Here is a 72,089-nt window from a genome sequence, read left to right as displayed (position 1 = left end):
CGACATAGCAATAAAATATGAAAATGATACTAAAAAAAATAAAAAAATAACATAATTTAAAATTTTAATTAATAAATATTATATATGTATTTAATAAAAACTAAAATATTTATTATATGTTTGACATGTCCACATACATTGTAACATAAAAACTTTTCAAATTTTATATGTATTAAATATGAAATAAATAAATACATATACATGAATTATTAAATCTAAATATTACGATGCATTCAAAATCTCTTTTCAAGATGCTAGATCCTTATAAAATTCGACTCTCATTCTCGTTGACAAAGAAAAAGTAATGCAACACGAGCATGCAGGGTTATGCTGAGATCCACGAAGCTGGCTACTTTGAAAGGATTGACTGGGGGGAAACTGCCAAAAGATTAGAAGCCTCTAATCGTCAGCATCATGCGGCATGGGAAGGATGCATCGCGGACGTAAAGATTGAAAGTGATACTTCTCCTATCTATGAGGCAGTGCTCTCGCTTGAATAAGCTGTTTTTTTTATATGTATATGATCTATAAGGGCGAGAAAATGCCACTAGCTAGGCAGTTAAAGATAATAAATAAATAATGCCCTTATCTTGTGATGTATTTATAATTGCAACGTACGTGTCTGAACCCTTATCTATCTGTTGTTGGTGATAATAACATCGTTCTCTTTTGTGTTTGTCTTTAAAAAATTTAAAGCATAATGTTTATGGTATTATATCACATTTTCTTAAATTTTGAGTCTTCCTTTTTTTTTTTTCTAATTGTTTTGCTCCATGGTGGGAGGGGGACTAACATATATAATTTCCCCTTTCAAGATCCTTTTACTTGCAGTGGCAAAACTTTTAAAGTTGTTCATAAGTATTAGTAAGTTTTTACAAGATTTCTCTTAAAATAATTATGGAATCAGTTATATAATTAATACCCTTTTAATTACCACTAGAAAATAAAGTATAGCTGCACGTGCATCTTTTGTAGATAACCTCGAGTTTATCTTCTATCAGTGTTCCCTTCCTCTCTTTTCCTTTTGATCATATTTATCCGAGGGGTGTTCAAATACATCACAAATTTTTTTTTATACACATTCTAAATTTTTTTCAAAAATATCTGTAACTATTTAATTTTATCCAAATAAATTTTCAATCATCTATGAAATACTTAAATTTTAATACAGTTCAAATCCAACATTTTTTTAAGTTTCCAAACTCAAAATTTGGACCAATTTGATCCAAATGCTCTAAAATTATCTTTGGTCAATTCTAATTAAAATTGGTCAAATAAAATCAAAATCAATCAAACTTGATCAAAATTGATCAAACTCCATAAAAATGGATATAACCCAGGCCAATCCTTAAAATTCACAGCCAATATAGAATTAATGTGGATTAAATTGAAATTTATGATTTTTTAAAGCACTAAAATCATAACAAAAATCTTTTTTTTTATATATTTATTATTAAAATAGTAATATAAATACCTTAATAAATAAAATATAAAATTATATATTTTTCACTAAAATTAATAAGAAATTCTTAAAAGTATTCATATTAAGAAATTAATATTATTATATTATTTAACATTAATTATTAAAATAATAAAATATTATTATATATGTTATTATTTATTATTAAAATAATAATATAATACTATTTATTATTGAAATATTAAAATATTTATTTTTGATAATATACAAAATAAAAATATTTAAAATTGAAATATTGAAATATTTTTAATGTTAATATTTTAATTTTTAATTAAAAGAAAATAAATTATTTTTATTAATATAATAATATTTCAAGTTGAATAAAATTAACTTCAAGCTTAAAATATTATATACAAAGTTTTACTTGAATAGAACTGTAAAAATATTTTAAATTAAAATATTTTGAAAAATTTTAATAATAATATTTTAATTTTTTAAGCAAAATTAAATAATATTATTATTTATTAATATAATAATATTTTGACTTGGGTTAAATTAAGTTTTTAGTTTTAAAAAATTATGTAAAAAGTTTGACTTAAGTAAAATTATGCTCAAATACATTAATAATTACTATTTATAGACAGTTTTTTTTTTTTAAAAATTGTCTTCCCCTTCAAAAGGTGAAGATAATTTCCAAAAAATTATTTCATTTTTATTAACCAATAAATAATTTTTCATTGATTAGTCAATTTTCTACAAAATAAATACCTAAAAATATAAAAATTATTTTTAGAAAATTATTTTCTACTAAACAATCAGAACCTTAATCAGGAGATGTTTTAGATGCATCCTCTGCTGTGATAACAGAAGTTTCCAGGTCTGCTTTTAAACTTACAAAGATGCTACAAGAATTTCTTCGTTGGCCAAGGTGGGTTGCAATTTACTGATCATCATTGCTTACCGATGAATCATTATTGTTATTTTCCAAATAGTATAAACTTTAAATAGTTTTTTGATTGTTCACCATTCTTTTGGGAAATGGTGAAAATATTTTGTTTATGATGTTGAAAACTCGAATTCATCGACGATTTATATACTCATTGAATAACTTGACGAGAAGAAAATATGCATTTCTCTATATTTTATTTCTAGATTCAGTTCAATCTAGAGTTCTGCGGGATGAAAATAGTTGCAGTGACTTGTGAGTTTGGATGCAAGAAACGGTGATATGAGATTATGCGATGAGCATTTAATCAGTTGTTGGTTATATGACCATTTAAGTATCAAATCATGATATGAAAAGTAAATTTATACAACTGGTATTCAACTTGGGTGCAAAATTCAACAACAGCAACAGCACTAGCAAAAGAAATATTCATTGTCTGTCAACAAAGAGTTTCTAGGAAAGTAACCTGTGATATACAGGGGTGTTTGGTCTGATGCCCTAACTGTTGATGCATGTTACGTTCAAGTATGTATGTAGATCTCCATCATGCTTGCATGTATCACTTTCAATTTTGAAACAAGGAATTTGTGGAGTGTCATGCATGCATCATACATGGGTTGAAGTAGATCTCCATCATGCTTGCATGCATCACTTTCAACTTTGAGACAAGGAATTTCTGCAGTGTCAAGTGCAATTAGCAAATTTTGAAATTTCCTCTCTTTCAACTTCAGAAATCTTTAAGTGTCAGCATGATATGAAAGCTTACCATTTCTTAAGATCTCCATCACTTTCATCATGACCTGGAGTGCCATTAACATGGGTTGAAGTAGAGACTGAAACACTTTCTTGAAGAAGATGAGAAAATCCCTGTCCCAGTGACTTCCCTAAGCGAGTAGGCAGCGAGGCCTGCAAATTCCCACTGCTGCCACCTGATGATGGTTCAATTAACCTAGCTGAATCAGTGTTCAGTTCAGAGAACCATGCAGATCCTAAGAGTCGTTCAGGAAGCTCTGATTCAGTTTGACTCTCAATAAGAAAAGCCAGGTCAACTGTCAGAGTTGTGATGTAACCAAATGCCAGATGAACAATTGCACTTGCAACCATGGAAGGTCCAATATCGATATCAACTTAAACAAAAAATCTCAGATATACAATATTTGCAAGACATGATTCATATTGCTTGCTCTGCAACTGCTTTTCTAACAGTCCATGGGCTTTCACAATGTTTGCAATCAATTTAAGCCTTGAATTTCTAAATGCATCATCACCTTTCAGGAACTGCTCAATCAAAGAACCCTCTTGAATAGGCTTTGTGGCAACAAAATAAGCTACAGCACTATAGTTATCCTTAGTTGGGAGCTGAAGATTGAATGCCCAAATGAAAGGCTTATCACCTGTTGGAAAGGCATCATCAACAACCTCCCTAACACGGCTATTATGATGGCTCAAGACCTCCCCTAGCTTTGTGGCAATTTTAATCTAATCGAAGCCACGAGATTTTAGTAAAAATATTCTATAGAAAATCTGATCAAGTAAAAATATAAATATGCATATCTTATAATTCAATAAAAAAAAAACCATTCTACAAACCTAAAAAATGAAAAAAAAAAATCAACTTATTACCGAAAAGGAAACATACCATTCATATTAATATATTTACAATTTTCTTTTAGTGTTAATTGGGCAAAAAAAATAAAAATAACTTAATTTCAAAAAAATAAAAGAAAAAACTAAATGCAAAAGAGAAAAGGAATCTTAATTTTAATAATAATTAAGCTGGTGAAGAAGAGGACCTCAAAAAAAAAAAACTCTAACCTTGAGTTGGAGGGAAGGAAATTAAAGCAATCGAAATGGGTTAGAAAACCCTAATTTCACAAAATTTGAGATAAGAGATAATAAATTAGGGTTTCATTTTGTGATTTACTGAGAGCGAGAAGGAAGGTCTATTTACATGCAACACAACTTTGAGCAATTTCATTTTCGTGGTGAGGAAACACAAGGTCCATCCCTCCACCATGTATATCAAAGGAGTGACCCAAATAAGCACCACTCACGGCACTGCACTCAATATGCCATCCAAGTCTTCCAGGCCCCCGTGGACTCTCCCAAAAAGGCTCTCCTTCTTTGGTGGACTGCAAAAAAGTTCAAAAGTATAACAAAGCCAACTTGGTTGCAAGCATGAGTAGAAAATATAGGCTAAATTGAATCAGAAGTTGATTATAATTCTCAAACATGTACTACCAAAAAAATTTTAATACTAAGCTTTAAGGATGTTTTGCAAAACTGAAACTTAAAAACAAAAAAAAAATTAAATATTTATGTAATATTTACTTATTTAGTATCTCAATGGCATGGAACTTTTTTTACACTACCATTTAGGAAAACACGAGCTGCATGATGCATCCCACTCTTCAACAACTGCAGCTGAGGCTCAATCGCCTAACGTTCACAGTTCATGCAGGCCTGGTTGCATGCAAATAATAAAGTGAAACTACAATCATAGTCTACTAAGAGTACTCAAGCACATTAGTGATACTCAACATATTTTCTACTTGTGATGATAGTATATTATGCATGCCTGAAACAGTTATGCCATATCTCATAAAGCTTGCCTTCCATAATGTAAAATTGGCTGGATTACTCTTCCATGAGTCCACAGGCTCCCGAGCTCGATTGTCTTCTAATTTCCGCCCAAATAATGGCCATAATCTAGTCCAGAAATCAGGCAGGCCTCGGACATTCCAGCCACCGCGAATGAGGAAGAAGTCTTGGCTGTCATAAGCCTAGGATATAATTTCTAAGATTAGTTATTCCTTTTTCCTATTTGTGTATAGGTGATGATGTTAGCACTTCTATTTGTGAAATAAACACTACAAACGTTCACCATATCCATATGCTTTTTATTTTTCAAAGTTATTTCAAAATTCAATTCTCCTAAGCTAATGTCAACATATAATGTATGATTTTCTTATTGATCAAGAAAAAAAAAATTTTTTGGTGTTCTGATAATTATATTTGAGGCAGTAAGTCTATTTTTATTACTCCAAGTATATATTCCTTGGCCATAAAAAAAAGTATATTATATTTTTTTTTATGGGCAAATTATCAGGCGGCAACAAAAAAAAGAAACCTAATACACTTGGGACTAAAACACTTGAGACTGACACATCTAAATCTAGATATATGGGTTTAGGAAACTAAATTAATACGTAAATTTATTCAACAGAAAGAAAGCATTCTATAGTAACCATGTTAATCGTTTCATCGGAGTTTTCAACACCTCGTGGCTTCAGATTTCTACCCACCAAAGAAGAGATTTTCGTCTACTACCTTAGACCAGCCATCAATGGAGAGCCATTATCTTGTAATATTTTGATTGAGGGTGAGATTTATGGAGAAAACAAAGAGCCTTGGAATCTTTTCAACAAAGATGAAAATAAATCTTTCTGGGTTTTCACCAAGTTGAAAAAAAAGAGCAAATCGAGGATTGATAGGACTGCCGGATGCGGATGTTGGCTTGGCCGAAACACCAAAGAAGTAAAGAATGCAAGTGGTCAGCTGTTAGGGTTGGACAAATACTTCACGTTTACATGCAAGAAAGATAAGTCAAACCAAGGCAACGGCAACTGGATTATGCATGAGTATTCGTTAATGGATGAAGGTTTCAGTGATTATGTCATTTGTGAGATTAAGAATAAAGATGTCGCTGATCGTAGAGAAGACGAAGCAGAACCCAAGAACAAGAAGCGTAAAACGCTTGAGGTTAACGATGAAGAGGCGCCAGCTCCAACTATGAAGAGAGTTTTTGTTGATCATCAAGGGAATCTAAACGAAGGACATCAAGAAACTTATGATCAGAGCAGAATGCAGACCATGACCAGTATCATCCCTCTCGATTTTGCTGCTACCTTTGGTCCTGACGAGCTTCCGGGTGAATATATTAATACTTGCCTAAATGTAGATGACTATATTATTGAAGAGATCAAAGATGAAGCGATTGCTGTTCCAAGTATGGAGGAGGGAAACGGGGTGCATACCATGACCAGTACCAGGTTTCCTGATTTTGCTGATCACATCGTTCCTGAAGATCTTACGGGTGAAAATACTGATGCATACCTGAACCTGGATGGATGGCCTGATCTTGATGAAATTCAGTCATTTAAGTAAAGCCAGAGTTGTATTCATTTTTTCTGGTGGTTTATTAGAAAACAGAGCTAGTGATCATCAGTAGTCTTTAAGTTTATACAAACAAAGACACAAAACTATGTACCCATTTATCTAATAGTGGATGGCCTTTGTTTTGCCCGTGGTTTTTTTCCCTTCCAACACTTGGAAGGGTTTTTCCACGTAAAAATCTGATGCCTCTCTCTGTTCTTTGCTTCTTTATTTTTGTGCATGGTTTATTTGATTTATTTCTTTATCTAATATTTCCCTGTTTATGTTCATTCATTGATGGCATATGCACCTACTTTTATTATATTCATATTTCATAATTAATTCAAGCATGTATATGCCAATGTTTGTTAGCCACTTTAATGTGACCAAGACCACCGAAATATAATAATCAATATCTCCATTGATAATAAAAGTCTTCAGTTTGTGCAAGCTACCTGATGAGAAGTACTCTGCAAATTGATCATTGGACAGTTTCCACCATCCATTGAGCAATTCTGAGTTCTTAAAGTCCACATTCCTTTCTTTACAGCCAATATTAATGCTTCCCCCAATATTTCTTATTCCCAAGCAATACTGAAAATAGCTTCATTTATTTTTTCCAATCCACAAATTTGTCTTCGAAGGAATGGTCTGCAGTCAAGCAAGTCAAAGCTCAAGTAAATGTCAAGTAAATGACATAGTATTCGGAAAACTATGTCAAACAGAAGAGTAAAACATAAAGAGAAAGATTTTTTGTATCCAAATAGTAGGAATCCACTGCCATGCAAGCAAGAAAATTGATTTCTATGTCAAGCATCCTTGTTGCTAAGGGTATGGCAAAATCCAGCATCATATTGTACTAGGACTAGCAATTTAGGAAGAAAATTAGAATTTTTTATGTTCAGATTGCAACGAGATTATGAATCTACAGTATATGTATCATTGTTGTAGATGATAGGAAACCAACAAAATCTACTGAGGCAATTATTGGGACCACACACATAACAAGGGTCATTTTGCAGTGCAAGACAGGAGTTCCCCATTGTAATGGATAAGGAAACCTAAACCGTGGGGGAAATTTCAATGCATGAGATGTATCAACTGGACAGAGCTTCATCCTGGAAACATGTTTTCTGCAGTGCTCATATATTATATTTGAGGTTGGTACATTGTTATCACAACTTGACAGTGCTTCAGTGAGAAGGAAAGCAGCTGCCTCTGTGACTCCAAGGCCCAAAGGAACCTGGTAGTTAGCAGATCATGGTCACAAACGATATGTGCAACAACACTATAAAATGTGCATCAAAAAGCTAAAAGCACATAGAATAATGATGCGACTACTCTGTAATGAAACTTACCTCATAGATTAGAAATATGAGATGGCCAAGACCAGATACCTTATGGAGATACTGCAAACATGGTAACATTTGCAGATTTTTTTTTTTTCCACAATCCAGTAACAAAGAAATATTCAGATTGTAATTTTTTAGGCATTCAGCCAGCAATAGAATGATCAACAATAATTAGGACCTAAAACTTGCAAACTGTAAAATGAGTTTCAAAAACTTACAAGAGAAAAAAATAATAATAACCAACAATATCTGCATAGCACCAATGTCAATACATGTCTCAACTAGTGGGAAACCATAACTGTAAAAAGGATATCCAACCTAGCAATGGTAAGTGCAATAACCACTGGATTGATTAACCTGAAAATAAACAAAAATGAACTCAGTATAAAACACACAACTCAATGGATATATGTTAGTGCAAGTAGTATTAGTATGTAATAATCAAACAGCTGTATTAAGTTGGAGAGGCATGGAGCTTATTTTGCATTTGACATGATGCTTAGAGATGGCTAATCCAATTTCTCGCTTAAAAGTTATAAGCAGCTTTGGAATCAGGTTTGCTTGATATTTTCTGTTGACATATCACTGTTTGTAGCCTTGATATAGTAGCTCTAAGGCCATTCGTAAGAGTCATAAGATGATGCCTGCACGTCATGGTTTTAATGGAGACTATGACTTTGAATAGAGGAAGAGGCTAGGAGTGTGAACCGTCTGCTTTGGTAAAGCCAACCTCCCAATTTCAGAATCAAAACCAATGCAACTCCATATCAAATCTAGTCCAAACCTTACTCAGTTAAATGAAGGTTGAATTCAAATAAAGTTAGGGTGGCAATTATTGACTAGACCTATCAACCAAATTGGATCTGCCCAATTAGTAATGCTGAATAGATGCCAAACCTATTTATTGGATTTGCACAGGCCTCTCCAATAATAACAGTCTCTTTATTGCCAATCAGGTTCTATCTAGGTAGCATGGGTTCGCAACTATCTTGTCAAGGATCGGAATTTTTGGACGCCCACCCAACCAAATTCTTCTAGCTGGACTTGGAAGAAAATTCTCAAGCTCAGAAAATTTGCCTTTCCTCTCTTCAAACATACCATTGGTAATGGTTGTAGAACCTATTATTGGATTGAAGACTGGCATCCTCAGGGCTCTCTCCTATCTATTTACTCCAACAGCATCAAGTTAGCTACTGGCTTATCCAAGGAGGCAAAAGTTGAGAGCATCATTAAAAGCAATTCCTGGCAATGGCCTCATACTCGCTTACTCATCTTTCCAGACGTACAAGCTGGTGTTGAAGTTACTCTTTTTCCTGATTCTTAGAAATCCGACTCTCTCATGTGATTAACTTCAAAATCAGGTAAATTTTCTATTTCTGAGACTTGGAACCACTTGAGGCATAAACGAAGTCAAGTTCCTTGGCACCAACTTATTTGGTCCTCATATCACATCCCCAAGCATGCTTTTTATTGCATGGCTTTGCATTCTTAACAGACTGCCTACTATCTCCAGACTCAAGAATTGGGGTATTTTCTTACAATCTACATCTTGTTATTTGTGTAACCAGTATGATGAGACCAGAAATCATATGTTTTTCTTTTGCCCTTACTCAAGTAAAATCTGGTCTGATGTTCTCCAAACAGCAAACCTCAGCAGATCCTCAGGTGATTGGGATTCTGAACTTCAATGGGCAATCAGCCACCTAAAGGACAAAACTTTAGATACTTTAGCCCTTAAGTTAGCATGGTCAGCTTTCATTTATTATATTTGGAGACAAAGAAACAAAAGAAAGCACGGATCCCCTGCCTCTCCTCCTGCTTCCTTGGTACATAAAATCATCAAGGTTGTCAAATTAAAATCAGCAATCATCGCAATATTGTGAAGACCACATCCACTTCACTCTTTTAGTTTCAATGATATATTTTTTGTTCACCTCTGTAATGGAAATTTTGTTGTACTTCGATTACTCAGATTTTATTCTTTGTGTAGACTTTTACTTACGGATTACTAACACAAATTAAAAAAATAACAGTCCCTTCCTTTCTTTGGCCCATTATGACCCCTTTTGATTTTGGAAATGCAGGGGATAGTATCAATAGGAAAGTCTAAGTGAGTCGTGTAAAGCTTATTACATGTCAACTAAAGCATACTTGAAGGAAGACTATATGAAAACAATTTTGCTTTGCTTTTACTTTTGATAATTTCACTTTGTTCAGTCCATGAATTAATCTTGATTCTGGACTATAATTTGAATGGTAAATGTCAAAGGAAGACAACTATCATCTAGCATGATTAATTGTGATTACCGTGATGTTAGATCTCATCCTATCCTATAAAGACAACTATCATCTTGCATCAAACAAACAATGACTTGTATGGAAGTGTATGAATATTTACAATGCAGGAAGGTGTGCTTTCTTTCAAAATAACTTCTTAACAAGCAAAAACCATGAAAGCAAACAAAAACCAGTCTCCTCTTTCACCAGTCAGCTATATCTTGTTTTCTGAATGGAAAAATTGATCTAATAATCCTTCCAAAAACCTTAATGAAACCCTAAATGAATGATTTTCAAACAATTAATGACTTGGAATAGAAAAGGATTTGACCATAAATTGATTTAGAAAACAGAAAAGTTACCTCTGAGATTTTGAGTTTTTGCATACGTTTTGGAGATGGAGATTCTGAAACCGTTTGGATTAGGGTAAAGATTTGGAAGAGACGATTGAAGAGCTCTTCCCGTTCTTGGCGCCATTAGTTTTTTTTTTTTTTTTCATGAATCTGAATTTCAACTGAAAATATGGAATCAGTAAGAAGGTTATTTCTGTAATTACGTTAAAACTGAAGCTGTTGTTTTGGCGCCAAAAGTTTGCGACGATTAACATAGGCAGCACGTGCGAGCCATGCAATTTGTTAATTTTTTTTTTATTTCCAAAAATCTTGCTAAAAAGGAAAGCAAAAACATGGAAAATTAAATCAAATTTTAATAAAAAAAAAACTAATAACTATTGAAAAATCTAACATATATATATATATATATATATATATATTCAAATGCAATTAGTAGTCTATATAAAAAAAAAGCATATATTTTGTTATTTACAAAAGTTGAACTTTTTACTTTTTTTTTTTTTTGGAAACATATTAGCATATGTTTTTGTAGGAAAATATATCTTCCATTTTTCACTTCTAAGATCAATTAGTAAATAACAAAATTAAAAACAAAATAAAATAAATTTTAAATAGTTCTTTTACTCACTTTCTTTTTTAAAATTTTTTTTATTTTTATTTTTACTTATTTTTTAAATGAAATTAAAAATTCCAAATAAATAAATTTTCAACACACTTCACCTCAAACATGTCAAGTGGTCCAATTAGTTTAATTCTAGACTTTGAGTTCATTTGATAGCATGGTGAAAAAATTTCTCACCATCCTGTTTATTTTATGAATAAAACTTTATAAATTCAATTATAAAACGTACTTATGGTGTCATGAGAATTCTTTTCACCACGTTGTCAAAATGAAACATTAACAAAAGAGTCCATTTGTTATTACGTTGAAAGTGTAAGGATCAATGAGTGACTTTTTGCATATAAGAATCAAAATAGTATCAAAGTGTAAACAAATGCATATTTAAGTAACAGTTACCAATTTAGGAAAACATTGGCAGCTTTATCCATCTCCCATTGTTTAAAGACTTCAGTCGAGGCTCAATCGCCTAAAGTTCACGATTCATGCAGGCCTGGTTGGATGCAAATAATAAACTGAAACTACAATCACAGTCTACTAAAAGTCAGGCGCATCAGTGATACTCAGAACATATAGTATATTATGCATGCCTGACACAGGTATATATGCCATATCTCATAAAGCTTGCACTCCATAATGCAAAATTGGCCAGACTTCTCATCCTTAAGTCCACAGGCTTTCCAGCTGGATTGTCTTCTAATTTCCGCCCAGATAATGGCCATAATCTAGTACAGAAATCAGGCAGGCATTAGACATTCCAGCCACAGGGAATGAGGAAGAGGTCTTGGGTGTCATCAGTCGAGCAAAGGATAATTTCTAGGATTAGTTATACTTGATTCATGTTTGTGTATAGCTGATGATGTTAGCACTTCCATTTGCGAAATAAACACTACAAAACGTTCACCATGTCCATATGCTTGTTTTATTTTTCAAAGTTATTTGGAAATTTAATTCTCCAAAGTTAATATGATCAACATATTATTGATCAAGAAAACTTTTATTTGTTTTTTGGTAAATATATTTGAGGCAGTAAGTCTAGTTTTATTATTCCAAGTATATATTCCTTGGGCATAGAAAAAAAATTAAATTATATTTTTTTATATGGGCAAAATTATCAGCGGCAACAAAAAGAGAAACCTAAAACACTTAGACTAAAACACTTGAGACCAACAAATCTAAATCTATATATATGGGTTTAGCCATTTAGGAAACTAAATTAGTACGTAAGTTTATTAAATACGGAGGGAACATTCTATTGTAACCATGTTAATCGTTTCATCAGAGTTTTCAACACCTCATGGTTTCAGATTTCTACCCACCAAAGAAGAAATTTTCGTCTATTACCTTCGACCAGCCATCAATGGAGAGCCATTATCTTGTAATATTTTGATTGAGGGTAAGATTTATGGAGAAAACAAAGAGCCTTGGAATTTTTTCAACAAAGATGAAAATAAATCTTTCTGGGTTTTCACCAAGTTGAAGAAGAAAGAGTAAATCGAGGATTGATAGGACCGCTGGATGAGGATGTTGGCTTGGCCGAAGCACCAAAGAAGTAAATAATGCAAGTGGTCAGCTGTTAGGTTTCGACAAATACTTCACGCTTACATGCAAGAAAGATAAGTCAAGCCAAAGCAATGGCAACTGGACTATGCATGAGTATTCTTTAATGGATGAGGGTTTCAGTGATTACGTCATTTGTGAGATTAAGAATGAAGATGTTGCTGATCGTGGAGAAGACGAAGAAGAACCCAAGAACAAGAAGCGTTAATCGCTTGAGGTTAACGATGAAGAGGCGTCAGCTCCAACTATGAAGAAAGGAAAAGGGATGCAGACCATGACTAGTACCAGCTTTCCTGATTTTGCTGGTCACTTCAGTCCTGAAGAGCTTACGGGTGAAGATGCCGACGCATTCCTGAACCTGGACGTGGAAGCCTTCATGAATGGGCTTAATCTTGATGAACTTCTATCATTAATTTAATTAAAGCCAGAGTTGCATTCAGATTTTCCGGTGATTTATTAGATAACAAAGCTAGTGATGACCAGTAGTCCTTAAGTTTATGTAAACAAACTTCAGACACAAAACTATGTACCCATTTATCTAATAGTGGATGGCCTTTTCTCTGCCCGTGGTTTTTTCCCTTCCAACACTCGGAAAGGTTTTTCCACGTAAAATCTGATGCCTCTCTGTTCTTTGCTTGCTTCTTTAATTTTTTGAATGGTTTGGTTGATTTGTTACTTTATCTAATGTTCCTCTGTTTTTGTTCATTCATTCATTGCATATGCACCAATTTTTACTATATTCATATATCATAATTGATTCAAGTATATATATGCCTATGTTTGTTAGCAATTTTGATGTGACCAAGACTACCGAAATAAAACAATCAATATCTCTTTTAGTGATAAATGTCTTCAGTTTGTGTAAGTTACCTGATAAGAAGGGCTCTGCAAATTGGGAGCCTCCAGGCTCCAAGTCTAAGTCATGTACAACATAGCACAGTTTTCATCATCCCGTGATCTCTTCTGAATGTCCATATTCCTCTCTTCACAGTCAATATTAATGCTTCCCCCAATACTGAAGATTGCTTTCAACGCCTCATTCACTTTGTCCAATCCACAAATAATTTAGACTACAATTGGATGAGCACAAGATCTAAATCAGTGTGTAATTAGTAGGAAAATAAACACAAATTTGAAACATTTTAGAAGGAATGGTCTGCAGTCAAGCAAGTGACAACTCAAGAAAATGTCAAGTAAATAACAGAGTATTCTGACAGAGATATCAAGCATCCTTGTTGATAAAGGTATGGCAAATCCGGCAGTGTATTGTACTGATAAATTGGTAATATGCAGCTAATTTCATGATTTAAGACCAAAATGAAAGGAATGCGGATGAAAGAGAAAGGTTTCTAACAAAGCAATTTGCATGATCTACAAGTATTTGCACAGGCCTCTCCAATAATAACCTTTTCTTTGTTCCCTTCTCTCTCCCCTTACTACCCCTTTTGATTTTGAAAATGCAGGAGATTTAGGAAGTTACAAAAATCACTAAGACAGTCTTAGCGAGTCATGTAGAGCTTATAACATGTCAACCAAAGCATACTTCAAGGAATGATCAGTATGATACAGTAGACTTTCTCGCATATGAAAATAATTTTGCTTTGCTTGTGACAATTTCACTGTGTTCAATCCATGAATTAATCGCTGGAGCCAACGACAAACACCCAATCACTAACACAAGCATAATAAACCATAAATACTGACCTTGAGAGTTGAAGGCCAAGGAATGGTGCCTGAAAACGGCACCATAGGTTGACAGAATAGGCTGAGCTACCAGGAGGTTGGGCCAGTGCTAGTTCGGGATCTGCCATGGCCTGATACAGAGGAGAAAAGAAGCTTAGTTTCTGTTTTGGTTTGAACAGCATGTAAGCCACAATTTAATGGGCCATACTACTTCCTTTTAGATGGAAAAAGAGCAAGGACCCTTCACCAATAGATTATAACCTATCCCATTACAGGTACCTCCAAAAATACTAGGTCACACTTTAAGCAAATATATATAATAAATGATATGTTAATTCAATTTACTATACAAACCTAACATTAACCTGGCTTGGTCCAAGTGTGACTTGCTAGTCCACAACAATGGAGATTAATACATGATATGTTAATTCAATTTTCTCCCATTTCTCCAATCAGCTAGATCTTGTCTTCTAAATCGAAAGATTGCTCTAATAATCCTTCCATAAAGCTAAATGAAATCCTAATTGCATGATTGTCAAACAAATAAGGCAAACTGGTTTCAGTTCTATTTGATCTTGCTTTTGAGAACAACAAATTAAACCCTAAGCATCCTACAGATTCGATTCAACAGACCCACAAATTTTCCTTCCCTAGAGCTTTCTTTCAACCAGATGAGTGAAACTATCATTGCCCTGCATCAAAGCAAAACCTTCTCGCTATAAATATATAGTACATAACAGATCATCAGGTTAAAGCTTTTAGGAGCTAAAGGCCATAAATGAATTTTAAAAAAAAATGGTTACCTCTAAGATTTTGAATTTTGTATACGTTTTCGAGATGGAGATTCTGAAACCGGTTGGATCAAAGTAAAGATTAGGAAGAGACAATTGAAGAGCTCGGTCTGTTCTTGGCGCCATTGTTTCAACTGAAAGTAACGAATCAATTTTTTACGTTGGTAGTTTGAATTTCAATCAGGAGGCTATCTCTGTAATTACAGTAAATTTTAAGTTGTTCTTTTGGCGCCAAAAATTTGCAACTATGAATACATGCAGCACGTGCGAGCCATGCAATTTTTTTTTTTCCGAAAAGTTGCTAAAAAGGAAGGGAAAAATAGAGAAAATTAAATCAAATTCAATTAAAATAAAAAATAATAAATATTGTAAAATTTTAATTTATATATCCAAACGTAATTAATTTTTTTACTTTTTTATTTTTGACATACCTGTATTTGCTTTTGTAAGAAATTTTTCTTCCACTTTTACTGCTAAAATCAATAAGTAAATAAAAAAAATAAAAATAAAAAAAACTAATTTTATACTTTTTTACTCATTTATTTTTTAAAAAAATTATATTTTTTATTTTATTTTTTACTTATTTTTTGTATTTTATCAAATCATATTCAACTTGGCAGGCTGCCAAGCCCATGTAAATGTGTCATGAGCTATGCTATTTTGTATTGGTAATGAGTAAAGAGGACATAAATTTATTTTTACTTTAAAGGATAAACAACTTCATTTAAAGAAAAATAAAATAAAATAAAAGAACATAAAATAATAAAATATAAAAAAATGTTTAGGTTTTTATAAAACTTATACTTTTTAAGATTTTATTTGAATGGATGGTAAAATTGATTTTAATGATATTGAAAATAATAATAAAAGTAAAATTATTATTATAATAATAAAATTAAAATTAATGACGAAATATATGTTTAGATATAAAAATAGTTGTAGTGATAGAATTAATTGTAATGAGAAAAAAAAATAACTATTAAGGGTATTAGAATAAAATTATATTTAATTAAAATTTAATTAAATTATTTTAAATAATAGTTTTGTTAATAAATAACTAAAAAGTAATAATCAAAATCAAAATAAAATTTATTTATTATTTTTTTATTATATAATAATAAATTTTATTTATTAATTATTATATAATAATAATAAATTAAAATGAAAAAAAAATGGTTCAAGGCATTTTTGAATTAATATAAAAAGTTTTGAGACAAAAATAAAAAACTAAAAGCTCCGATGCAATTAACGACCAGATCCATTTAAATTCAGTAGCCAACTGCCATCAATAGCAATGCGTCAAAATCTCGTTTGAGTCTCGATAGATACAAAGTCAATTGACAATCGACCTACTGATAAGATTGTATGCAAATGGGCCTAATACTAATAATTATTGAGAAATAATCAAAACACGAGTCGTGAGAGGTAATTATAACCTCAAGAGGTAATAATTACTCTTTGTCTATTTATTTTTGTTTTTTAAAATATTTTAAAATTATGTTTTTGTAATATCTAAATTTTATATTTTTTATTATTTTATTTGTTATATTAAAATGTTTAATTTTATAAAAAATTTTAATTTTAATATTAATTATATTAAAATCAAATTTTTTAAAAAATTTCTTCAAAATTAGTACTACCCAAACAATTTGGGATAGACAGGTAATATTGAAAATATTTTTTTACTTATAAGTAAAAATATTTTGCTACTCAACAAATGAAACATGTTCACAAATTATACATCGTCAAATAATGGGAAGAAAAATATTAGGAGACAGACGAACGAAGCTTAGTGGGACTGTGGGAGCCGTAATTTTCACCTGAAAGCGCCGAAGTATCTGAATCCCGTGGGCCCATCTCAACCGATTCCTGGAAACCCCCCCCCCCCCCAACCCAACGGTCCATTTTTCTAGTATACTTTTTTCTTCTCTACCAAAAAAAGAGGTATCTCTGCGAAACACCTAATTTCAAAACGCCCGTAAGAATAATAGTCATCCGCACACTAATCGGAAACATTGACGATCCCGATTCTCGCACAAAAAGGGAAAAAAAGCCAAAGCAAGAGGAGAGAACATGGTGGTGACGACAACGGCGAATGACGTGGCGTATGGTGATTGGAGCGAGACGAAGACGTGCGTGGTGCTTGGAGGCCGAGGATTCATAAGGAGATCGCTCGTCACCAGGCTGCTGCAATTGGTAGGCTGGATCGTCCGAGTTGCCGATTCATCTTCTCACTCGCTGTAGCTCGATCCTTCCTCAGCTTCCGACTCTCTCCTCTCCGATGCTCTCTGCTCTGGTCAAGCCTCCTTTTGCCACGTCGACGTCCGCGATACATTAAATTGTTCATATATATATAAACGTAAACATACGATAAATATACGTATATATACCTCTTTACGTATAATTATTTCGTATATATGCATGTTGTTTACTGGAGATATGGCAGCAAAGAAAGTTAGAAAGCTTGATCAGTTATCTATTTATTTATATTTTCAAAATTAGAGTGATTTCAAGTTTGTTAAGCTGAGAATCGAGTTTGGCATGAACATTTTTGTTTGAATCTACTTTAATTTTTTGCAAGAGTTTTTGAAAAGGTGACCTTTTGTGTTTACTTTCTTTTTCTTAGGAATTAATAATGTAAAATGTTAGAAATGATTTTTATTTCCTTGGAGATTAATATTACCTGAGGGGTTTAGTTTTAGCTGGAAAGAATGGAAAGTTAAGGTCTACAATACCGATATTTGGTTCCTGAGAAACCATTGACAAAATGTGAGAACTGAAAAAGTGAAAATGCTAGAGTTCAATCAATCTTTTTGTTTATTATTTCCCTTCACAAACTAACCAAGGAACTTATGGACTTATGGAATGTTTTGGTTTCTGGAGTGTATTGGTTTTTGTTTTGTTGCAAGAAAATTAGATAAAATAAAGTAGCATCTGAATTCTCCTTGTAAGAAACTGAACGGTATACTGTGATGGAGAGAACATAAATTGAATTCATGTATGTTACATTTTTAGCCTCATTTTCAGTTTTAAATTTCCTTGCAACATTGAAAATGTTTGAGAAATTGACTCTCCATTGACAATGCACCTCTTGCAGTAACTAAAGGTGCAGATGTTGCTTTTTACATGGAACCGACAGATTTAGTCACACATGATTTCTATAATTGCTATATGGTCATAATTCAAGGTAATGGGTCTTTCTTTTGCCCTTTTTGATGGGTCCTTTTTTCCCATCTGTTGATGTTGTAGATTTATAGTTATATACTATATTTTTAAAATGATACTCTTTTGTTAATAATATGTTCAGGTACAAAAAATGTCATTAATGCATGTCAAGAATGTAAAGTTAGACGACTTGTATACAACAGTTCTGCAGATGTTGTTTTTGATGGTTTACAAGATATACTAAATGGTAATGAAGCCTTGGCTTGCCCGGGGAAAGTATGTTTCTTATTGCTGCAATCTGATGAAACAGATTTGGATTTAGAGTTACCATTAGTCGTTTGCTAATTGTCCTTTGGTTTATTTATGCACCAATACAGTTTCAGGATATGCTGATTGACCTCAAGTTTCAAGCAGAAGGACTAATCAGGTTAGCTAACAATATTGATGGTCTTCTAACATGTGTACTTCGCCCTAGCAATGTCTTTGGACCTGGTGACACACAGTTCGTGCCTTTGCTAGTGAATCTCGCCAAATCTGGTTTGGGAAAGGTTTGTGAACTGTCTCAGCTCTCAACATCACTTTATTTATGTAGAGCTGTAGTTTTACTAGTATCTTATTTATTTGGAAGCTTCCTGATGTTATCAATCATATTATACTGGATATTTCTACATTGATAATCAGAATATAGGCTTAATGTGAAATACAGCAATGTACCTAAAAGAACCTCTTCACTTTTAGCCCCAATTTTCCATGTTTGGATTTATCTCATGTAAGATCCATAGTTATTTATGCTACCTAGATTATTCATGCTTTTCAGAAATGTGCAGGTGGTTGTCTGCTTGTAAAATTCTACTATTTGTCTTGCAATTTTTGGAAAAATAACTGTCTATTTTGTGTTATGATGGAACATTAAATATTTCTATTTAATTCTTTTTATAGTAACAGGTTTTCTCATTTCAGTTTATTACAGGAAGTAGTGAAAATATGTCTGACTTCACCTATCCAGAGAATGTTGCTCATGCTCATATATGTGCAGCCGAAACTCTAGATTCTCGGATAGTCTCTGTGGCTGGAAAGGTACTCCTTAAGAGTGTTGTTATGTATGGAAAGCTCTCTCATATTTTAATTTATATTGAATCAATGTATAAGGGAGATGTTCTCAATATGTAGGTTTTTTCATCACAAATCTCAAGCCTGTAATGTTCTGGGAATTTTTGTCACTCATACTTGAAGGCTTAGGGTATCAAAGGTAAAGTGTGCTGATTTTCATGTGTGAAAATCTGCTATATCATACTGATTCACAGTAGACTACAATGCTGTAGATTTATCAAACTAACATGATTGTGACGTATAACAAGATTTACTTGCGTTACTAAGACTGTTGTTCAGATAGTGTAAAATTCAAGTGTTGCCACAGCATAGCCACCTAAATCCCCTGCACTTCCCCAAACCAAAAGAGGTAATGATGGACCAGAGAAGGGAACAAAGAAACTGAGATTATGTTGTGAACCGTTATTCTTTATCTGGATGCTAATATTTGGTCCTCTAATTTTGAAATTAGCTGTTTATTGCCAATTCATCAGCAAAAAATGCTGCTGGATTTTGCAATACCATTAGTGACAAGGATTAATGTAGGAATGTTTTTCTTTCTTGTTTGGCAGTGAATTCGTACTGTTATGGTATACTAAATTTGTTGTTAGATGTTTTATCATCCTGTTTGCCTTCTTTGAATTCTCATTTTCATTTAGTTGACAATTTATGTGATTTTGTCTTTCTGCTTGATTGGCTGCTGAAGCAATCACAAAAAATTCCATTTTTCTTCCTTTGTTTCTTTTTCTTTTTCTTTTTCTTTTTTAAATTTGCAAGACTTTTAATGTTTTTCTCCTAACTGGAGTTGTCAATTGCATTGCAGACCATTCATAAAAGTTCCTACCTGGATGGTTTCCTTTATTCTCTCGCTTTGTTAATGTATGCATGACAAATTGTGCTTCAGAATACATAAATATTCCACGTCACCTCACTACATTGTGCAACTAGCTTCACGTACCGGAACTTTTGACTGCTCTGCAGCTCAAATGCATCTCGGATACTCACCTATTGTCTCCCTAGAAGTAAGTTTCTGCTGTCTTTCTTTGTATGTGAATACATTCTTTTCTGCTATAGAATATCCCATCATCTATCCTTTCTTTAGGCACCCCTATATTATATAGAATATTTTCCAGATCTTCTGTTAGCCTATAGTTTTTCTTGATTTATTTTAGGACTTTTTAAGGAACTAGAGTACTTCTTATCTGTTGACTAGCTAAAAATTGTACTTATTGCTTTCACTTTCTTTTATGTTTTTCAATTTTTTTTCATATATTGGTATTTTATTGCCATAGTATTAATCTTTATAGATTAGAAGCACTACTCCTTGTCTCCTTTTCTAGCATCGACTGGATTATAACTCATCAGTTGATTTGTACAGTCAATTAAACATTCTTGAGTTTGATTTATTTGTTTCCTGACAAGCTGTAATGTAGATAGATAACTATGCTAATGCTTTCTTGCTCAAATTCCAAATTATGTCCATTGTAAGGGACAGATGGACAATCTTTGATGGGAAGGTAAATAGAGTGAGGTTAATTCTGCTTATTTCCTTGAACGGAAATGATTGGATGAATGGGATTTGGTAGAATTGGTTATCCTGGCTGCTTTGACAAATTTAAAAGCTGGAGGAAGTTGAAGCAAAGTAAATGGCTGTTGGGAGTAGGATTTTCTTGTGGAATCAAATAACTGCTTTTGTTGCTCATGTCTTTATCCTTTTCCTTCCCATTATTTTTGATAAGCAGAAAGACTATTTTCATTCTCTAATATGCTTTTTGCCATTCATATAAATCTGTCCTACTTTAAGACATAATTAATGTTAGATTTAAGCCCTAGCTGATTGAATTCAGAAAATAGAAATGTTTGACTGTTTTTGCATTCTCAATTACTTCAATCACATGAAAATAGTTTTTCGATATCCAGTAGGGAGACTGCAATTTTTTTATCTGAAAGTTCATTTTTGTTTTTTGTTATTGATAATACAGGATGGTATCAAGTCAACTGTTGAATCATTCTCTCATTTAGCCAAAGACTCATCTTTTTTTGAGATACAGCAATTTTAATGAACAATCCAAAGCAAAGAAGCTGCTAGGCAGCGGGATAGGTATCCCATTATATGAGGTTTTATGCAGAATTCCAAAAATAGCATGGCATAGGCATTATTCTGAAGTTTATGTTTTGCCAAAGAATTAATTTGAAGTGGCATCCTTTCAATGATTGAGAAGATGACCAATTTGTTTGTAGATTTTAATCTTGGAACTGTTTATTTCTTTTGCTTATTATTTTGACCACCACTCTTATACCTAATTTTCAAAGTTCAGGTGCTTTCTGATGCATGCTACGTCACAAGATTGCACAATGGAAGAATAGTTGAAATTTGATTCTTTCTTTCTTCAAATGCAAGTGAAGGATTTTTGGTTTGTAATTATAACCGACAGGCTATATGGTCCATGTTGACTTCAGATTCAGACTGAAGCCTAAGCCAACATTTCATGGCACACTGTCAATCAGATAAAGGCACAGAACAAGATGCACCAATTGATCACTAAATGAAGACTTAAGACATTGCTCTTGAGTAGCATCTTTTCTTTGGATGCCTCCAAATAGGCTACTGTAGATAGAGTCATGATATTGCAATTTTCGCTATATAATGACCTTGAATTAATTTGATGCAGTTGCAGATGTCTTGCTATGGAGAGATGAAAAGAGAACATTTACATGCTTTCTTACTCTGACTTCGGTATTTTACTGGTTCTTTCTCTGTGGAAGAACTTTTACCTCGTCTGCAGCCAAGCTTCTGCAGCTAGTTACGGTGGTAATTATATGCCTTGGTTGTTTTGTAGCATTTCATTGGGCCTTCCTACAGCTTCTTGAATTTTCTGTAGTTGGCCCATTTTTACACATTGATTCTATCTGGAATTTGAAGCAGTAACTCGGTTGTCATTCCCCCTTTTCTTTTCCAGTGTCCATGTTCAATGCTAAACTCTTTTGATTAATATCCTCTTGCTCTTATCTATATTATCTATCTTCCCGTCGCATTCCCCTGTTTTTGCTTATGCTCCAGTTTTCTGTGGGTCATTAGATGGGGGGAATGGGGTTTTCAAAGGAGGTTGTTTTTCCTTTAGTTTTTATAGATAAAGAGATGTTCTGAAATACTTATCATGTTTCCTTAGGTTCACTTTTGCCACTTCTGTCAACATAGCTGAATTAGGCTTTTTTCCCATACAGTAAAACTAGCGTATTAGATTCCACAAACAATTAACGAAAGCAATTTAGTTGTTTACAAGGTATAGAGCACCTGTAATACCTTAACTCTTTTTTCTCTCTAAAGTGTTTACATTCCCATTATTGACTTACAGAATCTGCAAGTTTTATTTTTCCTTCAGTAACCTGTTGAATTTTGTAATTTTTTTGAAATATAATTTTCAAACAACCGTGCAAGCGCACGCACATGCACATATGCACATGCATCTCTGTCTCAAATATGATGCCCTTTGCAACAGATGTGGTTTTGCTGTTCGAAGGATATCTTCGTATTGTTTTGAAATCCCAGCATCCTCCGTGAAAAATTCAATCAGATCCATAGCATATATGTGGAATAGAGGAGTTCGTAACATCAGATTGTTGGCCGAGGGGGAGGATTGGAGCAAGTTTTTCAAGGTTTGTATTTTGATGGCAATTCTTTTACAATTTCATGCATTTTTATAATGTTTTATTTACAATTATTATGAGTTTTTATTCTAGAGCATGTATAATAGGAAATCTCCAACTTAGAACTGTTCATTATATGTTTCCCCTTGAAACCCTCATTGTTTCAGTTGAGTTCTTGCATCCAGGTGCATAAGCTTTGCCCAAAACTCAATATGGATCTGATGTGAACTTTGACTTAAGCAAACTTGCGAAATAAGCACATCCAAAATTTTTTTGATTGATTTTAACTGTACAAGCTATACATAAGTCCATACGATGCACAACTATGAGCATAATATTAAGTTCTTGTGGATTTTGCTTTACCTGTGCAAGCTTTTTCTTCCATATTTCATTGAACTTTTGACTTCTTCAGGTTGCGGTTTTTCTTTATTTCGTCAAGTTCGTTCTGTCTTATTCCTTCGCTGTGCTTATTGGCATTGGTGATTAAAAATTTACATTTGCCATAAATGGGCAGTTCTTTTGGTTTATTCCTGGTATTAACTTTGGAAATCATCCGTACTGCAGCTTTGGTTTTTGCCTTCACCGCATTCTTTGCTTATGAACAATATGAATCAGAGCTTGATGGATTAGGGAAGGTTCTGTTCTGTGGTATCATGGAATCAAAAGGATTGCTAACGAGGACCCTACCGGCTTCTATCGCATCATTTCTTCAAAACCACAACATTTTGCATCCAGAAAAAGCTCCTGCCGCTGTAAAGGAGTTGAAATAGCCGGATGGAGCTCTCGGAGTATTTTAGTTTTCATTGCTGATCGACTATCCTGGTTAGGCTTTCATCAGACTAGAAATTGTTTTCCTAGCAAAATAGAGAACTAGATAGGGTCAGTAGTTTAATTGAACAACTTAAATTCTGTCCCTTCTCTGTTAATACTGATTGTTCATTGTAAGCAAATCATGTTATAGGGATACATGCACATACATAAACGAATCTGCGTCTGTAACATAAATGCAGTATGGATTTAAATTTTAATATTTGTAATTATATTTTTTAACTTTTATTTTTAAATTACCTTTTTTTTAAAAAAATTGCAATCAGTGTACCCATGATTTAAAAATTAAATGGTAGCTTATTTTTATTTTTTTTAAAATAAATTTAACCTAGTTAAATTTTCTGATTTTGGAAAAGATTGATAAATATCTTTTGCAATCACCTATTTTGTTCTAAGAACTTGGAACGATTCGTTTATATATGGTTTTTAATGGTAACAGTGAACACAAGCATTACAAAATTTAGTTTAAATCAGGTTTATTCATAAAATATTATCATTTAATTAGCATTGGTAGCATATATATTTTTTCTTATAAAGAAAAATAAAACTTGCTCTAACGATTTCTTGAAAATAAGTATTCCAGCTAATTATAAATGATATAGAGATAACAAATAAATTTATCTTTTTTTTATTACTAGCATTTCCAAATATTTAAATAGAAAAAAAATCCTACAATCCAAAATTTGTGTAGCTCTTTGCCCCTCTGTATTCAAGAAAGAAACGGCGCCGTTTTGTACTGCTACTGCCTTGTTTCCTCCCCGCTTCATCCCTTCGGCTATAGACCCGTAGTTTATGGTTCCCAAACTGCGACGAACTTAAAAAAAAAAAAAAGGAAAGATTTGGATTTCTGATTTAAAAAATTGTGGTTCATTTCAATATCTGTTTCGATTTCAATCCAACATCCAAAAACCCAAACAATGGCTTCTCAAACTGCAGTCCAAAGATCCCCTACCTCCACTTCCTCCTCCTCCCCTCTCCACCGTCTCTCCACTTTCAAAAACCCATCTTCTTCTCCCACCGCCGCATCTCCTCCTCCGCCGCCATCTTCACTCCTTGACTCTTTTGCCAAAGACCCAATCCTTTCCCCTTTCCTCTCCCCGTCCTTTTCTTCCATTTCCTTTTCCTCCGCTGCCCTTTCCTCCGGATCCCCTGCTTCCATTGCCGAACACCTTCTCCAAGCCATCCGCCAACTCGATTCCCAACTCCGTTCCCACGTTCTTTCCAACCACCCTCTTCTCCTCACTCAATTATCTTCTCTTAACAACGCTGAGCTTTCCCTCTCCACTCTCAGATCCTCAATTTCTTCTCTTCAGTCTTCCCTTCGTCGTGTCCGATCTGAGCTCTCCGAACCGCATACTTCAATTCTCTCTAAAACAGTCCACCTCTCGAATTTACATCGGACTTCCGAGCTTCTCTCCCACTCCATACGTGCCATCCGCCTGTCGAAAAAGCTACGGGACCTTATGGCTTCTGCAGAAGTAGAGCCTGATAAGTTGGATCTTGCTAAGGCTGCTCAGTTGCATAATGATATCTTGACCTTGTGCGAGGAATATGATCTTGGTGGTCTTGATATGGTTGATGAGGAACTTAATGCGGTCAGAGAGATAGGGGGTAGGTTAAGGAGCGAAGCTATGAAAGTTTTGGAAAGGGGAATGGAAGGGTTGAATCAGGCTGAAGTGGGAACTGGGTTGCAAGTGTTTTACAATCTTGGGGAGTTGAGAGGGACGGTGGAGCATCTGGTGAATAAGTACAAGGGAATGGGTGTGAAGAGTGTGAGTTTGGCGTTGGATATGAAGACGATTTCAGCCGGTGGTGGAGTTGGAGGATTTGGTCCTGGAGGCATTAGAGGGACTGGAACGCCACAGATTGGGGGAAGTGGGAAGGCAAGGGAGGCGTTGTGGCAGAGGATGGGGAGTTGTATGGATCAGTTGCATTCTATTATGGTTGCGATTTGGCACTTGCAGAGGGTTTTGTCCAAGAAGAAAGACCCTTTTACGCATGTCTTGCTGCTTGATGAAGTCATTAAGGTAACACCATTTCTTTTTGTATTGGTAATTCTATTTGTAATTGAATTGGCCTATTATGAATTGAAAATGCTGTTCCTTTGTTTGACTATTATTGATGCTGCTTGGTTCAGGAGGGTGACCTCATGCTAACAGATCGAGTCTGGGAAGCACTTGTTAAGGCTTTTGCTACCCAAATGAAGTCTGCTTTTACTGCATCAAGTTTCGTCAAAGAGATATTCACAAATGGGTATCCAAAACTATTCTCTATGATGGAAAACCTTCTTGAAAGAATTTCCCGTGACACTGATGTCAAGGGCGTCTTATCAGCAATCACTTCAGAGGGTAAAGATCAAATGGTTGCAGCTATTGAAACATTCCAGATGGCTTTCTTAGCTAGCTGCTTAAGCCGGCTTTCAGATCTAGTTAATTCTGTTTTTCCAGTCTCCAGCCGTGGTAGCGTTCCCTCCAAAGAACAGATCTCTAGAATTCTTTCACGCATTCAGGAAGAGTTAGAAGCTGTTCAGTTGGATGCTCGATTGACTCTTCTTGTGCTGCGCGAAATAAGCAAGGTTTTGCTTCTGATTGCAGAACGAGCTGAATATCAGGTATCTCCATGCTATAAAATTTTCTTCTTACGGAATAGAATATCTACATATTCAAATGTAGCTTGTGCTGTGTTTGAGAGTATCATCTGACTTAAATTTGTAATAAAATTTATCTCATTAGTATTGTTATTATTGAGGTATGATTAGTATCTTGTTAGCCTGTAATTATTGCCTCAATAAAGGTGAAATTCAGGATAGTCTTAATTGTTTGATGGATGCTTTGAAGTAATACACACAGTAAATGGAACCTTTTTATCAATAAGTGTGGCCTGGGAAGAGAGGTGGGGGGTTGGAAGAGCATTTGTATGCAAAATGAACATTCAAATGCCTATTCAACTGAGAACTACTAAAAAATTCTTTATGTCTAATTAGCAAAATCAAAATAATCTTCATTAAATTTAAATATTTTGAAATTTGAAAAATATTCATAAATATTCTTTCATAAATTGTAAAGTAGAATGCTAATTTTCTAGATTTGTAACTGATGTTGATTTAACCTAAATAAACCCACTTCAATGCAATTATCACACATGCAATCATTGACAAATATTTCTCAATTGGCCATACCCATTAAGCAGAAACTGAAAAAAGAAAAAGTGGAAAAAAAAAAGAACAAAAAAGTAAAGGGTGATATTGGGAAATTTGTTAACATATTATGATTTATAATGCTTGACCTTCATTGGGTCTGATAAAGGAAAAATGTGGAAAAATAAAAATGTTTTAAGAGAAAGAATACAGAGTATTCAAGAAAGAGAGGGGATAGATGGGAAATAGGAGAATAGAGAGAAGGGAAGAGAGATAGAAAGGCAGGGAGCAAAGTAGAAGGGGAAACACATGATGGGACTCCTTACATCTTTTAAAAGCTATGCCTGATATCAAAAAGTAGAAGTTGGACCTTAGGGAAAATCTCCTTCTAGTAAGAAGCAAGGAACAAGTTACTGTAACAAGGATGATAGTAGTTTTCTTAAATTTTCTTGATGGTCAGGATGATAGTAGTGTCAAGTTAGTGTAACAAGGAAGATAGTAAGAAGCAAGGTACAGGCTTCTTAAATTTTCTTGAAATTCCTGACTGAGATTTGCCTCTTGTCACTTGAAAATTTTGGGTAAAATTTCCCTTTCTTTTTCACTGAATGAAAATTGATCAGTTTGATAGAATTTGTTATTCATGTTTTCTCTATGGAAGAAAAGTACAATAATTTTCTGAAAAAAAAAATTGGATCCCTGTGGCTGATGGAGACACAGGTGGATTAGACGCCAATTTCTATTCCTGATTTTGGATCAGTGTAGGGGAGGACCAAGGAGGTAACTGCCACATTGGCTTTCCTAAATCTGCTATGTTTGTGTGTGTGGGTTTATGACTAAAAGCTTGTTGTTAATAGTTGGCTTTATCATTGTAAGTTTTTGGTATATTTGGGAAATTGGGTCCTAGTGTGATCATAATGCATGTTTTGTAGAATATCATTGTCCAATTCACAATATAACCAAATGTGATGATGTTTGAATTTTGTATCATCATATAAACACATTTCACTAAAGTTACAATGTTGTTCTATATTATTATTCCTAAAATTTTGAGACATATATTTAGCGCATACAATGATTCATCTATTGAATCTAACTGGTTTTAACAATTACTCTGTCCATTCAGCTTTTCTGACTGTGTCACTTTTTTTTGTCTTGCAAATATAATGCATTGTTTTGTGGTTTAATTTGTTTGGGCGAATGTCCTAGGCTCTAAGTGGCATTAGTGCATAATAATCCTTGAGCATTTACTAACCCTGCATTTGATCTAATCATGGACTTGATCTGTTTGTTAATAATAGGTTTAATCTCATTGTTCAGTTTGTGAAGGATTCCTTTTCTCAAAACCCTAGAAACTCTTCCCAAATCTTCTAGTAGTATATCAAATAGTACAACTGTGTGTCTGTGTCATACAGTACATAATTTTCACATACTTTTAGTATCTTCATGCATGTGCCTGATCATGACAAGTGTGTTAATTTTGTTATACTGGCAGATATCGACTGGTCCTGAAGCACGCCAAGTATCTGGTCCTGCTACTCCAGCTCAGGTCAAGAATTTTGCATTATGTCAGCATCTACAAGAAATTCATACACGAATAACTTCTATGATCTCAGGGCTTCCAACTATTGCTGCAGATGTATTGTCACCTTCACTTGGTGCAATATATGGTGTTGCTTGTGACTCTGTAACATCCTTGTTCCAAGCAATGATTGATCGGCTCGAGTCTTGCATCTTGCAAATCCATGACCAGAACTTTTCTGCCCTTGGTGTGGATGCTGCTATGGACAACAATGCTTCCCCTTACATGGAGGAGTTGCAGAAGTGCATTCTTCACTTTCGTAGTGAGTTCCTATCTAAGCTGCTGCCATCTTCAGCTAATTCTACAACTGCAGGAACAGAAACCATATGCACAAGGCTTGCTAGGAGCATGGCTTCACGGGTTTTGATCCTCTTTATCAGGCATGCTTCTCTTGTTAGGCCTCTTTCAGAATCAGGCAAGTTGAGAATGGCCAGAGATATGGCTGAGCTGGAATTAGCTGTGGGCCAAAATTTGTTCCCTGTAGAACAACTTGGTGCACCATACCGAGCACTTCGAGCTTTCCGACCGCTTATCTTCTTGGAAACATCTCAACTAGGAGCATCTCCTCTTCTTCAAGATTTACCTCCAAGTGTCATACTGCACCATCTTTATTCCCGAGGCCCTGAAGAATTGCAATCGCCACTCCAGAGAAACAAGCTTACGCATTTGCAATATTCATTGTGGCTGGATTCTCAAGGGGAAGATCAGATCTGGAAAGGAATCAAGGCAACTCTGGATGATTATGCGGCAAATGTTAGGGCTAGAGGGGACAAGGAGTTCAGCCCTGTATATCCTCTTATGCTTCAATTAGGTTCATTGTTGAGTGAAACCGTTCCTGCATCTCAGAAATCATGACCAATTATCCACTATGCTTCGCGTAAATTAGTAGTAGACAAAACCAATAGCGCTTGCCATGTTTTTGCCTTTTAGCAAAATGTTGCATAGGAACATGTGTGGAAAAGCTTCACAAGGATTCCTAGATCTACTCCAAACGTTTAGGTGAGCAATTTTTTATCAATAAAACTGGATTTTTTTTGTAGATGCTTTTTTCCTTTTGTGGTAAACTGACAATTTGTTATCTTCTCGGGTCTTTAGGTTCTTCTTGCCACCTTAAATAATAGGGATCAACAGCTATATTTGAGCTTTTGGCAGATTTCGCTGCCGAAAGTAGTTGGATGCCCTCAAGGTTTAAAGTTCTTTGAGTTTTGTATTAGCAGGTTCATTTTCTTCTTGTGCCCATTCGTTTTAACTATGCAAAATCAATTTACATCATATCATATGGTACAGTTACCTTTCCCAGATTTCTCCTTACATTATAGATGACATTTTGACGAAAAAGAAAAAAAAAACAATGTTTTGTTTGTGCAAAGGATGTTACTACAATTGCAATGTACTGAAATTTTTTATGTATCCAACAAATGGAAAATGTTTTCCATTTCTGGGAAATTTACCGGATAAGTTGCGGATGCTTGTGGAATAAGTAATGTTTATTAGTCATAGTATTTGTGAGTGCAAATGATCAATGATGTCGCAACATCTCGGATCCAGGAGTGAATGACCCGAAAAATGGACGAATGGAAAAATTTTGAAAATTGGGGTTTAAAGGCATTTTATCATTTTCAATAAAAATCAAAATAATGAGTCGTCATTAATTTTTTTTTAAGATGTGATTGATTATTAAAAAAAATTAAACAAATATTTAAAATGAATTTAAAGTTTTATAAAAAAATAAATTTGTAGTATACAAATTTAGAGTCTAAATTCATAAGTTAATAATACGTGTTAATTGATTGCATGTTATCTTATAATTTTAATAAAAATAATTTTATTTTTTTTAATGTTTAAAATTAATTTTTTTTCTTTTTCTTTCTTTTTTTCTTTTTTTAGAAACATAGACAAATCAAATTAAAAAAATATATATAACTTTATTTTTTATTTTTAGATCAAAATGAAAATATTTTAAATATTAAAACATTTTTTTCATTCTATAGGTAAAATTCAAAAATATTTTAAATTTAATAGCATGTTGGGATTAAGGTGAGAAGAGAGAAAGGAATGGAATGGAAAGGAAACAAAAAAAAATGAAGAATTTTTTTTCTTGTTTGTATATGACATAAATAAAAATAAAGAAATTAAAAGTATGCTTGGCTTCCTTTGGTTTTTTTCAACTTTTTTTATTTTTTTAATTTCCCCAAATTAGGGAAAAAGGAAGGGAAAAGAAAAGAATAAAATTTTTAAAATATAAAATGATTATTATATCTTTATTAATTTTTTAAAATTAAAAGTGCATAATTTTAAATTTTAAAATTAAATTGAGAATACAAAACATTAGTTACCAATAAATTTATTGTTTTTAATTTTTTTCTCTTATTTTTATAACTTTCATAAATTTCATTAATAACTATTTTTATGAAGAAATAAAGAAAAAATGAAAACATGAAATACGTTAACATAAATATGTAAATATTATAATAAAAACAAAAATTATCAAAGATTATTATCGAAAAAAATAATATAACAAATCATTTCTTGCCCTTTTCACTATTTACCATTATTAGGATTCTTTTATTTTCTTTCCTTTTATTAATTTTAGCTATACAAATAAATTGTACATATATCTTTTACTTTTTTTTAAACAACCTTTTCTTTCTTTTACTTTACTTTCTTTTTCTTTTCTTTTACTAATGTTTATTCAAACATAATGTAAGAGTTTTTAATTGTCCCACAAAACCCAAGTAACATCTCACAAATAATAATCACCGATCATCGAGAGTCTTCCTATAATTAGGTTAGATTTCGATAACTATATTTAATTAAGATATTATTTTATTTTAAAACATTTTTTTAAAACCAATTTTTAAAAACAAATGTATGATATATATATATATATGAACATAATAAAATATAATGAATGCATGACAATAAAACATGAATGACAAAATATGAATACATGACAATATAAAAATGCATATGATGACAAGGTAAAACAAAATACAAATGCATGATTAGTTTAGGGTTTGGGTTGGAAATTAGGGTTTGGTTTGGCGCTTAGTTTATGATTTAGAATTTAAAGTTTAGGTTTTAAGGGTTAGGGAATTTAAGGTTTAAGATTTGGATTTTTATGGAATAATCCATGTGACAATTACAAATTATAAAAATGCAATTAATGATGCATGTGCCAAAAGCATGAAAAGAGAACAAAATAATTACAAAACTAAATCATAAACAAAATATTATGAAAATTTAAGAGAAAATTTGATCAAACATGAAAAAATTTTGAAATTGGTTTAAATGTTCTACCATTTTGTTCTCTTTAAAAACCAAGCCAAACAACATCAAAAATCACTAAAACAAATCTATTAAACTAGTATTTATTTCATTAAAAATTTAATTCAAACACATTAAAACTTGCCAATCATTATAAAAACATAACCAACACATGAATCAAAGAGCAATCAACCACCAAACAATGAAGCAAGGTTCGACAAAACAAGAATATCACCATGGTTGAACCTACTTTGTATTCCCCCTAAGCATTTTTTCATTCCACTTCATCCAAACAAGCATTAATCATTTGGAAATCATTAAAACAATTTCATCAAACACATAATGAATCAAAATAGCTAGAAAATCTCATGAACAAAAACACCAACCAAACAACAAACATATTTCACTAACCAACCAAAATTTATGCAAACACATAGGTTAACTTATCAAATAAACATCATAAACAACATTTAAAAGTAATCAAAACAATAAAAAGTACCAAAAAGAGGTTTGACCATGGTGGATAAGTGTTGGCCAAACCTCTAACTTGGTTTTTAATGGTGGATTTTGTTTTATTTTTGCTTGTTTCTAGCTTCAATCCAACTATTGATTAATTGGATAAAGTTTGTTCAAACTTTATGCAAATAAAAATGAATTATAAAGCTTTAAGAAAACAAAGAAAATGGGAAGAAACAATATGAAGATACTATAGAATATGTGATGGGAATACAAAAAAATGCAAAATGGATGACAAAGAAAGTATACCTATAAGCTTTCTTCACAATGATTTTTTTTATTTTTTTCACCTTTTTTTTCTCTCAATTTATCTTCTTCTATTTTTTTCATGCCCTTTCTCAACTCTGAATTACAGAAAAATGTCCCTTCTCTTCAAAAAGATGATGGAGAAATATCTTTCCAAAATTAAATTTAGGCATTTGGATAAAAAAATCATCTAAGGGCTTAAATTTCTATCTTGTTTTTGTTTCAATGAGCAAATTTTAGTCGTTAGATCAAAATTTTCAATATAATCCAATGGTCTAAGATGTACACTGCAAATGTTGGACTTTCACAGCCATTAAAATCAAGTGAAAAGATAATTTTACCCCTAATACAAAGTTTTTTATTTTTAGGCTATTTTTCTTAGAAATGAATGCTCTCGTGTTTATTTTTATGATTTTAAAGAACCAAAAATCATGAAATAATATGAAATTAAGCTCTAAAAATTTTCGTGAAAATCCAACCTCGAGAAAATTAAATTATGAAATTACAAAATTGGTATTTTGGTAATTTTATATTTCTCGAGGTATTAATGTGGTTTTGAATGCACAAAAAATATCAAATATTATAAAAATATGATCTAAAAAGTTTCGCAAAAAACAACCTCGTAAAGGTCAACTTAAGAAATTACCTTTAATGGGCATTTTAATAATTTTATACTTTTCAAGGTGTGATCAAGGTTTTTAAAATTTTAAAAATCATCAAACAATATCAAATCATGATATGAAGTGTTTTGTGAAATTTCAACCTTAGAAAGGTGAAATTACAAAAATACTCTTAAGGGATATTTGAGTAATTTCACATCTCTCAATGTGTGATCTGTGTTTTCAATGCATCAAAAATCATGAAAATATATTCAATTATGCTTTAAAAGTTTTCATGAAAATCATACTTTGAAAAATTAAAATTACGAAAATACCTTTAAGGACATTTTAACAATTTTATATTTTTTGAAGTGTAATTAAATTTTTTAATACTTTAAAAATCATAAATTTCAATTTTAAATCACATTGATTCCTATTGGGTTGAGAATTTTAAAGATTGACCCGACTTCTATCCGTTTTGACTAAGTTTGATCAATTTTGATTTTATTTGACTAATTTTGACTGTTTGATCAAAATTGACTAAAATTGATTTTGGAGCATTTTGATAAAATTGGTGCAAATTTTAACCTTAGAAATTGGTAAAAATTTTAAAAATATTGGATTTGAACCTTGTCGAAATTCAAAGCATTTCACAAAACGACCATATTTTGCTATGACAAAATTAAAAGTCTATAAATGAGAATTGACTGAAATGGTAAGAATTGAATACTTAGTAGTTTGTTTTATAACTTAAGTTTTATTCTTATTGTAGTAATCTCTTTTGGTAAACAATTTATAAATCTAATGTAAATCTTTGTTGAAGCCTACGAGATACTCTTATTGTAGAATGAAATAACCTTTTACGTATAGTATATAGTTAAATTATCTAATTTATAGTATCTCTAGATTTTGTTGTGATTTATTTTTCTCTTCAGTTGATATTAAAGATTTATTTTTCATGTTTTCAAGATTTTCTTGCAAGTTGACTTGTTCATTGGTCGGGTTATTTGTTCTTGAAAATTAGTTCAAGTTTTGAAAAGATTTAAATAAAAAATTTAATATATGAATTTAAGTATAATTTTTAAGTAAATTTAAATTTTGAGTTAGATTTAAAATAAAAAATTAAAACTCAAGTTCAATTCGAATAAAATATATAATTAAAATATTACTTATTTATATAAATTTATATATATGAATTCTTATTTTAATATTTTATTAAAAAAAATTTATTATATAAATTAGGTTTAATAGTTAAATTTGAAATTTAATTTTTAACTTTAGTTGGATTTGAAAAAATTCAAAATTTAAAATATTGAATCAAATTTAAATAAATATAAAAGTTATTAATAATAAGCATCAATACGATTCAAATTTAACCTTATCATGCTCATAAATACCTCTACTTGATTATAGTTATACTAAATGGAAAAAAAAAAGTTTATATTATATGCTTGTAAGGTAAGAAAAACATAGTAATTGTTTTTATAGTAAAAAAAATTAAAGTATTTAACGATAAAATTAAAAACTAATTTGAAAATAAAATCTTTTTCAGAAATTAATTTAAAATCATACATTATACCAAAACAATAAAAACGACATTCACCTTTTGGTATTTATAAAAAAGTAATTATACTCAACTTTTGAAAATAAGATGAGATTAATCATATTTTCATTTTTTTAAAATGGAATCATTGTTTTTGAAAGAGTAGAAAATTATTACAGTTATTTAAAAAAAAATTATAAAGTTTAAATTTCGAATTTTACAAACATATTTTTTCAAAATTTAATTCAGGATAATATTTTAAAATTCAAATATAAATTTTTTTTTCTGAATTCTCATTTTTTTTTAAATGAAAAATCCCAAAAACGTGCATCAGCAATGTTGTTGCAACGTGTCAAACATCAGAAGATGATCAACAAACAACACCGATGTTCCACTCTCCAGCCTTCTTTCATCGAAATACGAAGTACTAAACGAAACATATGAACTGAGCAGCTCTCTTTTCTTACAACACCAGAGACCAGACACATGCGGAAAATGTACAGATTTAGTTACAGAAAGTTATGACTTTTGTTTTTGGTTTTTGAGAGTGGGGTTAGATGGAAAGAGAGTTGGGTTTGGATGAGTTAGGAGATTTAGCTCTTCATATAATTTTTTCTAAATTAGATCCAGCAGATACTGGCAGGGTTTCATGTGTCAGCAAAAGGCTTAGACGTTCTGCTTCTGAGGATTCTCTTTGGGCCCAATTTTGTTTCCAAGATCTTCATCTTTCAACCCCTCAAGATCACCAAGGAAACCCTATTCCTTCTTTCAAGGTAATTGGATTTTACTTAACAATTTTTTAAAACCCAATTTTATCTATTCATTTCCTGGTCTGGGTTCTTTTTTTTTTTCCTTGATTTAATTTCTTTTTTCATTGTATTTTCTGTGCTTGTTTGTGTTGATTATATTGCTGTGCTTCTTAGTGAATTGGGAAAAACCAAAAATTTTATTTTGCTTATGCAAATGCCCCTATATAGATCCATTTGAATTTTGCAAATAAATCAGTCTGCTGGGATTAGAGACTAAAATTCGGAATTTTTAGAAAAAAAAGTTAAAATTTATCAGGAGGAAAATGTTTCAATAGGGTTGAATACATGGTATGTATGAATTTATTACTTGTTAATCTATTCAAAAGCCCTGAAGCAATGTTAATTTGCTTAAGAATCGAAAACATCTAAATGATTGAATTCCTATTAGTAATGCTTATCTTTGTCTTTGTTTTTGCTCTTTTTTTTCCCCCAGGCAGCTTATCAATTATGGCGGGAGGCTTTTTCTATGTACCCATGGCCACTTGTTAAACGAGTTAAAAGATGTTGGGACAAGCTTAAAAAATGGTTGAGCAATAATTTTCCTGAGGCTGAGGCTACACTTAGAAGGGGTGCATCTGAATTTGATATTCAACAATTGCAGACACTTTTAAAAGTTAAACTGCCTCTTCCAACTAGGCTGCTCTATCGTTTTCATGATGGTCAAGAACTGATGGACAAAGAGCACTCAGCGACATCACTTGGTAGTTCATTGGGAATTATAGGTGGATACTCTTTCTATCGCCATTTGGTTAATGTCTACTTGTTACCCATAAGACAGGTAATAGTGGAAACAAGAGGGGTCATGCATCACCTAGGGTTTTCAAGCAGATCTAAGTACATCGTTGTGGCTGCTTCTTCAGCTTATAGTGAGAAGTTGTTTTTCTTGAAGTGTACGACTGGCCAACTCTTTGTTGGTACAAGGAACCTTTCCACTGATGGGGAAATGATTCAATGTGTCCCAAATGCACTGATTCGTTCTGTACATGATTTGCATGGTGATAGGCAGCAAGATGCCATGCTGCTGTGGTTAGAGGAACATGTTCGCCGCTTAGAAGATGGCATTATCAAAGTTCGCGAAGAAGGAAATGTCCGGAGTATCAATCTATTTCCTGAGGTTCCTCCCCTTTGTTCCACTGCTGTAACAAATGGTGTGCAGGTAATATTTTGCACAGTTCTTTTGGTATTTTGTTCTATTAAATTATTTTTCACCTATTTTTAAGAATTAGCATGTAGGTGGCTAGCTGACTTTGCTGTCTTCCAGTTGTGAGTGACTAAGCAAAAATTTTTCTGGTGCTTTTATTTTGCCATTCATATTGGAAGCTACATAGTAATTCACCTTTTAGGGGCAGATGGTCTTACCTCCTTGGGATTGCTTCAAGATGTACCTTCAAGTGAGCCTATGAATAAATGCACATTGTCCTATCCTAAACAATGCTCAGTTTGGTTGCTAAAAGTTGAGTGAGAAATTTACCATTTTCCTGCCTGACAGATTCCAAAGGAACTTGATATGTTGTGTAATCAGTGTTTCATTTTGAAGAATTCTCTTTCTTTCTTGTCAGCTTTATATCTGATATCAATGATTTTAATACTCTTTGTTCTTGTTGCAGCCCCTGCCCCCCTTTCATCTTTTCCTCTTTTAAGTTTTACCAAATGACTCAGAACTTTTACTTTAATAGCTGGCGAAGGATTAGGAAACTAATATTTTCATTTTGATATGTTGTATAAATTTCATTTTATCTTTTAAACTGAACTTATTAGTATATTTTTACCATAACTTGCATTCTTTTTGATGTCTTGGATATTTGTCGTTCAATTTAACACATGTTTACTTTTGTTATACGTAGATGGTTTGAGATCTAGAAGGCCTTTTTGCGCTTCTATAGGAGCCTTTTCTTTCCTGTCATTGTTATAAATGTGTTTTTACCCCTATGCTTTATAGTATTGCAATCAGTGTTGTCATTATTATTCTCATAATAATGGTACTAACAAAGAATATTATCTGCTTCAGGTTCGTGCTTCTGCTGTTTTTGCTCCAGAATGTTCTGACCTGCAAAATGAAGCTGAGAAGTACATCTTTGCATATTCAATCCGCATGTCCCTCTTGCCTGAAGGGTGCACCATTAATGGAATGACCTTCAGCTCATGCCAACTGAATTGGAGGCACTGGATCATTCGTGCTAATGAAGCTATTGTATCTAATGTTAATGGGGAGGCTGTGATAGGAAAGGTAATGACATCAGTTTCTCTTGTTTCAGTTTCTGCTATAGATACTGTGACTGAATTTAAATTTCAGTTGTAAAGAATGGCAACTGAAACATTTATTGGGATCTTGTTCAAATCCCCATTAGAAAAATATAGTGGCGGGCTGAAAGTTATCACTTGTCATGCTTATGCATCATTTTGAGTTCTTTTTTCTGTGGCTGAAGCATTACAATTATATTCCAGTAACATGTATTGTGGTACAAAAACTGAACAGTTCAACTTGTGAGAAATTAATCATCTCAGAATTTAGGATTATTTTACATTTTGTTTTCAAGGATTATGATTCATTTTGTTGGCAACTTATTAAAGAGTGACCCTTCAATTTGCTACTTCAATTGGCAACTTAGTCTCTAAATCTGTTTTGAGGAAAATGAGAGTAAAAGAAATGTGGTCTCCTGGGAACAAAATATTTTGGCTTCTCATGATTTTCCATATCACAGAAAATTGTGTAAAAGCTTGAAGGATAACTGAACACCTTGAAACAGCGGGAGAAAAACTACAGTTTTTTCCCTTCTTTTCCTTTCCTTTTGCTCAATTTTCCGATACAAAGGAGCCTTATCTGAAAATAAGCTGTTGATATGATATGATGCAGCTTTACTGGGTTTCTTTGTTAGTGAGCTGCGTGAATGATAGAGAAGAAACTTCGTAACCATGATGACATGATATGAATAAATTGCCTTTTTACTTGTATATCTTTATAATATTGAAGAAATTCACTTTCTGGTGCTCTTATCCTATTGATCTTCACTAGACCTCTGTTGTTTTAGCGTGCATTTGTTATTGATTTGAGTAATTGAGTGTCTAAAATATGCTACAAATCTCTTCTTGTCTTGCGTGCTCGCAGTTCCCTCTCTTGCATCCCGGCGAGGATGAATTTGTCTATGAGAGCTGCACACCTTTACCATCTTCTCCAGGTTCTGTTGAAGGTTCTTTCACATTTGTCCCTGGCAGGTATTCTGCACAAACTTTTAATTTGCTGAAGAAGTGGTTTTAAGTACTGTTATAATCTATGTTGATGAATTGAAGAGAGAGTCAAATCATTGTGGCAGCTGAGTGTTGACTTTAATGCAACGCCATCCTAGGAATTTGTTGAGAAGAAACAAAGCTAGAATAATATAACAATTTATATCTTAGATATGCCCTTTTTTTTTGGTAAAGAAAACCACAAACTGCAAACCGTTCCTGCTTGGAGTGGAGAGTCACAGAGACATGGCATAGGAAGTATATGGGTGGTTGATTGTTGGTTTTGTTGTTGACATAGAAGTTTTCCAAATAGAAGAGTAGATTTTTATGGATGGTGTATTAGAGTCTGATATACCCACCAAGTTTCATATGTTTTACCTCTGCAAAGCCATACCATAATGCATACATATATATATATATACATACATATATATATATATATATTTACGCTTGTTATACACACTGGAGAAATCTTGGTTGCTTCTAAATTTAATCTGACTGGGATCTTACAGCTGCATACCATTACGTGTAAAAAAATTTTTTTTAACTATTTTCATTATAAATGGGAAGAGAAAAAGGACCACTCCATTTATATAATGGGAAAAGTTTAATATTTGGTTTACTGTAATTAGCATGAATGTATTTGTTGTAGCGTTCATAAATCTTAAAGACTTCTCATAGGGAAGTATCTTCATACAGATAAGTTCAATTTCTAACTGTTCCTCTTTGAAATTTAACTGGATCTTGATTTTAATGAATAGCTGTGATTGCTGCCACTATCTAGAAGTTAGAAGACAATTGGTTTGATTTTGTTGACAAGAGTAAAACAAACAATTCCGCTATTGGACAGAATGATTGATAATTATAGATGCACATGCTGGCATTTTCTTTATCATCTTGTTCGATTGTCTTTTTTCAGCTGCGAGTTTCATTTTTAGTTGAGACTGCTGAACTTTTCAACTTGAGCTTCTGATAATAGAGTGATCGAAAATGGTTTCACTTCTGAATTATGAAGTGTTTTTCTTTCCCGTTGCAATCATTTCTTGCTGTGACAATGTTTTTTTACTAGAATAGCTTTTGTTTTTGGACTTCTCTTCCCTCCCCCGAACCTTCTAATCTGAACTTTTGCTCTACCTGTTCACGCCAGGTTGGTGGACCCGAAAGGCAGTCCATTTGAAGTTCAGGTGGCGAGGTTCCCCCTGCAGAAGCCTGATTATGTTTTTTGACCAACTCCTGCATGGTAGGTTGGCGGACCCGAAAGGCAGTCCGAACTGAAGTTCAGGTGGCAAGGTTCCCCCTGCAGCTGCCGGATGGCAACTCTTGCATGGTCTTCAGTCCACTTATTTGGCCAATGGTATATGTCAATAAATATGAAAGGCTTATTTGAATCTGTGAAACCCCTTTTGCTCTTTATACATCATCAGATTGCTTATACTGAAACATTTGTTGCTCTGTTTGCTAAATGGACAGCTTTTTGTATTGTGAATGGTTTGTGATGGCTGCTTTTCCTCTTTTAGCAAACTATGCTGATAAAAATAATCATGAAGCTTGTTTCAAAGTGCAATTAGGCAATCTGTGGTTCCAATTTGTTAATTTTAAACTTGTTAGACGTGTTATTTCAATGATAGTTAAAATTAACTTAATTAAATTTAAATTTTAGATTTGTTAATTTTATATTTAGTAGACATTATTTTTAGATTTGAATTTGTCTAATGTAAAACTAATTTAATTAAATTTGTTGGACGTTATTGTTAGCTTTATAGGTTAAACGATGATTCAAGATGGAAGTGAATTGGATCTTTTTAAATTCTTCTCAAATAATGATTTCAGTATAGTTGAATGAAAATTAAGATAATAAGCTCTTTTAATGAAAATGTAATGAAGGCAATGAACTTAAAATCAGATATGGACAACAATAAATTATAAAGAGATAAGAATAGAGAAATCAAATACAATGATTTATAGAGGTTCGATCCTTCTCCACAAGGCACTTATGTCTTCTTTCTTGGTTGTCCACATCAAGGCTCAAATCTACTATGTGTTGAAAATTACAAACAAGCTTCTCTAAGTTTTATAAACTCGACACAATACACTGTTAAGCATTATCCTCCCCCTTAAGCTTACAATCACACAATACAAAATTTCAAGTGTTTGGCAAACTCTAAGAACCTCTCAAAGGTTGGGTGTTTACTAATTTGAAGTACACAAAGGTATAGACAAGACAAAGATGAATGAATAACAAAAAGATAATTTGGATACAATGAATGCAAGGACTTTGAAGCTCTAAGAACTCTTAATTATTTAAGAAAAAGAAAATATTGCTTGTTAGCTATTGCTCTCTTGATTCATCTTAATTCCTCTTATTTTCTCTTGCTTCTTGGTGTGTTAGAGTACCCAATTTATAGAAAAATTGAGAAACTATCTGTTAGGGAAGGTTGGTGTGAAGAAATGTCCGTTGGAATGATAAAAAAGTAGCTGTTAGAGGTCTTCATGCCCAGAACCTATCAATCCCTTCTTGAGGGGATCGATTGGTTCATGTTGGTTCAAGCACGATTTTGTGCTTGAAAAGTCTTATTCGATTGATCCCTTCCTTGAGAGGATTGATCCCTTGCCTGGTTGATCGATCCCTTATGTGGGGGGATCGATCCCTTTTTTGGATTTTCAGCTTAGGGGCATTCTGTTTGAGGAAGCAATCGATCCCTTTTAGAGGGGATCGATCCTGTCCAAGCTGGTGGTTGTTTCTTATTCTATACTCTACTTACTAATTTGATTATAACTTAAGCTATACAAATCCAAATCATAAAACTGTTTGAAGATTTAGAAACTAGACTTAAAGGGCTTTCGATCCATATAAAGTTTATCACCTAATTCATTGTGTACGAATTATAGTAAATTTTTAAATCTACCCCTTGTGCAGTTTTCTGGACAACTACAATGTGTCTAGTAAAAATTTAAAATCTTTTCTTTAGAAAATTCAGATTTTCATTTTGTTTGATCCATTAGAAAGTAGACTCAAGGAGTTTTTCAACCATATAAAATTCAAGTATTAAAATCTTGTGAATTTATACAGAAAAATAAAATAAGTTCAATATTGGAAGACTTTGTTCTTGTAAAAACAACTTTCCTAACTTAATCTATTTTCCAAAACCAATATTATCAAAATTGTATTAAGTCCAAAATGAATAAGTTCACTTTAAAAACAACAACTGGAGTTTCATTTAAGCTCAAATAAATAATCTTTAAAGGTAGATTTGGTTTAAGAAATATGACACCAAGAAAGGTTTGTTTAAACTTTGAAAATCATATTATTTATTTAGTACCAAAATATAAAACTTAAGAATATGTACTAAATAAATCTTTTTCAAAATCTTAATCAAGTTTATTTAGCTTTAATGTTTTGTCATTTCAAAATAATAATAAATTCAAGACTAACAATCTCCTTTTTTTTGATATGACAAAACTTAAATATAAATTTGTTTGATGAAGAACTTTCTTTGAAACATTTAAGATTTTGAAAGACATTTTGGAAAACTTCCCCTTAAACAATGCATGACAAAACTCTCCCTTAATTTGTGTATCCTAATCCTAATCCTAATCCAACACAACTTAACAAACATATGCTAGTCAAATATATGAAATAAGCACAATCAAACATATGCATGTCAAGCACAAGCAAATTTATCTATATGATATTTTTTCTCCTTTTTGTCATAGCAAAAAGGCATGAGTATATTAATAAGCAAATAAATACAAAGAGGCATCATTAACAAATATATTCATGAAACATTTCTCATCCCTTTTGTTTATGCTCTTTATACCAAATGTTTAAACTCCTATATCAATTGCAATAAGCATACAAGAAAAAATATCTCTAAACTCTCTCCCTTTTTTGTCATTTAAAAAAAAAGATAGATCAATTCAAGGCATAAGACAAAATGCTTGATACCAATAATATCAAAAGTATTTTGAATGTATGTAATCAAGTGCACAATGAAGTTTATATACATGTATTCAAGCACAAAAGGATAAGTGTATCCAAATTTGGCATTTTAGCACGTCATCAAATTTACTACATGAAATTTATGAGCAAAGAATAATGAATGATATGCAATTTACTCATAAATCATGCTATCATAAGATGTACTTAGAACCTAAAACATCAATAACAATTAAACATAAATTCAAACACATGCATACAAGCTCATACCAATTGTTAAGGATACCAATTGTTAAAGATATGTCATCAAGAAGCATACAAATTTTTATCACAAAACAAATCAAGCAAAATTGTATTATAAGATTTTTTCTCATTTTCAAAATAAAGATTAATCAATTTAAGGCACACACAATTTTGCATAAAAGGTACAAGCTATATCAAAGATAGGCACATAAACAAGTGTCTATAAAAGTTAAAAAAAAGTTTAGCAATTTTGATATCAATTGTTACCAATTGTTAGCAATTTTATCAACAACTTTCATAGAATAAACATACTTCAAGCATATGAAAAATTCATTCAATACATGCATAAATGATAGTAGTGATCTTTTATAAGCTGTCCTATCCAAACAAGAACCAAAAACTCATATGTATATAATAAATCATAAGTACTAATGAGCAATGAGGTTCAATTATCATCATGTCATAACAAAGATTATTCAAGCAATTTCCAAATATGATGAGAACATATGCTATAGTAAAGAACTAATAAAAACATAATTGTTCAATTTAATCCAAATTATTTTAATGCATAACTGTAGTTAATCTAAGCATATGCAAGTAATCAAACATATATTTATTTCAAACAGAATCACACAAACATATGCAAGAACATTTCAAAATATGTATAGCAATATACCAAAAAAAAAATGCAAACCTTTAGACACAATATGATACATGCTATCTTAATGGACTCAATCAATGAACATATTCAAAGAAATCAATCTATTTACCTCATATCCATGTCCAAAGATTCAAACGAATATTCATGTAATTAAAACTATTAATCAAAGCAATCAAGAACTAGGCATGAATATTAATGAAGGTGAATTAATCAATCCAAACTTTAAAAAAAATATTAAGATAAATTTTATCAAGTAGCTTGGTGATTAATTTGTGCAATGTGTTCATATATTCAATCACAAAATTATATATTTGCACATATTAAAACAAGCATGTATATGTATTCAAACTCATACATCATATCATAAAGTTGATACATTTACCTTCATCCATGTCAAGCTTTGTTGTTGTGCTCATTTGACTTTGAATTCTCCAATCCACTTCATTTGAAAAAAAACTAGGCTTGATTGATAATGATGACATGCTTTGCTTGTTATACTTGAAATTCAAAAAATGTAGGTTCATTTATGCTCATTTTAAGTTCTCTTAGTATAGACTTAGAAAATATTCTTGACAAAGGATTTTCATTAGAAGCATCAAGAAAATCAATTGATAAAAATTATACAAATTGTTAGAAAAACAATTTCATATTCTAAGTCATTATAGGCAAAAGAAAATTTATTTACTAAGCATAAGTTACCAATTGCAAGGGAGATATATACTTAAGCTAGAGGTCATATATCAAGTTGAGCATCAAATATCACAATGTTGGCACTAAAGCTAAAGTTCTTATGTAATGTGCAAAATATGAATCCTTTCTAGATTATTTAAAAATATTAAACACAAAAAAGACATAATCAATATTCAAATATATTCAATAAATCACCAAAGAATATGCCAAAATAAATTTTAGGTCATATTAAAACTAAAAACTCAAGGAAGATATATTTATCAGCAAAAACATATTCAAGAAAATTTTTAACACAAAAGCATAAATATGTCTACATAAATTATGGGCCATAATCAACAATGACTTAAGCAAAAAATAAGCATCATAAAAAATTCATTTACTTAAGTCATGTTGCAACAATGTCAAGTCAAGAAAGATCACATTTATCATATATGCACACACTTGACAAGAACAATAGATGAACCAATAACACATCATTTACAATCTACTAGTTCATCATATTCAAAATCACAAATTAAGAGATATATCAATTGAACACAAGATCCAAAATATTTCACAAAATTAATGAATCAATTTAGCACAAGAGCAAGTATATTTAAAAATATTTGAAAAATAAAAAAAAATTTAAGTATTTTCAAATCATAAGTATTAAGGTCAATTAAATCAATCATCATATGAGCACATATCTTGACAAAAAATATAGATGAACAAAGAATCAATATATACCACTTAAGCATAAGGTGTTCATCAATTCACAAATCAATAGTTATAACAATTTAAAAATAAAATAATCAAGTTTTAACAATATTTCACAATATTCAAGCATTATAAACAAGTTAGGCAATTTTAAATATCATGGTCATATAAGCATGTTTAACAATCACAAATCAATAAAAAATTTATCAACAAAAGTATACTCAAGCAATTTAACACCACAAACAATTTTAACAAGTATCTTAACATACTTAAAAGCAAAATAAATGCATATTGAATGCAAGCTCACATTTTCTCAAGATTATGCAACATATGTCTTGTAATCAATGTTAACCAAAATTTGCATAATCAATCAAGCATTCAAATTTCATCAAAAATAGGTAACTAAATTCAAATTCTCTTCAAATAAAAGTTTAGAGGTTACCCATCTCCATTGTGTGTTTAGAGTATTCAATCTTCATTCTCACATTATGGCTCTTTGCTCTAGTACACCTACAAGAGACAATCTCATTTGATTTTTGGTACCCAAATTGCTTTGGGTCCTTGAGAGTTAGTCACCAAGTCTTTTGTTCCTTTTGGAACCCATACTTGCCTAATTCTAAATGAAACTTTTCTTTTAATAGGATAAGTATATATAGTATGATCATGAAAATTATAAAAATTGTATTTAATCATTTTAGTACTAAATGAATTCTTTAAAAGATTTTGTTTTTCATTCATCAAATCATCAAAAAAAATTTTCAAATAAAAATTTTCTTTTTCTAAAAATTCATTTCTACTTAGAGAGGTTTTTAAATCTATTTTCAACTTTTCATTTTCTTTTTCTAAAACAATTTTTGCATTCATCAAAAGATCATTTTTAACTTTCAATTTTGAAATCATTTTTTTATGTTTCAAATGCATATTTTCAAACTCAATTACTAAATCATTGTAAGCATCTTGTAACTTACCAAAAGTATAAGAGTTTGAATCACAGGAGTTAGAGGTTACTTTTGATTTCTCAATAGCCATGTGACATGGTGGATGTTAGTTTGAAATTTATCTTTCATGTAGCTCATCCAACTTTCTTCATATCTTATTTGAAGTTAAGCATTTTGAGACCAAGTTGAAGTTATAATCATCTAAAGCTCTATAGAGAATGCACTTAACCTTTGTATCATCCATCACTTACCTCATATAGTTTGTATTATTTAAAGGAGTTTCAAGTCATCTTTTTATCATTAACCAAGCTCCAAAATCTTGGGCCATTATGAACATCTTCATCCTCTTTCTCCATTCACAAAATTTAAATTTATCAACCATAGGAGCTTGGAGGACTTCCTCATCATCTTGGAACTAAAATTGAGCCATAGAATCTTTACTCAAAGTGATTAAACCTACAAAAAAGAGACCAAAGCTCTGATACTAATTGTTAGCTTTATAGGTTAGATGGTGATCCAAGAAGGGGGTGAATTGGATTTTTTCAAATTCTTTCCAAATAATGATTTCAATATAGTTGAATGAAAATTAAGACAATAAGCTCTTTTGATGAAAATATAATGAAAGCAATAACAATCAATGAACTTAAAATCAAATATGGACAACAATAAATTATAAGGAGATAGAGATAGAGAAATCAAATACAATGATTTATAAAGGTTCGATCTTTTTCCACAAGACACCTATGTCTTTTCTCTTGGTTGTCCACACCAAGGCTCAAATCCACTATGTGTTGAAGATTACAAATAAGCTTCCCAAGCTTTACAAACTCCACAAAATACACTCTTAAAGGTTATCCTCCCCCTTAAACTTACAATCACACAATACAAAATTTCAAGTATTTGGCAAACTCTAAGAACCTCTCAAAGGTTAGGTGTTTGATAATTTAAAGTATACAAAGGTATAGACAAGACAAAGATGAATGAATAACAAAAAGATAATTTGGATACAATGAATGCAAGGATATAGACTTTGAAGCTCTAAGAACTCTTGATTATTTGAGAAAAAGAAAATATTGCTTGTTAGCTCTTGCTTTCTTGATTCCTCTTATTTCTTGGTGTGTTGGAGTACTCAATTTATAGAAAAATTGAGAAACTATCTATTGGGAAAGGTTGGAGTGAAGAAATGCCCGTTGGAATGATGAAAAAGTAGTTGTTGGAGGTTTTCACGCCCAGAACCGATCGATCCCTTCTTGAAGGGATCGATTGGTTCATGTTGGTTCAAGCACGATTTTGTGCTTGAAAAGCCTTACCCAATCAATCCCTTCCTTGAGAGGATCAATCCCTTGTCTGGGTGATCGATCCCCTATGTGGGGGGATCGATCCCTTTTCTAGATTTTTAGCTTGGGGGCATTCTGTTTGAGGAAGCAATCGATCCCTTTTAGAGGGGATCGATCCTGTCCAAGCTGGTGGTTGTTTCTCATTCTGTACTCTACTCATTAATTTGATCATAACTTGAGTTATATAAATCCAAATCACAAACTGTTTCAAGATTTAGAAACTAGACTTAAAGAGCTTTCGATCCATATAAAGTTCATCACCTAATTTCACGATGTATGAATTATAGTGAATTTTCAATTCTACCCCTTATGTAGTTTTTTGGACAACTACAGTGTGTCTAGTAAAAATTCAAAATCTTTTCTTTAAAAAATTTGGATTTTCATTTTGTTTGATCTATTAGAAAGTAGACTCAAAGAGCTTTCCAACCATATAAAATTCAAGTATTAAAACCTTGTGAATTTATACAAAAAAATAAAATAAATTCAATGTTGAAAAACTTTGTTCTTGTAAAAACAACTTTCCTAACTTAATTTATTTCCCAAAACCAATATTATCAAAATTGTATTAAGTCCAAAATGAATAAGTTCACTTTAAAAACAACAAATTAAACTTTCATTTAGGCTCAAATAAATAATCTTTAAAGGTAGATTTGGTTTGAGAAATATGACACCAAGAAATGTTTGTTTAAACTTTAAAAATCATATTATTTATTTAGTACCAAAATATAAAACTTAAGAACATGTATCAAATAAATCATTTTTAAAATCTTGATCAAGTTTATTTAGTTTTAATGTTTTGTCATTTCAAAATAATAATCAATTCAAGACTAACAGTTATTATAGCTAAAACTAATAAAATTAATCTGAATTTTAAATTTATTAAACACTATAATAATTAAATTATTAAAATTAAATTAATTAAATATAAATTTTAAATTTGTCAATGGTTATAATAGTTGCACTAGTTAAAAATTATTAAAACTAATTTTATTAAATTTATTGGACGTTATGATAGTTAAAACTATTAAAACTAACTTAATTAAATTTGAATTTTAAATTTGTTGGATGTTATGATAGTTAAACTAGTAAAAACTATTAAAACTAATTTAATTAAATTTGTCGGACGTTATGATAGTTAAAACTATTAAAATTAACTTAATTAAATCTGAATTTTAAATTTATCGGACGTTATGATAATTAAATTATTAAAATTAAATTAATTAAATCTGAATTTCAAATTAATTGGATATTATTATAATAGTTAAACTAATTAAAATTATTAAAACTAATTTAACTAAATTTGTTGAACATTATGATAGTTAAACTATTAAAATTAACTTAATTAAACATGAATTTTAAATTTATCAACCGTTATAATAGTTAAACTAGTCAAAGCTATTAAAGTTAATTTAAATAAATTTCTTAAATGTTATGATAATTAAAACTATTAAAAGTAATTTAATCAAATTTAAATTTTAAATTTATTGGATGTTATGATAATTAAATTATTAAAATTAAATTAATTAAATCTAAATTTTAAATTTATCGACACGTTGTAATAGTTAAACTAGTTAAAATTATTAAAACTAATTTAATTAAATTTATTGCATGTTATAATTGTTAAAACTATTAAAACTAACTTAATTAAATTTAAATTTTAAATTTGTCAAATGTTATGATAGTTAAAATTATTCGAAGTAAACCTAAAATAATTGAATTGAACCCGACATGATGGATAAATAAGTTTGGAAATAAATTTTAAAAATTATTATCAAAATGGATCTCAATTAATCATATTAGATTATTTTCATTTCTTTGATTTCAATAATAAATTTTAAATTATCAAATGTTATGATAGTTAAAATTATTAAAATTAACTTAATTAATTTTAAATTTATAAGATATTATAATGGCTAAAACTATTAAAATTAATTTCATTAAATTTAAAATTTAAATTTATTAAACATTATAATAATTAAAACTAATTGAACTAAATTTAGAATATCTTAATTAAATCTGAAATGATGGATAAATAAGTTTCCAAAAAATTTTAAAAATTATCACAGTGGGTCCCAATTCCCAGAAATTTATACACATATCTACTCTCAAATTACTCCAAAGTATTTCCATTTATTTGGTTTCAGTCATACATGGTAACCAGACAGAAGCATAACTGCTTCCATATCTATGCTCAACAATGTAACGGCTGCTTACAATTTGCCAGCACAAAGAACATTGTACCTCAGAACAGTCAAGTAATCAGTTACTTTTTTCAGGACACGTTCTGTCCGAAATGTACAATATGTCGAAGCAAAATTTCAGACGGCAAAGAAGCATGAAAATGGCAGAAAAACCAGTATGATGTCATGTCTTAGATCATTCATTCTCTAAAAAATTTGATTTCCTTTAGATGATAGTAAATCTTAAACTCGATAGACGTTATTTCAATGATAGTTAAAATTAAATTAAATTTGAATTTTAAATCCGTTTATCTTATACTTGTTTGATGTAATTTGTAATTTCAATGATAGTTAAAATTAAATAATTTTATATTTATTGGATGTTATTTAAAGATGGTTAAAATTAACTTAATTAAATTTATATTTGTTAATTTTAAATTCATTGATAGTTATTTTTTAAAAATATAATTAAAAATAATTTTATTAAATTCAAAATTTAAATTTATTGAACATTATGATAATTAAAATTATTAAAATTAACATAATTAAATATGATTTGTCGTACATTATGATAGTTAAAACTATTAAAATTAATTTAATTAATTTTGAATTTAAAAATTATCAGATGTTATGATAATTAAAACTATTCAAACTAACTTAATTAAACATAAATTTTAAATTTGTTGAACATTATAAAAGTTAAAATTAACTAAATTAAATCTAAAATAATTGAATTAAACCGGATAAATAAGTTTGGATAAAAATTTTAAAAATTATCATCAAAATGGGTTTCAATTTTCAAAAAGATCAAATTCATACCTACACTCGAATCACACTAAATTATTTTTATTTATTTGATTTCGATCATAAATTTTAAATTTATCAAGCATTTTAATAGTTAAAACTATTAAAACGATTTTAATTAAATTTAAATTTTAAATTTGTCAAACATTATAATAATTAAAATTATTTAAATTGATTAAATTAAATTAAATTTTAAATTTGTCAAACGTTATTGAACTAAACCTAAAATAACTAAATTAAACCCAAAATGATAGACAAATAAGTTTGGACAAAAATTTTAAAAATTATCATTAAAATTGAGTTCCAATTCCCAAAATATCAAACTCATACCTACACTCAAATCATATCAGATTATTTTTAATTTTTTTATTTCAATAGTAAATTTTAAATTTATCGAATGTCATAAATGTTAAAATTATTAAAATTAACTTAATTAAATACAAATTTTAAATTTACGGACGTTATGATAGTTAAAACTATTAAAACTAACTTAATTAAATTTTAACTTTAAATTTGTTGAACGTTATAAAAGTTAAAATTAACCAAACTAAAATTAAAATAATTGAATTAAATTGAACAAAAAGTTTGGACAAAAATTTTAAAAATTATCATCAAAATGAGTCCCAATTCCCAAAAGATCAAATTCATGCCTACATTCAGATCACACTAGATTATTTTCATTTCTTTGGTTTTAGTCATAAATTTTAAATTTGCTAAACATTATAGTAATTAAAATTATTAAGATTAACTTAATTAATTTGAATTTTAAATTTGTCAGACGTTATGATAGTTAAAACTATTAAAACTAGCTTAATTAATTGAACTTTAAATTTGTCGGACGTTATGATAATTAAAACTAATTGAACTAAACCTAAAATAACTAAATTAAACTCAAAATGATGGACAAATAAGTTTGGACAAAAATTTTAAAAATTATCATCAAAATTGGGTTCTAATTCTCAAAAGATCAAAATCATATTTAAATCACACTAAATTATTTTCATTTCTTTGATTTCAGTCTTAAATTTTAAATTTGTCAAACAATATAATAATTAAAATTATTAAAACTAACTTAATTAAATCTGAATTTTAAATTTATCGACCGTTATGATAGTTAAAACTATTAAAACTAGCTTAATTTATTGAATTTTAAATTTGTTGGACGTTATGGTAATTAAAACTAATTGAACTAAACCTAAAATAACTAAATTATACCCAAAATTATGGACAAATAATTTGGGATATTAAAAATTATTATCAAAATTGGGTTCCAATTCCCAAAAGATCAAACTCCTATAAATTCAAATCACACCAAATTAGTTTCATTTATTTGATTTCAGTCATAAATTTTAAATTTGTCGAACATTATGATAGTTAAAACTATTAAAATTATCTTAATTAAATATAAATTTTAAATTTGTAGAATATATAAAACTTAAAACTAACCGAACTAAATCTAAAATAACTAAATTAAATCAAATAAATAAGTTTAGACAAATTTTAAAAATTATCATCAAAATGGATCCTAATTCCTAAAAGATCAAAAGCAAACCTACACTCAAATCACACTAGATTATATTTATTTTTTATTTTAGTTATAAATTTTAAATTTGTCGGACGTTATTATAGTTAAACTTATTAAAACTAACTTTATTAAATATGATTTTTAAATTTGTCGGATGATATGATAGTTGAAATTAATAAAACTAACTTTATTAAATATGTTTTTTAAATTTGTCGACGTTATAATAGTTAAAACCGACTAAACTAAACCTAAAATAACTAAATTAAATCTAAAATGATAAACAAAGAAATTTGGACAAAAGTTTTAAAAATTATCATTAAAATGGACCCCAATTCCCAAAAAATAAAACTCATACATTCACTCAAATCATAAATAGTTAAAACTATTAAATCTAATTTAATTAAACCTGAATTTTAAATTTATTGGACATTATGATAATTAAAACTATTAAAACTAATTTAATGAATCTGAATTTTAAATTTATCAAATATTATGATAGTTAAAATTAACCAAATTAAACTTTAAAAAATTAATTAAATACGAAATGATGGACAAATAAATTTTTAAAAAATTTTAAAAATTATCATTAAAATGGGTCCCATTTATCAAAAATCATACTCATACCTACACTCAAACCACACCAAATTATTTCCATTTATTTGGTTGCAGTCATATATGGTAACCAGTCCGGAGCATATCTACTTCCATATCTATGCTCAACAACTTAACGCATGTTTAGAATTTTACAGCAAAAAGAACATTGTACCTCAGGACACCCAAGTAATTAGGTCTTTTTCAGGACACTTTCTGTCCGATATGTACAACAAGTCGAAGCAAAATTTCAGACGGAAAACAAGTATAAAAAAGGCAGAAAAACCAGTGTAATATCATGACTCAGGTCTTTTATTCTCTAGAAAATTTAGTTTCCTTTCATTTTCCACCATGTGATTCCTTTACATAAAATGCCCGTCGTCGATTCCTCTCCATTTCATTCCTTTTCTTTTCCCTTTTCTCAGTGATTTCCTGCCATTTTTCTCACTTATATAACTTGAAGATCTAGTGTTAGATTTTCTTATCCCTGAAAACATTTTTTTCCCTGAAAGTCTTTTATATTTCCTGAAATGGAAAAGGATAAATCTCCAGGCTTACCGCCATTGTCAGGTCGATTTTCGGGGTTTTCGTCCGCCGGAAATGCTCCAAATACTTTCAGTGTGAGACCCGAAACATGCAGTTTCGGTCAAACTACGGAACCGAATGGTTTTAGTCATGATATTAGCAAAATGCCTGATAACCCACCGAAGAACTTAAGCCACCGCCGTGCCCAATCCGAAATCGTTACTCTTTCTGAAGATATTAACTTCAATAGTGATCTCGGTGTCGTGGGGGAAGCTGATGGGCCTATGGATTCTGACGAAACAGAGGACGATTTATTGACTATGTATCTTTATATGGATAAGTTCAATTCTTCTTCTGCCAACTCAACGTTTCAGGTTGGTGAGTCATCAACGCCGGCTGGTCTGGCTTCTGCTCCGGTGGCTGCTGTGGGTGTGGGAGCAGGAGCAGGAGCAGGAACTGGGATGTTAGCTGGTGAAAATATGAGTATTGGTGTTGGGTCTTCTGATAAGCCTAGAGTTAAGCACCAACAAAGCCAGTCGATGAATGGATTGACGAGTATTAACCCGGCAATGTTTATGTCTTGTCCGGAAGAGCTTTCACCTGCTGATTCTAAGAAAGCTATGTCCGCTGCTAAGCTTGCCGAACTTGCTCTTATTGATCCCAAGCGTGCAAAGAGGTATCTTATTATTATTATTATTATTTCAAATTCTTATATATGTTATAATTGATTTCTTATCTTACCATGCTAGTGTCCTTGATAATTCTCCACTCGGCCCTTTTCTTCACCTCTCCTTAAGAAATGTTCCAAACAACTTCCGACCATCTATTGGACTTCATCTCATGTGCAGAGGAATGAATGTTGTTACCTGATATGTTTTTTTCTTTTTGACACCACCTTTTCTTGTCCTCGCCATGTAATAGGATCTGGGCGAATAGGCAGTCTGCTGCAAGGTCAAAGGAAAGAAAAGTACGATATATAGCTGAGCTTGAACGAAAAGTACAGACATTGCAAGCAGAAGCAACATCACTCTCTGCCCAGCTGTCTCTGTTACAGGTAATTGTATCAGCTCAGCACCTTCTCCTTATGTGTTTGCTAAATCGTGTTCGGTTTCGATGGTTCTGTCGGTCGATATATATACCTTTTCCCTTTTTTTTTTGTGTGTTCTTTTTCTTTACATAGATCTAATGATTAATTTGGCTCTTTTCATTGTAACCTACGAGCAGAGAGACACCAATGGTCTGACCGTTGAAAATAGTGAATTGAAACTGCGCTTGCAAACAACGGAGCAACAGATTCACTTGCAAGACGGTGAGCACCTCTTGAAGACTTCTCTTTAAATAACAATAGCTTTGTTTTATTACCTTTTCTGTCCTTATTATTTTTTTTCTGTTATCCTCCTCATCTTAATGGAAAGACATATTATGGGCTATATGATATTTATGATGGTTTGAAAGATTTTTCATGTGAGAATCTGGTTGGATGGACACTCGGAGGGATAATAAAATTTATTGAAGCCGCAATGAGTTGGATGTGTGTCATTTACATATACTTACCATTCTAGATATTTAATGGTAGGGGGCTGTGTGTTTGGAGGAAGGGAGAGGAGGAGAGAGGTCTTCATGTTTTACTATTGCTGGGTATTTCTTCTTGCACCTAATATATCATCACAAGAGTTCAATACGATGCTTCTCAGGCTTGAAAATGCTATGGAAGCAACAGTTTTACCTTTAGCAAATACAGCATTTTGTCATATGTTAGAAAATGTCCTTTGATGATACAATGTATGATTGAAGTGTAATAGGTTCATACAAAGAGTAGGAAATAATATGATTGAATCGAGACATTTATGGTATCTCTTACTTTCTATTCTTAAACATGAAAAGGTTGATTACTGATAACAATCATTAGTAAATAATTGTTTTTTGGCATTTTTTCCAACTACACCTTCTTTTAAGTACTTATGCTGCATTTTCCATCATTTATCATGATTGACAGAAATGGCCATGATTTGAGATTATGTTGTCATTAGTATGGATGTCAACGTTTATATATATAGAGGGTCTGTGGCCAGAGTGCAACACTATTCTATCTTGGCTAGACTAGAAAAACCTGTATGCATATTGCCTTTTCGAAAAAAAAAAAAAAAAAGGCTTGCATATCATTAGGAATGTTAATGCTTCTTGTTCTACCATAAGCTCCTCACTCATGTTTAAGCTGCTTTTTTTGTTGCCCATATTAATGATATTTTCTCTGTTTTTGTTATTTGATAGCATTAAATGGTGCACTGAAAGAGGAAATCCAGCATCTGAAGGTACTGACTGGCCAATCTGTGCCAAATGGTGGACCAATGGTGAACTTTGCGCCTTTTGGAGCTAGTCAGCAGTATTACCCAAACAATTATGCTATGCATGCTCTTCTAACAGCACAGCAGTTTCAGCAACTTCAGATTCACTTGCAGAAGCAACAGTATCAGTTCCCACCTCATCAACTGCATCAGCTTCAGCAGCAACAGGAGCAACAGCAACAGCAACAGCAAACAGGGGAGATGAGAGTTAGAGGATCCATGCCTTCCCCCAACCAGAAAGATTGCTCATCAGAAGTCAGCTCAACCGCATCAAAGGATTGAGGAGTTAGAGGTCCATAGGGCCGGGTATTGATGGGCCTTTGCCATTGTTCTAAATCTTGGTTGCAATCCATTGCTAGATGGGACATATTTCATCTTTTCATTTGTCCTTTCTATCCCTTTCTATATAACATTTATAGGTTTTTATATTTAATTTTAGTTGGAGATAGACCTAAGATATATATATAATATAATCGGTTTAGTTTATCGTTTCTGGAATTGTCCAATTTTCATCCGTTCCATTGCTTTTATCACTAGGTTGAAGAGCAGCCGCGCTGTTGAGGCCTTAGGTATGAGCTTGTCGTGAGTTTCAATCTCGTGTGATGCATTCAAAATTCCTATATGAATGTCATAGGACACGATCGAGATTTTACTTGTCTTATAAGTGTTTCACAGCATTATTTACATAGGCCAGCTGGCATACTAGAGTGGGATTCTTTTGATAAGTTATCTTGATTGTCGCATTCCTCCCCCCATCCATGTCCTAACAAGGACAAAGAACAACACCCAAACTTCTGAACCGAGTTTGGTAGCAGCTGGCCAAGGATTTGACCTCGTTTATCTTTATTTAATACATAAAAAGAAAGCTAAAGAAGTAGCATGGGAAACATGAACAGGAGTCAATTTTCAAGCATGGTTTGGCTTTGGAAGAAGAGAAAATGTGCGTGGAAATAGGCCTACCCTTCGGTTTATGAGCTAAAACCAACCCTTTTCGAGAAATTATTGACTTCGACTGAGTTGAATGAACATGGTATGGGAACGGACCAATGCCGCTTTCATTTCTTAGAGTAGTTAGTTGCAAATATCAGCTTAATTTGTCAGGCAATTCCTTGAAATTTGATGTCATGAGTGCAATCAGCGAGGGCCACAACTGATATAGTCACTGAAACCATGAAACTTAAAAAAACTGACAGTCACCGAAACCATGAAATGCAAAAAATGGCAATAACCATATATGGTGTAGGAACCTTAAGACGACCATGAAATTAGTTCTTCAACTATACAGTCCAGCCAAACAACTCCTCCAAGTGTACCAGATCATGGTTCTTCCGGTGGATCCGAATTTAAATCAAACCCACTCAAGGGAGAGTCCTCCTTCAGCTCATTCCCCTTTGATGCCTCAGGTTCACTGATAGACTTTTCAAGTTGATGCTGAACAGAATCATCAGCAGAATTTTCTTGATTATCTTGATTTTCTTGATCATCAAGATTCCCGGATTTCTGTTGATAGATTGTTAGAACTTTGCTTCCTTTCCGTCCATCAACATTGGCTTGGATTAATTTACTCTTATCAACACAAGCTGCCTTCACATCTCTTCATCACTAACCTCGACAGTTTGACGCTTCTTGTTACTGGGTTCTACTTGGTCTTGATGATCTGAACCTAAGGCATTTTTGTTCTTGATCTTGCAAATAACATAATCGTTCAAACCCTCGTCGTTTAACGAATACTCATGCATAATCCAATGACCATTACCTTCATTTGACTGGTCTTTCTTGAAAGTGAAAAAGAAATATTTGTCCAACCCTAACTGCTGACCGCGTGCATCCTTCACCTCCTTCTTGTTCAATCGAGCTTTCCAATATCCACAACCAGCAGTCCTGTCGATTCTTGATTTATTCTTCTCCTTCAAGTTGGTGAAAACCCAAAGAGATTTCTTTTCATCTTTGTCGAAGATTTTCCAAGGTTCCTTGTCTTCACCATAAATCTCAAGCTCAGTTACAGCTTTAGAACACAAGGGCTCTCCATCGATGGCTGGCCGAAGGTAGTAGCCGAAAACCTCTTCATTGGTGGGCTTGAAAGTAAGGGTTAACATTGTTGCATCTGATTCTCTCCATCGCTCTCTATTATTGATAATTCCTACTTAAACCCCTTATACACATGCATATATATAGTTAGTTCATTTCAGTTTATTATTATTTTTGTTTCTATTTTTTTCAACCAATCAAAAACTGACGGCTGTCCCTAAAAGTTTCATTGTTGAAGTCGGAAAGCATTGGCAATGGTCATAATCCTCCCAATATAAATTAGGTTAAATTACATAATTGATCTTTTAGTTAAGTTCATATTTTTTAAGTATTATTATTTTATTAAAATTTTAATTTAATCGTTAAAATTTAAATAAATATTAAGTAAACTTCTAATAAAATGTTGTAATAATAAATTTCAACTGTTTAATATTACATAATATTATCACGTCAATAAATTATTTTTTAAAAATTTATAAAATCACATGACATATTAAATAATATAATAATACCGTATAACATTTAATAGTTGATATGATATTATTGTGTTAATACGTCTTTAGAAATTAAACATTAATAGCTAAAAAATAATTATTCAAATACAATCATAGTTATTATTTTACTCCACAAATTAACCAGCCCTTTACTCTCCTTAGTCCTCCCCTTTCTCTCTCTTACGATATTGTTCTGCGTTCCATAAAACTTGCACTAAAGCTTGAAAAACAAGAAAACTTTGATTGAGAGTACTCTGCAATGTATTCAGCATCCAAAATCGGTTACCAAGTCAAAAAGCTTGGGCATAGCAAGCCCAAGAATTCCTCCAATGGGCTGGCAGTGGCTGAGGATACCAAAGCCGTTCAAGCTCAGAAGAGGTTACGTAGCAGTGTATGCAGGCAAAGAGGCAAAGAAGTATGAAGTTCCTATCAAGTATGTATCATCCAGCGTTTCAAGAAACTGTTCATCCGATCGCAAAATGATGATCTTGAGTCTTGACACCAAGATATTAACATGGACTTAGCAATTTGCAGGATGAGGAAGGTTGCAGCTGCTAGAGGGTTTAGGAAGGCAACAACTTGGAGTTCTTGTAGGAGCAAAGGCAGCGCATTCCAGCGTGGGCGAGAGCGGAGCAGCAAGTCCATGTCGGCGGAGGAGGGTTGGGAGGGGTCACAGCTAGCTTCTCATGCTTTAAACGAAGCATGTGCATGGAATTAATAGTATTCCTCATGCTTGCTTCTCATTTGATATAAGCTTTATATATTGCACACTTGATTTATATAACGAAATCTTTTAATTTATTAAATTTAATTTTTATTTAATCATTTTTAATTGAGAATTTCATGAATTTCACCTCAAAAACTTCATATAAGTATTTCCTCTTTAATATCATGCTAGCAAATGCTCACGATATGATGTTAATTTTTTTAAAACAATAAAAGCATATAAGATGAAATCTATAATTGGCAATAGAAAATACAAAAAAAAAAAAAGAAAAAAATTACGTTTGCACAAAAATTATGACAAAATAAAAGAAACAGTGTAATATATAGTTAAAGTTTTAAAACAAATGTCCAAAATGGCATGATAGTTTAAAGTAAAGTTAGAGCAAGAGATGATGTTAAAGCAATTTAAAAGAACTGTAATACAAAAGAACAGCAGCGAACATCTAATTCAAAAGAAATAAGAATACACTATAAAATTAATAATCAACTTTAAACCCAAATCAAAGAACCTGCAAATAAACAAATAAAAAAATAACTCAAACCAAAATTAAAAAATAAAACAAAATAAACAAAATAAATTGAAATTAAACATAGAAAAAAAATGACATGCCATTAAAGGAACAAGATCTAAAAGTTTTGTTTCAAGTGAAATTTAAAAAAAAAAAAAATCGAGTCAATCATGATTGATGCAAAAGCAATCTAACTTATATATAGTCTTCAAAAACGAAATCTAACAGATATTAAGCATTAGTAGAAAATCGAGATTGCTTGAATATTGTTCCATAATATTAAATTACTGCATGCTGTATTGACCATGAAGATATTAGAAGGTACAAACTTTTGATTTTCAAGTGAATTTATAAAGGAGACCCATTAAAATATCAATATCCCTTTTTAGGAAAGTAAAATTTAAATTATTGATGTCCAATAAATGATGTTAACATTCATGAGTCAAGAAACGGGACAAAACTTATATGAAATATTTTAGATGAAGTTTGTGAAGTTTCTCTTAAAAATGATTTAATAAAAATTTTAATAAAATATTCAAACTAATAAATTGATAGAATTCAATGTAGAGAATAATAATTTGTAAAAAAAATTATTAAAAATATTATTTATAATTTAAACTTGATCGATATTTATTCAACGATAAAAATTTTATCAGTATTTTTACTAAAAATATTTATTTCAAAATATATATCAAAATTTATTAAAATTTTATCAAAATTTATATAATTAATTTATGTAATAAGATTTTTAAATCTATCGATTTTGATTTTCGATTGTAATTTTTTATAATCATTTTTAATATAAAAATTTCACGAACTTCATTTAAAGAATTTCATTTGAATCTTTCTTCAAGAAATGACATCTTGCACACACTAGAATCATTGACATATACATATAGTTTTGGAATACATGATAATCAAGTTTGAAGTCATTCTATTTCTTTTCTTTTTTTTTTTTAATTTCTTTTAACTCAATTGGCAACATATTAAGGAGGACCAATTCAACAGCGAGAAGAGAGAGAGTTCACATGAAATACTAAATCTGAGAGAAACTTACGTGTTTTTTAATAGAGTTAAACCAAAACTGGGAAAATTATCAAACTCATAAGCATCTCCAATACTTGAAGCAACTCCAAAGTAAACTTATGCTCAGATATTTTCCAAAGCACTTGACTTGCTTCATGCAACAAAGTCATAAAAATTATTTATGTAGTCGTAAAAAACAGTCTAGTTGTTAAAGGTCAAAACTATACTCTCTAGTTATTTATGAAGCAAATTTTTTTATTTACGCAATAGTTTCATTGAAGTTGTTAATGCATGATTGTTAGAACCTAATAGACATTCCATTCTTCATAATCTAGTTTAATAACTTGTTTGACAGAACGATTTTCTTTTCCATTAAGCTTTCTAATTAGGTTTCACATCAATTGAAACCGTATGTAGACCTATGAAAAGATTCAAGCTTGAAAGTTCTGGGAATTTTTTCCATACCTCTAGGAGTTTTTGATTCAAATATGGCTGAATTGTTGGCGGTGAAAACAGCCCTCCATCTATTCTTAAGTACTAGCAGGTTCACAAATAACAAACTGGTAGTTGAATCAGACTCTATGGTTGTCGCTAATTGGTGCTCTAGGAAAGAGTCATGTCCCTGGGAATTGTGGTCTGTTTTGAATGAAATTGAATAGCTTATGAATACATGCAATGCATCAGTGCAAAATGTATCAAGAGAGGTAAATGGCTTGGCCGACGCACTGGTAAAGGCAGGAATGGACAGGGTCCAAAACTATGTAGTGTGATAGTAGAAATAGGGTTCCATTGAATATAGGTAAAGAAATTATTAAAGGGCTTTATCTGACAATTTGTGTCAACGTATCGTATAAAATATTATATTTGAGTCATGTTTTATATAAAATTATGTAACAATTCATAATGACACAAAAATATAAAATATAATTTTTTTTATTTTATTAAACTTATTTATGGTTTTTCTAAAATTTTATGCTGTATTATTTTCTTATATTTTATTTATATCGTTTTTATATTATTTTATCGTGTCGTATTTTAGATTGTCAAATTTAACCTAATCTATTGAACATGCAGGATATTGAGAAATCACTACGACATTAAAGGGCTTCCCTCATCCTTCTTCTGTATTAGCAATTTATAAATCAATAAAATTTACCTTACAAAAAAAAAAAAAATTGTAGACCTATGATAAGATAATGAGCATAATATATCTAATAAGTACCCTGCAGGCTCAGCATCAGAGTTGGTATGAAAATTATTTATCAAGATTGCTATGGCTGTTCCATTGAGGTATCTGAGTTCATAATCCAAGAGCATTACCTGATAAAATACAGAGATAGAATTAGGAGGCTAAATTAAAAAATTACAATCACATACTATGAGAAATTTTTTGGCAGTGTACTCACATTAGTAAAAGGTTGGTCAGAACAGTAAATAGAATATTTATTACATCTCCCAAACTTAGGTTTTTATCAAAACACAAAAAATTACTGATAAATAAAAGCCTATCACATCTATCACTGATAAATAAACTTAACAGTTTGCATACCTCAAGAGATATAGCACCCCTATCACTCCAGGTCATATGAATCCAAGACTTTTCAAGTGCAGCAAACCATGAATCATCTCTCCTGAATGTAATTAAATACATATAAAGTCTTAAGATGTATTTTTCATTCACTAATTTATTGAAATAAAATCCTTAAAATAGAAAATCTTCATTCATGTTAGAACACTGCATGAAATTCAAAGGATACATGTATTTTTCAGCATCATAAATTTAGTCATATCGATCTAATAAAAAGGTCAGCATAGGGAAAAACTTATAATTACCTTGATGGTACTTTGCACAACATTTACCAGTTCAAATTCTACAAACCAAAAATAAAATTAGAACCCCTATAGTAAACTATGAAAAAAAAATTAATTGAATACACTGTCAAAATTTACCACATTGAAAAATAAGTCAAAATCAACCTTCTAATTTGAGCTTGAATACCATCACTCTTACCAATCCACCCCAAAACTTTATATAGCTTCCCGTTTCCAATACACTCTATCAAGAATCAAACTATCATCCAACATTAAATTAGAAAAAAAAAAGATTTGCTTTATTTCAAAATCAAAGGTTCCATCTCTCCTAATTTAAATTAAAGCTAAAACATCATTAGGTAACTCCCAAAATTTTAACATATCAAATTAAAAATTAAAAAGTTAGAAACTTTCTTTCACCATATTCATACACAAAAGAAAAAATACAATCATAAAAGTATAAGATAGCACAATATCTCATTTTCACTGATGAAAAAGAGATACGCCATGTATGTGTGTGATTGCAGCGTAATTTTCGTTGGAAAATTTTCAAAAGAGAAAATATCTCACTTGAAAATTCTTATTTAGCATAATCCAACATTGTTAAATTTTTCCTCAAGAAATACAAGATAGCACAATAAGATGCTGCATGATATTCAAACTAACATTGTTAAAGTTTGCCTCAAGAAATACAAATCAATTTAGCATAACCCAAGATGGACAACACAACTTTATCTCTAATGTGAAAATCTGAATGTGGAAATTGAATTTAGAGGCTCTGAAAATGTGGGACTAAATCCTTACGTGCATGGTTTTGGATGAAAAGAGTTGGCCATTTAAGCCTTCATCATCTGCATATTTGCATTAAACTCGACAAAATAATCCATTCTAAAATTTGATTCAAGTGAAAAAATCCTATAGACAAGGGAAAATGATACTTTAAAGGTAATATCAACCAATTGTTTTGAAACTGAAGTTTAACTCGATTAATTCATATAATCATCCTCAAGATATCACATCCAGTAAGCCTAAGTTCAAATTTTATTACCTACAATTTTTTTTCCAGAAATTGACCTATTTTTCCAGCAGCTATTGTGTTTCTATTTGGCAAGAAAGCCCTAACCATTTGGGTACAGATTACCATATTGACCTTCCTATGTTAGGTGCAACAAATTGATAGAGCATTTTTGGTTAGAAACTGGATGCACCAAAACCATTTTTGTAGAAGTAACATCTCTCCCGTATTCTGTCAAAGGAATGGTGTACTAGATAATACTATGACTAACTTCTCCAGAATTTATGTAGAGATGACATGTTTTGCATGTAGGTTAGCATCTTTGCTGCAAATGTCTTAAGTACCATTGGAAAATGTACAAAATAAGCAAGTGATCCCTCTATAAAAAGCACAACTGCTTGATTTGAAAAAGAAAAAAACTGTTGAAAATTACACTTCTTGGCTCTGATTTCTGACCCCAAGCCAGTAACTTCCAAAAGGCTTAAAGCTATATTTAAACATCTTTCCTTTGGATTATTGAAGACTAAAAGGGCTTTTTCATTAATATTATTTTTAAAGGAAAGGATCTAAGAATGCTTCAATATGGCGTTGCTTCAAAATGCATGTCCTCATCTGATTTAACTGGAATATGCTGACATAGTTGATTCAGACATAAAAACCCAATATAGATGTCATGAAGGATAGCAGAAAATCTTACTTGACATTTTTTTAACTTAACATATCTAATTTAGCTTTGAAATAGAAAATCTAATTAAGATAACGATAATTAACATAAGGCAAGGAGTCCCATTGTTCACACCTGTGCATTATTTGTTGAGGAAAGGTATTGAATTTATATGTTTAAATGTACAGGCTTCAATGGAAGTCTGGAACTGAGGTGCCAAACTATTCTAGTTTTGTCCTGTTCTTAGGGTTGCCTGTATTTGTAATCAACATCTTTTTATAGATTGTATTTATTAAAATAAAATATATGCCTTCCCACTACAGAAAAAACATGATTGTATATATATATATATACATACATATATATATTCTTTTTAATTTTAGGAACATTATCAGATAATAAATGTCGCCCATGTTTTGCATTTTCCAATTTAATTTTTATTACTTATAGTTATTTTCAATTTCAATAGATAGATTGTGGTTCTGTAATTAGCCTTTTCAATCAAAACTGGCAGAAAACCGGAAGATAAAACCTATGAAGTTGTTTGTAGAATAAACTAGGATGATAATTGTCTGTTAAAAGAGGGAAATCTGCTAAAAGAGATTTCAAGTAACCAGGAAACCGGACAGAATCAGGAGTGAAATTACTGGAATAATAGTAAAAAATTGTCTCATAAATTTCTACCGCAAGATAAACTTATTACCAAATATAGGCAGTTCATCGATCAAGCATAAGATCAAGGTATTTTAGCTGATGCTCAGGTTAAGATTCATGCGACATAAAGGTCGAGTACATAGCCTGACTTTTACGGGAGCACAGTAGCTTATTTTAGCAAACCTTCTTACTATAGACAGTAAACACGGAAATTCATTGATCTGCTAGAGAAAAAAAAGGATAAAAAGTTATAGAATCAAAGGAAAGATACTTGAATGGAACATAGTCATAGTTAGACAAACATAATATTAGAGATATTGCAGGTAAAATGAGCTCAGGGGTAAGGTAGGGTAGCAATGTGATTATGATTCACAGTTCCAATCCATAGTTTCCCTTGTACTTCTCTAACTTCACTAACCAGCTTCATAACAACACCCTTTCGATCCTCGAGAACTTCCAGGATTTCTCCCTCCTCATTGAACAGTGAGATAACTGTGTACATCTTCATCCCCATTATTCTGGCTAAGATGCTTAGTTTAATCGGTAATCTGAAGTATATACTCCTCATCCATGGATTGTGGGAGAGGACTTCTTCTGCTGGAGTCCTGCAACAGTCTATCGCTACCCAGAATTGACCTTTTTCATTTATTCTTACATTGTCTGGAAAACCAGGTAGATGAGCAACAAGTTCCGTGGTCCCAGTTCTTGGTCCTTCTAGCCAGTATTTCATTAGCCTGTTACCATGATACCAATCAGTAACAAAAAACGCAGAACAAGTTTTTTGTACCATTATTATAAAACCAGGTTAGGCAAATTGATCGATGTGGACACTGCCAGGACTGATATTAAAGGATTTTTTGAATGAACGGAAAATTAGCTTCGGTGACATTGAAAACAATGGTATCGGTGAGATTGAATACTATTGCGAAAAGATTAAAATAAATGGTGAGCACGTGTATTTGTAAGCAAACGCAGTGCTGATGCTGAAAATTTTCATTTTTCATTTTCCAATCACAGACGGAAGATGCGGTGGAATGCCAAAGGCCGTAGGTTAATACTAAATTTTGCAGGAAAATAATAGTTTCCTTTCTAGCAATCAATAGATTATATATTGAGTTACTCAATTGTCATATTAGTGAAATGGGTCAAGTAATGCATTGCATCCAATAGAAATAACATCAACAATCAGGAAGAGCAGAAAAGTGAGATGGGAATTGCCTGCATTTGCTAGTCTCAGTGAATAGGAGGAAAGTCTGGTCCAAAGATAGTTGCACTCCATTTGGAAAAGCCAATCCATCCAAAACTACATGTGTTGTCTTAGTAGGAGGATCATATCTGAGAAGCCTACCAGTTGCTTCTCCTTCTAACAATATGAAGAAATGATTCCTGCTCAATATATAATCTGCTGTAAGTTCCCCGATTTCGTATTAGAACTTAAATAATAAGTGGTATATTTTGTTCACTTACACTCTATTGTACTTTTTGCTGGTGTCAGTGAAAAAGATGGAACCATTCTTATGAATGTCCAAGTCATTTGCAAAGAGTATTTGCTTCCCTTCCACCTGAGTTGCCAAAGGTGTGGCAAGTCCGCCGGCAGGTCCAACCGTGAGCAATCCGTAATAGGCATCAGCAATGTACAAATCTCCACTCTCTTTGTTGAACCTTAGGCCAAGAGGACGACCACACCATTTCTCATGTTTCCACTGCTTAGATGTAGTTGAGTCCACTCCTCTGGCACATAGCTTCTCTGACCTTTTTGAGTACATTCCATCACAATTAGCATGAATTAAGGATAATACAATGATATGTTTACCATATGTCTATGGCATCTTATTGGTTTTTCAAAATTCTGTGATCAACTGATCATGATTGATCGAATTAGCTTGGTACCGGTTAAGATTTTGCGTCCTCTTCTGATATGTTTTCTTAATATTTCATGAAGTGTAGATTTTCTGCTTCTTATCTCCATCAAAGTCTTTAATAAAGTTCAAATATGTAAATATGCCTAACCCGAAAATATATATGTAAATATTCATACCACATTGGAATGAACTCATTAATAAAAGCTCACCAGTTTGATGTTACAATGGCAAATGTCTCCCATCCAATATCCTCGCCCATCCATCTAACAACGCGCCCATCAGCTAATCCAGTGTAAGGGCCACGCCCTAAGCTGTCAAACTCCAATGACTCAGGGCCAAAAACTTCATTCACAAACTCAAGGTTTCCATCTCCCAATCTGCTTCTGTTGTCTTTAGGCCAACTAGCCATGACTTCCTTGTATGGTGCAATGTCATGCTTCACTGGCCTGAATTCAATGCCTCCAACTGGACCTATTTGAAAAGGATCCATCATAACGAAACCAAAAAGCAGAACAATGATAAGGAAAATTGGGTGCTGCAAAAAAGTTTCATCTTTGTGTTGGCCTTTCTTTTCCATGGAAATCAATGACGTTTGTTAGATAGATGAGAGAGTTAGAGATAAAGAAGGAAAGATTTGCTCTGATATGGTAGGAATCCATTGTTTAAGAAGTTAGAGAAACATGCACTTGGTGTGGCAACATTGATGATGGAAGCAGGTTGCATGTTGTTGGTCATGATTGTTGTATGGGAAATATCAATAATGGAGTGTTTTTTTTTTTTGCCTCAAATTATAACCTACTTCCATGATTTTTTACCTTAAGTTGAAACCTGATAAGCAGCAGATCAGTGTTAGAATAATTCTAGGAATATACAAACAATTCATAAAATTACTTAGTTTTTATCAATAAATCTGAAGTTTAAATCTCAAATCTACGTTCCTTTACATGTCCTCGATTTTGATCTCTTTTATTAAAAAATTTTTTTCATTTTTTGATAAAAGAATCGGTTGCAATTTTGACAAGAGAGGCAAATATATATGTAGTTGAATCATGACAATATGGCAAACATTTCACTATTACTACAACTCACCAATTCTTGAATCACGCAAAAAGCCAGATGATGTTATTCACTTTGACAAGATTGTAGTTTGTTAGAAAATAATTCAATATCAGTTCTTTTTTTTTCCTTTTGTTTTACTTGATTATAAGGCAATCACATAGCCCTGGAAACAAAGTCTGTACATGCTTTGTTCTTGGTAAATTCTTGACCATTAAGAAAATATTCTTGTTCTTTGTCATTCAATGGTTAGAACTTGAGATTTTCATTTTAAAAGTTGAGTCTCATCTTCATTAAATCTTTAGATTAGATCTGTTTATGGGCTAAAATAGCCCGTCTTACTTGTGGGTTTGACCCGATTCATATTGGACTTTGGGCAATTTTTTGAACCCAACTAGACTTAAGATATTATTTAATTATTAAAATTATTTTATTTTAATTTTAAAATCTATTTAACAATATTAAAAGAGATTGTTCACGTAACTATTTATGTCAGCTCTTCAAACAGTAACCTTGTAACTTATTATATACTTCTCGTTAGATTATAACTCGTGGTAATGCACCAAATAATTTTACTTATTTAACATGAATATATATAAATTAGTTTTTTTCAAAATTATATTCAAATTTTTAAAACTCAAAGCATATATAAAATATGTATATTTACTTGTCATTAAAAAATAAATTTTCTAACAAGAAAAAAATTATATCTTTCCTTTGGATTTTTTTTTAAAATTATATTTCTACACCTATAAGATTATATCAAATAAAAATAAATTATACTTTCTTAAAAAATAAAAATATATATTATTGAATGATAAATTAAATAAGAAAAGAAATATTAACATACTTTCACTTTAATAATTTTGACTAAATTATTATGCAAAATATGAAAAATATGTGAAAAAAGAAAAAAAAAATTGAAAAATTTTTTTTTTCATAAGAATGAAACTATAATAATAATAAAATATATCTTAAAAAATCATAAACAAAAAAAAAAAAACAAATTGCAATAATAATATAATATACTTTAGAAAAAAGTTATTGAAAAAATAAAAAAATTGATGTATAACACATTACATTTGTAATCTTAAATTTATAGAAGAATTTTTCAGTGGCAATTAGGATTAAATAGATCATTTTTAAATTAATTTTTTAAAATTTAAAATGGATATAATAAGTGATAAAGATAATATTAAATTTTTTGCATTTATTTTAAATATAAATTTAATAATTAGAGTTCAAATGGATATAATCATTTAGATTGTCTTATTATTTAAAAATTTAAGATCAACAATTTTGTAATTTTCAAAATCTTATATAAAGTTGCGTGAATTTTTAATTTCTTACATAAATTTTTTAAACAAATAATTTTTTAAATTAAGATAAAAAAGATTGTTGAAAGATTTAGATAAATTTAATCTCTGTAATTTTTAAACATGTGTGAAAGATTTTGATAATTAAATAATTTTTAAATAAAATTATTTGATAAACAACTAAAATTATTTATTAAAAAATAAAATCCATATTTCATATTTTTCATTTTAAAAAATATATCTCTAAATTGATTTGATTTTCAATTATAATTTAAATAATTTTGATATTTGAAGAAATTTAAAATTATCTAATTTGTAATTAAAAGAAATTATCTTATTATTTTAAAAAATTATCTTATGTGTCATTTAAGAAAGTTGTCCATATAGACATCTATGTGATAAATATGTTTATATATGTTGTTATATTATATATATATATATATATATATAATTTTTTTTTCATATATATATATATATATATTTATATATTAGATTACATGTGTTTATAGGTGAAGTGGGTTGGGTTCTAATAGAATTAATATTTAGTATTAATAATTTATATATTTATTTAGGTTTATTTAGGTTTAGTTTCCTTTGATATTTCAGATTTTCAAATCTTTTCAAGTTCAACCCAAATTTAAAAAGTAAACTTCAAATTCAACCATTAAACTTAATTTATATATTAAAAATTTTTAAAAATCTTTTTTTAAAAATAAAATATAAAAATAAAAATTCATATATATATATACTTATATAATTATAATATTTTAATTATATATTTTATCCAGGTCAAGCTCATGTTTTAATTTTTTTATCTAAATATCTGACCTAAAATTTAAACAGATTTAAAAATTATGTTTAAACCCGTTTAACATATTTTAATTTTTTATTCAAATCCTTCTAAAACTTAAGCGGACCTATAAATTTGGATAGATAATTTGATCTTTAAATAGGTCAACTTCCCTTTTTTTTTTCTTAGTCTTAAGAGTTAAGACCATGTTTTTCTTCAAAAAAAAGTCCATGTCTTTTTTTTAAGTACATATTTTCTATATTTTTATATTCTATCTTTTTATTTTATGATATTAAAAATTATGACATGTTAATTTTAAAAAATTTTAAAATTTTAACATAACTTGCATTAAAATAAATTTTTTAAACTTAGTAAAAATCAAATTTAGACCGTCAATATAGGGTGATGAGTAATACATATATATTATTCAAAAATATTCAAAAATAAAAGATATTTAATTAAAAATATTTTTTAAGGAAAAAAGAAAGCAATTTAAAAATGTATGGCTAAAATATTAAAATAATCCTTAAACTTTATTACTTTATTTAGATAAAATCATATATTTTTATTATATCCAAATAAATTTTTATTTTTTCATTTATATTCAAATATACTTTTATTTTAAATAAAAAATTGATTGATATTAAGGATTTATTTAAGTATAAATTAAAATATAAAAAATTATTTGAATACAATTAAAATTTAAAAATTTATTTGAGTAAAAAGTGAAGATTAATAATTATTTAAATATAATTTGATTTTTTTACTTTTACTTTTACAATATTAATATTAATATTAATAATTTTATTTATAATTATTGTTATATATTACAACTCATTTAATTGGTATTTTTTAATGACACTTAATACTTTTATGAGTCGACACTTAGCAAATTTTTTTGTCTGAAAATGTATTTGATATTTAATATTTTGTTAGATGTTTTGGTGGATTGTAATTAATTTTATTAATCCTAGTTTAAAGTTTTTTATCTGACTTTATTTGACATTTATATGAATAAGGTTTATTAGTTGCTATAGATCCATTAGACTTTAGCTTTTATAAAGACTTTTTTATATTATTTTCGTACTAAGTGAGATAAGATGGATATTTAAATTTTTTGGTACTTTCATGTATACATTATTATCATCGAGTAAATTCATACTATTTTTATTCTTGTAATTTAAAAACTAATTGATCTACACTTTCAATGTAATTGTCATGCTTCGAATCCAAAGATTTAATATGTAATAATGTTACATATTTATAAAATGAATCTCACAAGCATGAAAAGCAACTGATATCGAACTAAATCAAAATCTCAAATAATTTAAGTAATTGTCAAGATTAAACCTCCCAAAATACAAATATCAAAATTTGAAAAACTAAAGAAAATTAAAAGAATAAGTATGATGGCTCAACAAGGAACTATATAACATCCTTTAGATTAAACACATCACAAAACATTTAGCCTAAACATTAACTACATGATTAAAAAATATTTTAGGTAATCTTGCATTAACAAATATATTTCCACAAATCATATTCTCAAAACCAGATTATCATATTATAAATTGGAACAAAATATCACAAAGTTATAATTTTTATTAGTTTCCCATAACATATTACGATCACATTTAACCAATGTGGTATAAGTTCGAATTAGAATTTCTCTTATAATGCAATAGGACAGAAGTATTTCCCTAACAGTGCAATGGGACAGAAGTATATCAAAAGTGTTGGGATTTGCCTTGAATCTCAAAATCCCACATCGAAAGTTAAGTAAGTTTGAGTTTGTCTTGTATCCCACATCGGGAGTTTAGTAAAGGTATAAAGGGTTTCACCCTTATAAATAAGATGTTTTGGTTTTAGTTTGTAATCCCAGAGAGTTAGACACCAAGAGAATAGCTAAGTGAGTAGGCTATTAAAGGGTGTAATTGGGTTTTGGGTTAAGTTTTGAGTAAGGAGTTTTAGGAGACTTTTCTCATTCTAAAAGTCTCACAATTGTAAAGATTTATTTGATAGTGGATTAGATTTGGAGTAGGCCATTTTGAGTTGGGCTGAACCAAATATATTTGTGTTTTCTTATTCTTGATTTGAGCTTGTTATTTTGTGTGTGGTTGCTGCGCGTGGGTATTGTGATATTTCCCAACAAGTGGTATCAGAGCGAGGTTCAAGGTTCGAGGTTTAAAGTTCGTGGGTCCAAGAGATCGTGAAGCAGTGTTTGAAGATGTCTGAAGAAGGTATGTCTGGTATGTCTATGCCTAAGTTTGAGATTCCGTTATTTGATGGAAAGAGTAATTTTATGTTATGGCAAAGTACGATTCAAGATCTGTTAGTACAACAAGGGTTGGATCAGGCATTAGAGAGTAGTAAGCCTGAAGGAATGTCTGATGCTAATTGGAATAGGATTCAGAAGAAAGCCGTTAGTACTATTAGATTGGTGCTAGCTCCAGAGGTAAAATACAGTGTGTTGACTGAGAGTACTCCAAAGAGTTTGTGGGATAAGCTTGAAGGTATTTATGCTTCGAAGTCGTTGACTAATAGATTATGTTTGAAGATGGATTTGTATTCTCTGAAGATGGAAGAAGGTATGAGTCTTCATAATCACTTGAATGAGTTTAATAAATTGGTTTCTCAATTGCTAGCGATTTCTGTTGATGAGTTAAAAGATGAAGAGAAGGCTTTAATTTTGCTGTCATCTTTGCCCAAGTCTTATAGGCCTTTAGTTCAGACTGTGTTGGTAGGCAGGTCTAGTTTGAAGTTGGATGATGTGACTGCCCTGTTGCGTGAGAATGAAAGGTTTATGGGAGCTCAAAACTCATCACCTGTGGGGAGTACACTAGCTGTAGAGGGTTTTGA

The 72,089-nt window shown here is 31.0% G+C and overlaps 6 protein-coding genes and 3 pseudogenes across 8 annotated transcripts; 5 read left to right on the top strand and 4 right to left on the bottom strand.

Annotated features, from left to right (window-relative positions):
* Nucleotides 1–2,543: 2,543 nt before the first annotated feature.
* On the bottom strand, nt 2,544–4,213 carry LOC149510933 (protein ENHANCED DISEASE RESISTANCE 2-like; annotated as a pseudogene).
* Nucleotides 4,214–4,309: 96 nt separating this feature from the next.
* LOC111279433 (cysteine--tRNA ligase, chloroplastic/mitochondrial pseudogene) lies at nt 4,310–5,253 on the bottom strand (annotated as a pseudogene).
* Nucleotides 5,254–5,615: 362 nt separating this feature from the next.
* Nucleotides 5,616–6,533, top strand: LOC111279432 (NAC domain-containing protein 68-like). Its single transcript, XM_022866416.2, has one exon. The coding sequence runs from the start codon at nt 5,616–5,618 to the stop codon at nt 6,531–6,533; it is 918 nt and encodes a 305-aa protein (XP_022722151.2).
* A 10,406-nt stretch (nt 6,534–16,939) lies between these two features.
* LOC111279431 (3beta-hydroxysteroid-dehydrogenase/decarboxylase-like) lies at nt 16,940–24,120 on the top strand (annotated as a pseudogene). Its single transcript, XR_016334655.1, has 11 exons — nt 16,940–17,515; nt 18,254–18,343; nt 18,464–18,597; nt 18,699–18,869; nt 19,282–19,570; nt 20,234–20,432; nt 21,393–21,511; nt 22,083–22,222; nt 22,726–23,067; nt 23,471–23,537; nt 23,623–24,120. The product of XR_016334655.1 is annotated as a 3beta-hydroxysteroid-dehydrogenase/decarboxylase-like (transcript).
* A 572-nt stretch (nt 24,121–24,692) lies between these two features.
* On the top strand, nt 24,693–29,896 carry LOC111279626 (conserved oligomeric Golgi complex subunit 5). Of its 2 annotated transcripts, XR_002688936.2 has the most exons (4): nt 24,693–25,913; nt 26,024–26,497; nt 28,515–29,600; nt 29,697–29,896. XR_002688936.2 is itself a non-coding variant. In XM_022866592.2 (3 exons), exons 1-3 carry the CDS (start codon nt 24,804–24,806, stop codon nt 29,454–29,456), a joined length of 2,526 nt encoding a protein of 841 aa, XP_022722327.1. In that variant the 5' UTR covers nt 24,693–24,803; the 3' UTR covers nt 29,457–29,640. The 2 variants fall into 2 exon arrangements, 1 of the variants encoding a protein (XP_022722327.1); XM_022866592.2 differs by lacking the exon at nt 29,697–29,896 and having other exon boundaries at nt 28,515–29,640.
* A 5,309-nt stretch (nt 29,897–35,205) lies between these two features.
* On the top strand, nt 35,206–40,378 carry SKIP16 (SKP1/ASK-interacting protein 16). Its single transcript, XM_022866760.2, has 5 exons — nt 35,206–35,545; nt 36,015–36,737; nt 37,590–37,808; nt 38,688–38,794; nt 39,954–40,378. Exons 1-5 carry the CDS (start codon nt 35,330–35,332, stop codon nt 40,030–40,032), a joined length of 1,344 nt encoding a protein of 447 aa, XP_022722495.1. The 5' UTR covers nt 35,206–35,329; the 3' UTR covers nt 40,033–40,378.
* Nucleotides 40,379–52,703: 12,325 nt separating this feature from the next.
* Nucleotides 52,704–55,769, top strand: LOC111279772 (putative transcription factor PosF21). Its single transcript, XM_022866802.2, has 4 exons — nt 52,704–53,609; nt 53,855–53,987; nt 54,158–54,242; nt 55,205–55,769. Exons 1-4 carry the CDS (start codon nt 52,939–52,941, stop codon nt 55,558–55,560), a joined length of 1,245 nt encoding a protein of 414 aa, XP_022722537.1. The 5' UTR covers nt 52,704–52,938; the 3' UTR covers nt 55,561–55,769.
* Nucleotides 55,770–56,818: 1,049 nt separating this feature from the next.
* On the bottom strand, nt 56,819–57,423 carry LOC111280217 (NAC transcription factor 32-like). Its single transcript, XM_022867417.2, has one exon. It carries the CDS (start codon nt 57,372–57,374, stop codon nt 56,865–56,867), a length of 510 nt encoding a protein of 169 aa, XP_022723152.1. The 5' UTR covers nt 57,375–57,423; the 3' UTR covers nt 56,819–56,864.
* Nucleotides 57,424–64,481: 7,058 nt separating this feature from the next.
* On the bottom strand, nt 64,482–66,835 carry LOC111280046 (protein STRICTOSIDINE SYNTHASE-LIKE 13-like). Its single transcript, XM_022867198.2, has 4 exons — nt 66,278–66,835; nt 65,674–65,958; nt 65,425–65,592; nt 64,482–64,940 (listed from the first exon to the last, which is right to left on the bottom strand). Exons 1-4 carry the CDS (start codon nt 66,643–66,645, stop codon nt 64,541–64,543), a joined length of 1,221 nt encoding a protein of 406 aa, XP_022722933.2. The 5' UTR covers nt 66,646–66,835; the 3' UTR covers nt 64,482–64,540.
* Between the last annotated feature and the right edge of the window lie 5,254 nt (nt 66,836–72,089).

Source organism: Durio zibethinus, chromosome 27, assembly GCF_047325235.1.
Source record: "Durio zibethinus cultivar Kanyao isolate XHJ-2024 chromosome 27, ASM4732523v1, whole genome shotgun sequence".
NCBI lineage: Eukaryota > Viridiplantae > Streptophyta > Magnoliopsida > Malvales > Malvaceae > Durio > Durio zibethinus.
The sequence above is the reverse complement of the archived record's forward strand: the minus strand, read 5'-3'. Positions and strand labels throughout refer to the sequence as shown.

Bases quoted from the DNA above. Each gene is read 5' to 3' on its own strand.
- LOC111279626 (XM_022866592.2), top strand. From the start codon at position 24,804: ATGGCTTCTCAAACTGCAGTCCAAAGATCCCCTACCTCCACTTCCTCC. The intron at 25,914-26,023 runs GTAACACCATTT...TGCTTGGTTCAG, and splicing joins TGCTTGATGAAGTCATTAAG to GAGGGTGACCTCATGCTAAC. The intron at 26,498-28,514 runs GTATCTCCATGC...TTATACTGGCAG, and splicing joins CAGAACGAGCTGAATATCAG to ATATCGACTGGTCCTGAAGC.
- LOC111280046 (XM_022867198.2), bottom strand. From the start codon at position 66,645: ATGGAAAAGAAAGGCCAACACAAAGATGAAACTTTTTTGCAGCACCCA. The intron at 65,959-66,277 runs GTGAGCTTTTAT...GTACTCAAAAAG, and splicing joins GCCATTGTAACATCAAACTG to GTCAGAGAAGCTATGTGCCA. The intron at 64,941-65,424 runs GCAATTCCCATC...TCATGGTAACAG, and splicing joins ACTGAGACTAGCAAATGCAG to GCTAATGAAATACTGGCTAG.
- LOC111279772 (XM_022866802.2), top strand. From the start codon at position 52,939: ATGGAAAAGGATAAATCTCCAGGCTTACCGCCATTGTCAGGTCGATTT. The intron at 53,610-53,854 runs GTATCTTATTAT...GCCATGTAATAG, and splicing joins GATCCCAAGCGTGCAAAGAG to GATCTGGGCGAATAGGCAGT. The intron at 53,988-54,157 runs GTAATTGTATCA...ACCTACGAGCAG, and splicing joins CCCAGCTGTCTCTGTTACAG to AGAGACACCAATGGTCTGAC.
- SKIP16 (XM_022866760.2), top strand. From the start codon at position 35,330: ATGGAAAGAGAGTTGGGTTTGGATGAGTTAGGAGATTTAGCTCTTCAT. The intron at 35,546-36,014 runs GTAATTGGATTT...TTTTTCCCCCAG, and splicing joins ACCCTATTCCTTCTTTCAAG to GCAGCTTATCAATTATGGCG. The intron at 38,795-39,953 runs GTATTCTGCACA...TGTTCACGCCAG, and splicing joins TTCACATTTGTCCCTGGCAG to GTTGGTGGACCCGAAAGGCA.
- LOC111280217 (XM_022867417.2), bottom strand. From the start codon at position 57,374: ATGTTAACCCTTACTTTCAAGCCCACCAATGAAGAGGTTTTCGGCTAC.
- LOC111279432 (XM_022866416.2), top strand. From the start codon at position 5,616: ATGTTAATCGTTTCATCGGAGTTTTCAACACCTCGTGGCTTCAGATTT.